The 71,614-nt window shown below is 44.6% G+C and overlaps 3 protein-coding genes across 7 annotated transcripts in view; 2 read left to right on the top strand and 1 right to left on the bottom strand.

Moving 5' to 3' along the window:
* atp8b4 (ATPase phospholipid transporting 8B4) overlaps window positions 1–13,033 on the bottom strand; it is a gene marked incomplete at its 3' end in the record, with an annotated part of 74,251 nt that extends 61,218 nt beyond the window's left edge. For 2 of the 3 annotated variants that reach the window (XM_042301903.1, XM_042301904.1), the window contains 1 exon segment: window positions 10,339–10,523. Coding sequence is in view for 1 of the 3 variants with exons in the window: in XM_042301901.1 (XP_042157835.1) it covers window positions 12,594–12,649 (56 nt within the window). 3 annotated transcript variants of the gene reach the window in all.
* An 11,590-nt stretch (window positions 13,034–24,623) lies between these two features.
* On the top strand, window positions 24,624–35,990 carry sqor (sulfide quinone oxidoreductase). Of its 3 annotated transcripts, none has more exons than XM_024422406.2 (10): window positions 24,624–24,741; window positions 27,822–28,064; window positions 29,904–30,074; window positions 30,402–30,455; window positions 30,975–31,175; window positions 31,438–31,647; window positions 32,016–32,199; window positions 35,032–35,099; window positions 35,218–35,396; window positions 35,663–35,990. In XM_024422406.2, the coding sequence occupies exons 2-10, from the start codon at window positions 27,840–27,842 to the stop codon at window positions 35,718–35,720; spliced, it is 1,350 nt and encodes a 449-aa protein (XP_024278174.1). In that variant the 5' UTR covers window positions 24,624–24,741; window positions 27,822–27,839; the 3' UTR covers window positions 35,721–35,990. The 3 variants fall into 3 exon arrangements, with proteins under 3 accessions (XP_024278174.1, XP_024278175.1, XP_024278173.1); XM_024422405.2 differs by lacking the exon at window positions 24,624–24,741 and adding an exon at window positions 24,863–24,979; XM_024422407.2 differs by lacking the exons at window positions 24,624–24,741; window positions 35,663–35,990 and adding an exon at window positions 24,862–24,979 and having other exon boundaries at window positions 32,016–32,195; window positions 35,218–35,359.
* A 2,426-nt stretch (window positions 35,991–38,416) lies between these two features.
* On the top strand, window positions 38,417–65,366 carry LOC112251655 (CTD small phosphatase-like protein 2-A). The gene is made up of 13 exons (XM_042301905.1): window positions 38,417–38,733; window positions 46,487–46,707; window positions 49,858–49,990; window positions 51,756–51,902; window positions 52,270–52,512; window positions 52,798–52,891; window positions 53,211–53,322; window positions 58,310–58,396; window positions 59,691–59,753; window positions 60,093–60,172; window positions 60,428–60,554; window positions 62,406–62,501; window positions 63,643–65,366. The coding sequence occupies exons 2-13, from the start codon at window positions 46,507–46,509 to the stop codon at window positions 63,706–63,708; spliced, it is 1,449 nt and encodes a 482-aa protein (XP_042157839.1). The 5' UTR covers window positions 38,417–38,733; window positions 46,487–46,506; the 3' UTR covers window positions 63,709–65,366.
* Window positions 65,367–71,614: the final 6,248 nt, after the last annotated feature.

The following is a 71,614-nucleotide window of genomic DNA, read 5'->3' as shown; positions in this document are numbered from 1 at the left end:
CAGCCCCCTGTATGGTCCTGTTCCACCCCACAGCCCCCTGTATGGTTCTGTTCCACCCCACAGCCCCCTGAATGGTCCTGTTCCACCCCACAGCCCCTGTATGGTCCTGTTCCACCCCCTGCATGGTCCTGTTCCACCCCACAGCCCCCTGTATGGTCCTGTTCCACCCCACAGCCCCCTGTATGGTCCTGTTCCACCCCACAGCCCCTGTATGGTTATGGTCTACCCCACAGCCCCCTGTATGGTCCTGTTCCACCCCACAGCCCCCTGTATGGTCCTGTTCCACCCCACAGCCCCCTGTATGGTCCTGGTCCACCCAACAGCCCCCTGTATGGTCCTGTTCCACCCCACAGCCCCCTGTATGGTCCTGTTCCACCCCTGCATGGTCCTGTTCCACCCCACAGCCCCTGTATGGTCCTGTTCCACCCCACAGCCCCCTGTATGGTCCTGTTCCACCCCACAGCCCCCTGTATGGTATGGTCTACCCCACAGCCCCCTGTATGGTCCTGTTCCACCCCACAGCCCCCTGTATGGTCCTGTTCCACCCCACAGCCCCTGTATGGTCCTGGTCCACCCAACAGCCCCCTGTATGGTCCTGTTCCACCCCACAGCCCCCTGTATGGTCCTGTTCCACCCCACAGCCCCCTGTATGGTCCTGTTCCACCCCACAGCCCCTGTATGGTTATGGTCTACCCCACAGCCCCCTGTATGGTCCTGTTCCACCCCACAGCACCCTGTATGGTCCTGTTCCACCCCACAGCCCCCTGTATGGTCCTGTTCCACCCCACAGCCCCCTGTATGGTCCTATTCCACCCCACAGCCCCCTGTATGGTCCTGTTCCACCACACAGTCCCCTGTATGGTCCTGTTCCACCCCACAGCCCCCTTTATGGTCCTGGTTCACCCAAACAGCCCCTGTATGGTCCTGTTCCACCCCACAGACCCCTGTATTTTCCTGTTCCACCCCACAGCCCCTGTATGGTCCTGTTCCACCACACAGTCCCCTGTATGGTCCTGTTCCACCCCACAGTCCCCTGTATGGTCCTGTTCCACCCCACAGCCCCTGTATGGTCCTGTTCCACCCCACAGCCCCTGTATGGTCCTGTTCCACCCCACAGCCCCCTGTATGGTCCTGTTCCACCCCACAGCCCCTGTATGGTCCTGTTCCACCCCACAGCCCCCTGTATGGTCCTGGTCCACCCCACAGCCCCCTGTATGGTCCTTTTCCACCCCACAACCCCTGTATGGTCCGAATCCACCCCTGTATGGTTCTGTTCCACCCCACAGCCCCCTGTATGGTCCTAATCCGCCCCCTGTATGGTTCTGGTCCACCCCTGTATGGTTCTGGTCCACCCCACATACCCCTGTATGGTCCTAATCCGCCCCCTGTATGGTTCTGGGCCACCCCTGTATGGTCCTAATTCGCCCCCTGTATGGTTCTGGTCCACCCCCTGTATGGTCCTAATCAGCCCCTGTATGGTTCTGGTCCACCCCTGTATGGTCCTAATCAGCCCCTGTATGGTTCTGGTCCACCCCTTGTATGGTTCTGTTCCACCCCACCGCCCCCTGTATGGTTCTGGTCCACCCCTGCATGGTCCTAATCAGCCCCTGTATGGTTCTGGTCCACCCCTCCTGTATGGTCCTAATCCGGCCCCTGTATGGTTCTGGTCCACCCCTGTATGGTCCTAATCAGCCCCTGTATGGTTCTGGTCCACCACCTCTATGGTCCTAATCAGCCCCCTGTATGGTTCTGGTCCACACCTTGTATGGTTCTGTTCCACACCACAGCCCCCTGTATGGTTCTGGTCCACCCCACAACCCCCTGTATGGTTCTAATCCACCCCTTGTATGGTTCTGGTCCCCCAACAGCCCCCTGTGTGGTCCTGTTCCACCCCACAGCCCCCTGTATGGTCCTGTTCCACCCCACAGCCCCCTGTATGGTTCTGTTCCACCCCACAGCCCCCTGTATGGTCCTGTTCCACCCCAGAGCCCCCTGTATGGTCCTGTTCCACCCCACAGCCCCCTGTGTGGTTCTGGTCCACCCACAGCCCCCTGTGTGGTTCTGGTCCACCCCACAGCCCCCTGTACGGTCCTGTTTGACCCCACAGCCCCCTGTATGGTCCTAATGCACCCCCTGTATGGTTCTGGTCCACCCCTGTATGGTCCTAATCCGCCCCCTTTATGGTTCTGGTCCACCCCTTGTATGGTTCTGTTCCACCCCACATTCCCCTGTATGGTTCTAATCCACCCCTTGTATGGTTCTGGTCCACCCAACAGCCCCCTGTATGGTCCTGTTCCACCCCACAGCCCCTGTATGGTCCTGTTCCACCCCACAGCCCCCTGTATGGTCCTGTTCCACCCCCTGCATGGTCCTGTTCCACCCCACAGCCCCCTGTATGGTCCTGTTCCACCCCACAGCCCCCTGTATGGTCCTGTTCCACCCCACAGCCCCCTGTATGGTTATGGTCTACCCCACAGCCCCCTGTATGGTCCTGTTCCACCCCACAGCCCCCTGTATGGTCCTGTTCCACCCCACAGTCCCCTGTATGGTTCTGTTCCACCCCACAGCCCCTGTATGGTCCTGTTCCACCCCACAGCCCCCTGTATGGTTCTGTTCCACCCCACAGCCCCCTGTATGGTCCTGTTCCACCCCAGAGCCCCTGTATGGTCCTGTTCCACCCCACAGCCCCCTGTGTGGTTCTGGTCCACCCCACAGCCCCTGTGTGGTTCTGTTCCACCCCACAGCCCCCTGTATGGTCCTGTTTGACCCCACAGCCCCCTGTATGGTCCTAATGCACCCCCTGTATGGTTCTGGTCCACCCCTGTATGGTCCTAATCCGCCCCTTTATGGTTCTGGTCCACCCCTTGTATGGTTCTGTTCCACCCCACATTCCCCTGTATGGTTCTAATCCACCCCTTGTATGGTTCTGGTCCACCCAACAGCCCCCTGTATGGTCCTGTTCCACCCCACAGCCCCCTGTATGGTCCTGTTCCACCCCACAGCCCCCTGTATGGTCCTGTTCCACCCCTGCATGGTCCTGTTCCACCCCACAGCCCCTGTATGGTCCTGTTCCACCCCACAGCCCCCTGTATGGTCCTGTTCCACCCCACAGCCCCCTGTATGGTTATGGTCTCCACCCCACAGCCCCCTGTATGGTCCTGTTCCACCCCACAGCCCCTGTATGGTCCTGTTCCACCCCACAGTCCCCTGTATGGTTCTGTTCCACCCCACAGCCCCCTGTATGGTCCTGTTCCACCCCACAGCCCCCTGTATGGTCCTGTTCCACCCCACAGCCCCCTGTATGGTCCTGTTCCACCCCAAAGCCCCCTGTATGGTCCTGTTCCACCCCACAGCCCCCTGTATGGTCCTGTTCCACCCCACAGCCCCCTGTATGGTCCTGGTCCACCCCACAGCCCCTGTATGGTCCTGTTCCACCCCACAGCCCCCTGTATGGTCCTTTCCACCCCACAAGCCCCCTGTATGGTCCGAATCCACCCCTGTATGGTTCTGTTCCACCCCACAGCCCCCTGTATGGTCCTAATCCGCCCCCTGTATGGTTCTGGTCCACCCCCTGTATGGTTCTGGTCCACCCCACATACCCCTGTATGGTCCTAATCCGCCCCTGTATGGTTCTGGGCCACCCCTGTATGGTCCTAATTCGCCCCCTGTATGGTTCTGGTCCACCCCTGTATGGTCCTAATCAGCCCCCTGTATGGTTCTGGTCCACCCCTGTATGGTCCTAATCAGCCCCCTGTATGGTTCTGGTCCACCCCTTGTATGGTTCTGTTCCACCCCACAGCCCCCTGTATGGTTCTGGTCCACCCCTGCATGGTCCTAATCAGCCCCTGTATGGTTCTGGTCCACCTCCTGTATGGTCCTAATCCGCCCCCTGTATGGTTCTGGTCCACCCCTGTATGGTCCTAATCAGCCCCTGTATGGTTCTGGTCCACCACCTCTATGGTCCTAATCAGCCCCCTGTATGGTTCTGGTCCACACCTTGTATGGTTCTGTTCCACACCACAGCCCCTGTATGGTTCTGGTCCACCCCACAACCCCTGTATGGTTCTAATCCACCCCTTGTATGGTTCTGGTCCCCCAACAGCCCCCTGTGTGGTCCTGTTCCACCCCACAGCCCCCTGTATGGTCCTGTTCCACCCCACAGCCCCCTGTATGGTTCTGTTCCACCCCACAGCCCCCTGTATGGTCCTGTTCCACCCCAGAGCCCCCTGTATGGTCCTGTTCCACCCCACAGCCCCCTGTGTGGTTCTGGTCCACCCCACAGCCCCCTGTGTGGTTCTGGTCCACCCCACAGCCCCCTGTACGGTCCTGTTTGACCCCACAGCCCCCTGTATGGTCCTAATGCACCCCTGTATGGTTCTGGTCCACCCCTGTATGGTCCTAATCCGCCCCCTTTATGGTTCTGGTCCACCCCTTGTATGGTTCTGTTCCACCCCACATTCCCCTGTATGGTTCTAATCCACCCCTTGTATGGTTCTGGTCCACCCAACAGCCCCCTGTATGGTCCTGTTCCACCCCACAGCCCCCTGTATGGTCCTGTTCCACCCCACAGCCCCCTGTATGGTTCTGTTCCACCCCACAGCCCACTGTATGGTCCTGTTCCACCCCACAGCCCCCTGTATGGTCCTGTTCCACCCCACAGCACCCTGTGTGGTTCTGGTCCACCCACAGCCCTCTGTGTGGTTCTGGTCCACCCCACAGCCCCTGTATGGTCCTGTTTGACCACACAGCCCCTGTATGGTCCTGATCCACCCCCTGTATGGTCCTGTTCCACCCCACAGCCCCCTGTATGGTCCTGTTCCACCCCTGTATGGTCCTGTTCCACCCCACAGCCCCCTGTATGGTTCTGTTCCACCCCACAGCCCCCTGTATGGTTCTAATCCACCCCTTGTATGGTTCTGGTCCACCCAACAGCCCCCTGTATGGTGCTGTTCCACCCCACCGCCACCTGTATGGTCCTGTTCCACCCCACAACCCCTGTATGGTCCTGTTCCACCCCACAGCCCCTGTATGGTCCTGTTCCACCCCACAGCCCCCTGTGTGGTTCTGGTCCACCCCACAGCCCCCTGTGTGGTTCTGGTCCACCCCACAGCCCCCTGTACGGTCCTGTTTGACCCCACAGCCCCCTGTATGGTCCTAATGCACCCCCTGTATGGTCTGGTCCACCCCACCCCTGTATGGACCTACCCCTCCCCCTGTATGGTTCTGGTCCACCCCTTGTATGGTTCTGTTCCACCCCACATTCCCATGTATGGTTCTAATCCACCCCTTGTATGGTTCTGGTCCACCCAACAGGCCCCTGTATGGTCCTGTTCCACCCCACAGCCCCTGTATGGTCCTGTTCCACCCCACAGCCCCCTGTATGGTTCTGTTCCACCCCACAGCCCCCTGTATGGTCCTGTTCCACCCCACAGCCCCCTGTATGGTCCTGTTCCACCCCACAGCCCCCTGTGTGGTTCTGGTCCACCCCACAGCCCCCTGTGTGGTTCTGGTCCACCCCACAGCCCCTGTATGGTCCTGTTTGACCACACAGCCCCTGTATGGCCCTGATCCACCCCCTGTATGGTCCTGTTCCACCCCACAGCCCCTGTATGGTCCTGTTCCACCCCCTGTATGGTCCTGTTCCACCCCACAGCCCCTGTATGGTTCTGTTCCACCCCACAGCCCCCTGTATGGTTCTAATCCACCCCTTGTATGGTTCTGTCCACCCAACAGCCCCCTGTATGGTGCTGTTCCACCCCACAGCCCCCTGTATGGTCCTGTTCCACCCCACAACCCCCTGTATGGTCCTGTTCCACCCCACAGCCCCTGTATGGTCCTGTTCCACCACACAGACCCCTGTATGGTCCTGTTCCACCCCACAACCCCTGTATGGTCCTGTTCCACCCCACAGCCCCTGTATGGACCTGATCCACCACACAGACCCCTGTATGGTCCTGTTCCACCCCACAGTCCCCTGTATGGTCCTGTTCCACCCCACAGTCCCCTGTATGGTCCTGTTCCACCCCACAGTCCCCTGTATGGTCCTGTTCCACCCCACAGTCCCCTGTATGGTCCTGTTCCACCCCACAGTCCCCTGTATGGTCCTGTTCCACCCCACAGCCCCCTGTATGGTCCTGTTCCACCCCACAGTCCCCTGTATGGTCCTGTTCCACCCCACAGACCCCTGTATGGTTCTGTTCCACCCCACAGCCCCCTGTATGGTCCTGTTCCACCCCAGAGCCCCCTGTATGGTCCTGTTCCACCCCACAGCCCCCTGTGTGGTTTTGGTCCACCCCACAGCCCCCTGTGTGGTTCTGGTCCACCCCACAGCCCCCTGTATGGTCCTGTTTGACCCCACAGCCCCTGTATGGTCCTAATGCACCCCCTGTATGGTTCTGGTCCACCCCTGTATGGTCCTAATCCGCCCCCTTTATGGTTCTGGTCCACCCCTTGTATGGTTCTGTTCCACCCCACATTCCCCTGTATGGTTCTAATCCACCCCTTGTATGGTTCTGGTCCACCCAACAGCCCCCTGTATGGTCCTGTTCCACCCCACAGCCCCCTGTATGGTCCTGTTCCACCCCACAGCCCCCTGTATGGTTCTGTTCCACCCCACAGCCCACTGTATGGTCCTGTTCCACCCCACAGCCCCTGTATGGTCCTGTTCCACCCCACAGCCCCCTGTGTGGTTCTGGTCCACCCCACAGCCCCTGTGTGGTTCTGGTCCACCCCACAGCCCCCTGTATGGTCCTGTTTGACCACACAGCCCCTGTATGGTCCTGATCCACCCCCTGTATGGTCCTGTTCCACCCCTAACAGCCCCTGTATGGTCCTGTTCCACCCCTGTATGGTCCTGTTCCACCCCACAGCCCCTGTATGGTTCTAATCCACCCCTTGTATGGTTCTGGTCCACCCAACAGCCCCTGTATGGTGCTGTTCCACCCCACCGCCACCTGTATGGTCCTGTTCCACCCCACAGCCCCCTGTATGGTCCTGTTCCACCCCACAGCCCCCTGTATGGTCCTGTTCCACCCCACAGTCCCCTGTGTGGTTCTGGTCCACCCCACAGCCCCCTGTGTGGTTCTGGTCCACCCCACAGCCCCCTGTACGGTCCTGTTTGACCCCACAGCCCCCTGTATGGTCCTAATGCACCCCCTGTATGGTCTGGTCCACCCCCTGTATGGACCTAATCCGCCCCCTGTATGGTTCTGGTCCACCCCTTGTATGGTTCTGTTCCACCCCACATTCCCATGTATGGTTCTAATCCACCCCTTGTATGGTTCTGGTCCACCCAACAGCCCCTGTATGGTCCTGTTCCACCCCACAGCCCCTGTATGGTCCTGTTCCACCCCACAGCCCCCTGTATGGTTCTGTTCCACCCCACAGCCCCCTGTATGGTCCTGTTCCACCCCACAGCCCCCTGTATGGTCCTGTTCCACCCCACAGCCCCTGTGTGGTTCTGGTCCACCCCACAGCCCCCTGTGTGGTTCTGGTCCACCCCACAGCCCCCTGTATGGTCCTGTTTGACCACACAGCCCCTGTATGGCCCTGATCCACCCCCTGTATGGTCCTGTTCCACCCCACAGCCCCCTGTATGGTCCTGTTCCACCCCCTGTATGGTCCTGTTCCACCCCACAGCCCCCTGTATGGTTCTGTTCCACCCCACAGCCCCCTGTATGGTTCTATTCCACCCCTTGTATGGTTCTGGTCCACCCAACAGCCCCCTGTATGGTGCTGTTCCACCCCACCGCCCCTGTATGGTCCTGTTCCACCCCACAACCCCCTGTGTGGTCCTGTTCCACCCCACAGCCCCCTGTATGGTCCTGTTCCACCACACAGACCCCTGTATGGTCCTGTTCCACCCCACAACCCCTGTATGGTCCTGTTCCACCCCACAGCCCCTGTATGGACCTGATCCACCACACAGACCCCTGTATGGTCCTGTTCCACCCCACAGTCCCCTGTATGGTCCTGTTCCACCCCACAGTCCCCTGTATGGTCCTGTTCCACCCCACAGTCCCCTGTATGGTCCTGTTCCACCCCACAGTCCCCTGTATGGTCCTGTTCCACCCCACAGTCCCCTGTATGGTCCTGTTCCACCCCACAGTCACCTGTATGGTCCTGTTCCACCCCACAGTCCCCTGTATGGTCCTGTTCCACCCCACAGTCCCCTGTATGGTCCTGTTCCACCCCACAGTCCCCTGTATGGTCCTGTTCCACCCCACAGTCACCTGTATGGTCCTGTTCCACCCCACAGTCCCCTGTATGGTCCTGTTCCACCCCACAGTCACCTGTATGGTCCTGTTCCACCCCACAGTCCCCTGTATGGTCCTGTTCCACCCCACAGTCCCCTGTATGGTCCTGTTCCACCCCACAGTCCCCTGTATGGTCCTGTTCCACCCCACAGTCACCTGTATGGTCCTGTTCCACCCCACAGTCCCCTGTATGGTCCTGTTCCACCCCACAGTCCCCTGTATGGTCCTGTTCCACCCCACAGTCCCCTGTATGGTCCTGTTCCACCCACAGTCCCAGTCCCCTGTATGGTCCTGTTCCACCCCACAGTCCCCTGTATGGTCCTGTTCCACCCCACAGTCACCTGTATGGTCCTGTTCCACCCCACAGCCCCCTGTATGGTCCTGTTCCACCCCACAGCCCCCTGTATAGTCCTGTTCCACCCCACAGCCCCCTGTATGGTCCTGTTCCACCCCACAGTCACCTGTATGGTCCTGTTCTACCCCACAGTCCCCTGTATGGTCCTGTTCCACCCCACAGTCACCTGTATGGTCCTGTTCCACCCCACAGTCACCTGTATGGTCCTGTTCCACCCCACAGTCACCTGTATGGTCCTGTTCCACCCCACAGTCCCCTGTATGGTCCTGTTCCACCCCACAGTCCCCTGTATGGTCCTGTTCCACCACACATAAAGCTTATCTTTTTTTATATTCCTGTATCTCCTTTCCTCAATTGACATACAGTGACCAATCAATCACCAATCACAGATGAATTACAAAAAATCTTCTTCCCTAAGTGACAGAGAACAGAATTAATAGTGAGGACAATTTGTCTTGTGAGTCACTACTGTGTCATGCTGAAATCTACACACAGTAAATTACATGTACAGATGTAGGGTCTAAATTTGACCCGTATTGTCGCAGCAAAATAATCCTGCAGCAACAAGGTTTTTGCGGTTTAGTCCCTAATGTTGCTTGATCAGTGGTTAGGCTATTAGCTGGCCAAAAGTAGGCTACTTGAAAAGTGCAATACTGATAATATATCCGTGTGTTAGTGCGGGTTTTCAGTGAATTTATATAAATCACAAATCTCATCTGCATATCCTGCGATGCAGGAAAATTCTCAGCAGCAAAAGCGTGTTCGAAATTAAGATCCTACATCTGTTTAGGAAGAGGCAATACTCTATTGTTATAGAGTATTACCAATTGGTGAGATAAATACAGAGAATTGGACATTCTTAGCGTAAATAAGAATACAGGCAGCAAAAGCTGCAGGGGATGGTTAATCCCTAAGAAAGGCCTGGGCATTGTTACTATACTGCTCACCACGCAGTTTCCTTCAGAGCTGCTCACTGAAACCTAATAGGCTTCTTGCTTTCTTCAGTACAGTACACAGATCTCTGCCGGGAATACTTCTGAGACACAGGGCTTGGTCTGCTGATGTCAGCACCATGCACAGTAAACAGGTAAACCCAAAATCTAACTGCTAGCTCTTATGTACCGTTCTGTTTTTGTTTCCCTCTCTCAATGATGAACCCATAGAATAAACAAACTAGAACGGCTAATTTAGTCATTTAATAGGATCTCTGTTTCGGTCACTTTGCTCACTCCCCATGATATTATACTGTGATGTAGCCCACTGAAGGAAAAACAATAACGAAAAAGTTGTAATTTATATATTCTCCCAAAGTTGAAACAACACCTGATTAATAACTTATGAACATACCATAACCGTGTTCAGTGTGTATCACTTACAAAAATGATACAGTGGAGACCCGATAGAGGTGACTGAAATTAGCAATGGGCGGAAGGCTTTGAGGATTCCATCTTGCAAATGCTTTTTGAACTTGTTCACGGGTGTTACAGTTAGTAACTCACTTTGCAAACCGTCATTACAGGAGGCCTACATTCGAGACGTGTATAGTGATTTGTAACGTTGACTGAGTGATCGTAACATCAGCGACACATTCTGGCGTTCTTAGCCATGCATATCTATGCAAATGTCATGGCAGAGTTGAAAGATTTCAACTTGACCATGATCGATACCGTGTATTCACTAATCATGACAATAACTGAATGTAAATTGTAATGCAATTTTTTTACTCACCGACAACATCGTCCATTCAGCTGGAGACAGTGGGAATCATCGGTAAGGCGAACGAGGAAAATTTAGGCGCATCTGCAGCTCTGGAGAATCTGTGCGCTTCTCTCCCTCGCTCTCTCCGCGCTTCTCTCCCTCGCTCTCTCTGCGCTTCTCTCCCTCTCTCTCCGCGCTTCTCTCCCTCGCTCTCTCCGCGCTTCTCTCACTCGCTCTCTCCGCGCTTCTCTCCCTCTCTCTCTCACTGCCTGTCTCCCTCCCTCTCTCTCTCTCTCTCTCTCTCTCCCCCTCTGTCTCCCTCCCTCTCTCTCTCTCTCTCCCCTCTCTCTCTCCTCTCTCTCTGCCTCTCTCTCTCTGCCTGTCTCTCTCTCTCTCTCTCTCTCTCACTGCCTGTCTCCCTCTCTCTCTATCTCTCTCTACTCAGTGTCGCATTCAAGCCTTATGGTAATGAAGCAGAACCAATGATCGACTAAAGGATTGTCATTCTCAAATGTGAGAACTTCTCTCACAAACAATAAATAACATAACAACAGTCGTGTGTTTAGATATAATAACAGTCATGTCTTTAGATATAATAACAGTCGTGTGTTTAGATATAATAACAGTCATGTTTTTAGTAGAAGATTAAATAGAATAGAGTCAAATAAAATAGAGCAACATATCAACAAATCTTATTGTAGCCTGATGTGTGCGCACACACACACACACACACACACACACACACACACAAACACACACACAGAAAGCATACACAGAACCAATGGTTGTCTTGACAATAAGGACATCATGTGGACATCAACGGTACATACAGGGGGCTGTCACAGGTCAATGTAACTTGTTGAGGGTTTTATTTGAAGTGAAATGAGTCCTTAAGTCCTCGAAACTTAAGAAACAGGAAGTCCTGCACATCCCAGATGGTTCTGCATTTTACAATGTAGTAACACACAAGGCGAATGAATAGCTTTCAATCAATACATCAATTAATCAATTCATCATATTGTATTTGTCAAGCCCTTTTAACTAATCAATAGTTGTAATCGTAGAGTGCTTTACAGAAAAATAGTATAATAACTGGGGGAGATTTGAATGCAGTCTTGAAAAAGAGCAAGTAAATTACCTATTTCATCCCAAGGTGCATGATTATCCTATGGTTCTGGTACACCCCACAGACCCCTGTATGGTCCTGTTCCACCCCACAGCCCCCTGTATGGTTCTGGTCCACCCCACAGCCCCCTGTATGGTCCTGTTCCACCCCACAGACCCCTGTATGGTCCTGTTCCACCCCACAGACCCATGTATGGTTCTGGTCCACCCCACAGACCCCTGTATGGTTCTGGTCCACCCCACAGACCCCTGTATGGTCCTGGTCCACCCCACAGACCCCTGTATGGTTCTGGTCCACCCCACAGACCCCTGTATGGTCCTGGTCCACCCCACAGACCCCTGTATGGTTCTGGTCCACCCCACAGCCCCCTGTATGGTCCTGGTCCACCCCACAGACCCCTGTATGGTCCTGTTCCCCCACATACCCCTGTATGGTTCTGTTCCACCCCACAGACCCATGTTTGGTTCTGGTCCACCCCACAGACCCCTGTATGGTCCTGGTCCACCCCACAACCCCTGTATGGTTCTGGTCCACCCCACAGACCCCTGTATGGTTCTGGTCCACCCCACAGACCCCTGTATGGTTCTGATTCTGGTCCACCTCACAGACCCCTGTATGGTCCTGGTCCACCCCACAGACCCCTGTATTGTCCTAGTCCACCCCACAGACCCCTGTATGGTTCTGGTCCACCCCACAGACCCCTGTATGGTTCTGGTTCTGGTCCACCCCACAGACCCCTGTATGGTCCTGGTCCACCCCACAGACCCCTGTATGGTCCTGGTCCACCCCACAGACCTCTGAGGGAAAAACGTATGTTATTGTATTCTTTGAATATTTGTTTACTGTCTCCCACATATAGCATCATATTCCTTTTATAGAGCACTACCTTTGACCAGGGCCCACTGGGTTCTATAGGGTTCTGGGCAACAGTAGTGCACTATATAGGGATTAGGCTTCTATAGGGTTCTGGGCAAAAGTAGTGCACTATATAGGGAATAGGGTTCTATAGGGTTCTGGGCAACAGTAGTGCACTATATAGGGAATAGGGTTCTATAGGGCTCTGGTCTAAAGTAGTGCACTATATAGGGAATAGGGTGCCATTTGGGAAGCAGACTCCCACTGTGCATATTGAAATGCATTCACTGAGGAAGCTACTTACTTGAGAAGATCATGCCAGTACAGATGAGGCATCACGTCAGCTTTCATGTGGTACATGGTCCATCTCTCTGTTAGGTAATGTGTAACTGGCTGTAAGGGAGTCAGGCGCAGGAGAGCAGAAGTTGGGTAGACAAAGGAGCCTTTTATTTCGGTGAACGAAAAAACACGGCACTAAGAACACTAAACACAATATGAGTTGACATAACCCAGCACAACCCAGTATAGCGTGCACATACACGAAACAACAAACAATTCCACACACAGACATGGGGGGGGGACAGAGGGTTATATACATGTCTAATACTGAGGGAATTTAAACCAGGTGTGATGGAAAACAAGACAAAACAAATGGAAAAATGAACGAATGAATGACGCGCGGCTCCAGCAGCGCGCCGACACCAGCCTTGGGGACGACCCGGAGGGCGAGGTGCAGGGCGCTCCGGACGGAGACGGTGGAACTCCCGCAGCATTGAAGGGTCCAACACGTCCTCCACCGGAACCCAGCATCTCTCCTCCGGACCGTACCCCTCTCATTCCACGAGGTACTGAAGGCCCCTCGCCCGACGCCTCGAATCCAGTATGGAGCGAAAGGCGTACGCCAGGGCCCCCTCGAGGGGGCGGAGGAACCTCCCGCACCTCAGACTCCTGGAGCGGACCAGCCACCACCGGCCTGAGGAGAGACACATGGAACGAAGGGTTAATGCGGTAATCGGGGGGAGCTGTAAACTGAAACACAGTTTCCTCAGGACTTTGAACGGCCCCACAAACCGCGGACCCAGCTTTCGGCAGGTCAGGCGGAGGGGCAGGTTTCGGGTCGAGAGCAAGACCCGGTCCCCCAGTGAGAACAACGGGGCCTCACTGCGGTGACGGTTTGCACTGGCTGTCTGGCGCAGCACAGCGAGCTGAAGGTGAACATGGGCGGCGTCTCATGTCTCCTCCGCACACGCCGGAACCAGTCGTCCACCGCAAAAGCTTTGGTCTGACTCTGATGCCAAGGAGCCAGAACCGGCTGGTTCCCCAGTACACACTGGAAGGGGGAGAGGTTAGTGGAGGAGTGATGAAGCGAGTTCTGGGCCATCTCTGCCCAGGGCACGAATGCCGCCCACTCCCCTGGCTGGTCCTGGCAATAAGACCTTAGAAACCTACCCACATCCTGGTTTACTCTCTCTACCTGCCCATTACTCTCAGGGTGAAAACCCTAGGAAAGGCTGATCGAGACCCCCAGACGTTCCATGAACGCCCTCCAGACCCTCGAAGTGAACTGGGGACCCCGATCAGACACAATATCCTCAGGCACCCCGTAGTGCCGGAAGACGTGCGTAAACAAGGCCTCCGCAGTCTGTAGGGCCGTTGGGAGACCGGGTAGAGGAAGGAGACGGCAGGACTTAGAGAAACGATCCACAACGACCAGGATCGTGGTGTTTCCCTGTTAAGCATGAAAATTCCATATGGAGTTGATGAGAGAGCAGAAAGAGACTAGCAACCAGGTGAGTGCTCAAACAAACTGACCCACTGCAGCAGCTGTTCTAGCAGTGGGTCCCTCAACCTTATTATGAACTTAACCTAATTCATCGAACCTTCTACGTAAATTATCCTAACCTTTGTCTTTAATTCACCTAACCTTCTACGTAAATTATCCTAACCTTTGTCTTTAATTCACCTAACCTTCTGTCACGGTGCTGACTTTTGCCCAATGCCTGCAGCAAAAGCCTCCACCCCGTCCTCTGGCTGGGCAGAGTACTTTGGGACTTTAGTTACTTCGGTGTAACAAGGGCCTTGCCGTGCGGCCCTACCAACCCTTCTATGTATTCGTAATGGCCCTTCGCGTGAGTTGGGTTTGTTCCTTCGTTCACGTTGTCACTCCCTTATTGTCCGGTCTAGTATGAGGCCTTGGATAGATATACTCCTATTTAAATATTATTAAGCGTTATGGATTCCTCCTATATTCCCTTACCCTCAAGTTATCTTTACCTATGAATATATCAATACCTAATAACAACTCCTAGTAGTTATTATGCTCGTCAGCTAGTAGTCACTCGGAAACTAGTATTGGTATATGTTTTGACTCTCTTAAAAATATATTATTGTCCACACAATGAAATATTCTTTAGTGCAATCACTCTAACCTATAACCAGGGTCACTTTCTGTTCAGTGAGAGTGTCAAAGGCGTTTGCTCTCCAGATCGTTAATCTGGCCTAGTTGTCAAAGTTTCAAGCTTTTATTAAGTCACTCTGTTTTTTGTCTTATACACATCATTACAATTCAATGGTTATACAGTTTCTCAATACAACAATAATGCTCAATCAATCCTTAATGCTTTAAGCTATGCCAGATAATATTGCAAAACTTTAAATGCGTTAACACTTCTAACAATATTGACTAAGTAGCAAAAATAGTTCAATTACCTTAAATGCTCAGCCCCATGGTCTCTTTCCCGTAATCGGTATTCTCAGCCCCAGCTCTTTCGCTAGATTCGCAGCTACGGCGCTAGATTCCGAATTCTAATATCTTAATACACTTACAACTCTGTGTATGGACTCAATATATTGTAACTGGTATTTTGCTGTTATTGCCAATCACATTGTACCTGATGTCTCACAATCACATCAAGAGGTGTTTAGACCTGATGTCTCACAAGTATATTCAGATAGTGACCAAAATAAGCCACTAATATTGTTTGTCTGTATTCACTAGAGGTGTTTAGACCTCTGTGCCAATCACATTGTACCTGATGTCTCACTGAGACTTTGTCTCAGTCTCAGGGTCACCAAATTCAACCAAGTATATTCAGATAGTGATCCAATAAGTATATAGGCAAAATAAGCCAATTTTCTAATATTGTTATAGTCTAACAAAAAGAGTATAGTGCAATAGTAAATTTACCTGTGATGATTCTCCATATGAAGTCTGTCTCATATGTTAACGAGGATCATACTGTCTTATGATCTCTGTTCTCTTTATATATCTTTTTAAAAGGGAAGTTCCCACTGGGGCTGTAGACCTACGTAATCTTAGGCCTGTGTGTTAAACGGAAGCTTCCTACTATTACCCTTTAAGGTCATGCACTACTGACTCTCACATTGTTACATTGCTGCTTCCGTGTTACTGTTGGCTGATTCTACTCAATCATACCAGCTGGTTGTTTCTACCACTGGAGGTGGCGTAGGAGGTATGTCAAGCGTCAGCTGGGAGAAGTCTATGATAGGTATCTCCTCTGCTTCCCCCTGTTGTCCAGTTTCTGCAGGTGCGGTCCATGGTTCCATGAGGTCCCGTGAATGTCCTGTGTTGTGGTCCCCATTGCTTGATGGAGTGGGCAGATTCTTTTCATCTCTTGTCACACTTCTATGTAAATTATCCTAACCTTTGTCTTTAATTCACCTAACCTTCCTCGTAAATGATCCTAACCTTTTGTCTTTAATTCACGTAACCTTCCTCGTAAATGATCCTAACCTTTTGTCTTTAATTCACCTAACCTTCCTCGTAAATGATCCTAACCTTTTGTCTTTAATTCACCTAACCTTCCTCGTAAATGATCCTAACCTTGTCTTTAGTTCAACTAACCTTCCTCGTAAATGATCCTAACCTTTTGTCTTTAATTCACCTAACCTTCCTCGTAAATGATCTTAACCTTTTGTCTTTAATTCACCTAACCTTCCTCGTAAATGATCCTAACCTTTTGTCTTTAATTCACCTAACCTTCCTCGTAAATGATCCTAACCTTTTGTCTTTAATTCACCTAACCTTCCTTGTAAATTATCCTAACCTTTTGTCTTTAATTCACCTAACCTTCCTCGTAAATGATGCTAACCTTTTGTCTTTAATTCACCTAACCTTCCTCGTAAATGATCCTAACCTTTTGTCTTTAATTCACCTAACCTTCCTCGTAAATGATCCTAACCTTTTGTCTTTAATTCACCTAACCTTCCTCGTAAATGATCCTAACCTTTTGTCTTTAATTCACCTAACCTTCCTCGTAAATGATCCTAACCTTTTGTCTTTAATTCACCTAACCTTCCTCGTAAATGATCCTAACCTTGTCTTTAATTCACCTAACCTTCCTCGTAAATGATCCTAACCTTTTGTCTTTAATTCACCTAATCTTCCTCGTAAATGATCCTAACCTTGTCTTTAGTTCAACTAACCTTCCTCGTAAATGATCCTAACCTTGTCTTTAGTTCAACTAACCTTCCTCGTAAATGATCCTAACCTTGTCTTTAATTCACCTAACCTTCCTCGTAAATGATCCTAACCTTGTCTTTAGTTCAACTAACCTTCCTCGTAAATGATCCTAACCTTGTCTTTAGTTCAACTAACCTTCCTCGTAAATGATCCTAACCTTGTCTTTAATTCACCTAACCTTCCTCGTAAATGATCCTAACCTTGTCTTTAGTTCAACTAACCTTCCTCGTAAATGATCCTAACCTTGTCTTTAATTCACCTAACCTTCCTCGTAAATGATCCTAACCTTGTCTTTAGTTCAACTAACCTTCCTCGTAAATGATCCTAACCTTGTCTTTAGTTCAACTAACCTTCCTCGTAAATGATCCTAACCTTGTCTTTAATTCACCTAACCTTCCTCGTAAATGATCCTAACCTTGTCTTTAATTCACCTAACCTTCCTCGTAAATGATCCTAACCTTGTCTTTAGTTCAACTAACCTTCCTCGTAAATGATCCTAACCTTGTCTTTAGTTCAACTAACCACCAAACGTAGACTCTCCCTGTAATTTGTCTTTTGTTGTTATGACGCATCAGTTAACCTGGTCAGAGAGAAAGACGTATAATACTACATGTATGTAGGATAATTTACGTTGTCCAATTCGTATGATATTGTACGACCGCTGTTCCATTCATGTAACGTAACATATTTATATGAATTTGCCCTGACACTATGTTGTTCAGACATGTACAGTATTTGACAGCAGTGGTGGGCTAGAGGTTAGGGACGATCCAGGTACGTACAACAAATTTCTCCATACTGGTCTGGCACTTCTCCAGGTTGATTTTATTATTTTTTTTTACCTTTATTTTACTAGGGAAGTCAGTTAAGAACAAATTCTTATTTTCAATGATGGCCTAGGAACAGTGGGTTAACTGCCTGTTCAAGGGCAGAACGACAGATTTTGTACCTTGTCAGCTTGGGGATTTGAACTTGCAACCTTTCGGTTACTAGTCCAATGCTCTAACCACTAGGCTACACTGCCGCCCCACACAGTTTGACGTCCACCTTCTCCTTTGAGGGGATGACGTTAGGCTGCCTGCACCACCACTGCCGGCAACGTCTGGGAACACCCATCAGACCATCTTCAGCAGGATCTGTGGAGGGGAAAAGTAAAGCATTTCACAGTAAAGTCTACACTTGTTGTATTAGGTGCATGTGACAAATAAAGTTTGAGTTGATTTTAATCCTCGCCCTCCTCACCTTCGCCTAATGAACCAAAGTACTGGCTGGACGTAGTGTCCCTCACCTTGTTGATGGCACGAGTCTCCAGATACAAAGCCGGAACAGATCAATGAAGGTGAGATAATCCTGTGCGATGTAAGTACCTCTGAGGCGAACAGCTCAGCTGTTGGTTGTGCAAGCATCCTTTAGGCTGCAGGTTGCATAGCAGCAGTATACTGTGTGAATGTAGTGACCTTTGATAGTAGTGACCCATTTCCAGGGATTTCCCTTTGACAGTGGTGCCGTCCTGTGTACTACTCAGCTGACGGGCGTTGTTGTGCTGACGAACCTGTATTTTCTTTTCTGTTACAACAAAATCTTTCTCCACAGCTGGGTCATTCCACCAAATGATTTGGACTTTTAGATGTTTTAAAAACTTTTTTAACCCAATTTATTTTCTTCTTCTTAATACCCCATGACATGAAGGACATATTTAACCTCCAAGAAACATCTCAGGCATCAAAGCCCTTGTCACGTTCTGACCTTAGTTATTTTGTTATGTCTTTGTTTTAGTATGGTCAGGGCGTGAGTTGGGTGGGTTGTCTATGTTTTTCTATGTTTTGGTATTTCTGTGTTTGGCCTGTTATGGTTCTCAATCAGAGGCAGCTGTCAATCGTTGTCCCTGATTGAGAACCATACTTAGGCAGCCTGTTTTTCACCCTTGAGTTGTGGGTGATTGTTTTCTGTTTTGTGTCTACACCAGACAGGACTGTTTCGTTTCGGTCATTCTCAGTTTGTTTCAGTGGTCTCGTGATAATAAATGATCAATATGGACACTTACCACGCTGCGCATTGGTCCTCCTCTTCTCCTTCATACGACGACCGTTACAGCCCTATGAATATCGGCCATTTTCTTCTGATACGGACACCATTTGTCTTCAACCGCATTATGGACAGTATGAAACTCGTCTGAATATGATTATAAAAAATACTTGTAATAAAATCATAATTTCCCTATGAATCATATGTCCCTCAAACGAATTAAATAATTACAAATACAATATTTATATAAAATCTCACACTTTTGTTAAATTAAAGCCTGAAATGGACACTTTGTGTGTCATCGACCTCATCATTTTTTATAAAAAAGTATGGTTTCACTTCAGAATTTGAAATAACGTCTATATTCTCATGATTGCTCGAAATATTTCAGACTGAGGTCAACAAACATTAAATTCATATTTCATAAACCTTCCAAAATTGTATCACAAAAATGGTCATGTAACAGGGTTGAAGATGGTAACAGGGTTGAAGAGACCAACTGTAAGGACCGACATTGGAGACGAGAAGCAAGTACAGGGAGTGAACATTTAATGGAAAACGGACATCAAACAAAACAAGAACAGCGTCTGGACGGGGGGAATAAAACTACATTACGACAATAATGCTGACACGGGGAACAGACAGATATATGTAACGGATGTGAAACGGCTAGCTTAGTTAGCGGTGTGCGCTAAATAGCGTTTCAATCGGTGACGTCACTTGCTCTGAGACCTTGAAGTAGTGGTTCCCCTTGCTCTGCATATATATATTATACTGTTACATATAGAGGGGGCAATCAACAACGTGAAGGAGTCCAGGTGAGTCTAATGAGAGCTGATGCGCGTAATGATGGTGACAGGTGTACGTAATGAGAGGGAGAGAGGGAGCAGGCGTGACACAAATACAGCTTCCATATAAATTGGTTTAGTTTATTCTCAAATTGACTCCGAGATTTTCTATAAACATTGTATTTCATAGATGTAACCATGTGATGATGGCAATTTATATAAATTTGAATTAAATTGTATTAAGCAAACTGCAGTATCTTAACTAAACAAACCATAGCAGACATTAACAACACAGAACAGGTCATCAGAACAGGTCAACAGGTCATCTTACTGAACAGGTCATCAGAACAGGTCAACAGGTCAGAACCGGTCATCTTACTGAACAGGTCATCAGAATCATAAATCCCTTTATGTAGGCTCCCAGTTACTACAGAAATGTCAGCGAGGCCGTCCTCTATACTCCTCAACAGCTACTGGACGAATCGAAAGACCCGAAGAGACCTGAGCCTGTCTGTTGAAACATCACAGGCTGGGTTCCCACTGGATACACTTCCTATTGGCAGGCTGAGGCTTCGGCGGTATGTTACAATCATGACCACAGAACACAATGAATATCTTGATTATGAATACGTCTGTGGGGCTGGAAGGACATCATCAAACAGGTACCAGTGGATGTGAGCAGACCAGAAGAATCTGTTTGATCCAACGTGATGTAAACACTTTACCTGGACATGTGTTTTCATTCATCAAAAGTCGTGCTATAAATTCTCAGACAACCCAAAGATTCCTAGATGCTCTTCCAGACTCCCTCTAACCTACCCAAGGACGTCAGAGTACAAACATCAATTAACCACCTAACTGAGGAACTCAATTTCACCTTGCGCACTACCCTAGATGCAGTCACACCCCTAAAAACTAAAAACATTTGTCATAAGAAACTAGCTCCCTGGTAAACAGAAAATACCCAAGCTCTGAAGCAAGCTTCCAGAAAATTTGAACGGAAATGGCGCCACACCAAACTGGAAGTCTCCCGACTAGCTTGGAAAGACAGTACCGTGCATTATGGAAGAGCCCTCACTGCTGCTCGATCATCCTATTTTTCCAACTTAACTGAGGAAAATAAGAACAATCCTAAATGTATTTTTGGTACTGTCGCAAAGTTAACAAAAAGCAGCATTTCCCAAGAGCGGATGGCGTTCACTTCAGCAGTGATAAATTCATGAACTTCTTGGAGGAAAAGATCATGATCATTAGAAAGCAAATTACGGACTCCTCTTTAAATCTGCGTATTCCTCCAAAGCTCAGTTGTCCTGAGTCTGCACAACTCTGCCAGGACCTAGGATCAAGAGAGACACTTAAGTGTTTTAATACTATATCTCTTGACACAATGATGAAAATAATCATGGCCTCTAAAGCTGCATACTGGACCATATTCCAACTAAACTACTGAAAGAGCTGCTTCCTGTGCTTGGCCCTCCTATGTTGAACATAATAAACGGCTCTCTATCCACCGGATGTGTGCCAAACTCACTAAAAGTGGCAGTAATAAAGCCTCTCTTGAAAAAGCCAAACCTTGACCCAGAAAATATTTTTTTTTAACTATCAGCCTATATCGTATCTCCCATTCCTCTAAAAAAAAATGAAAAAGCTGTTGCGCAGCAAATCACTGCCTTCCTGAAGACAGACAATGTATACGAAACGCTTCAGTCTGGTTTTAGACCCCATCTTAACACTGAGACTGCACTGGTAAAGGTGGTAAATTACCTTTTAATGGCATCAGACCAAGGCTCTGCATCTGTCCTCGTGCTCCTAGACCTTAGTGCTGCTTTTGATACCATCGATCACCACATTCTTTTGGAGAGATTGGAAACCCAAATTGGTCTACATGGACAAATTCTGGCCTGGTTTAGATCTTATCTGTCGGAAAGATATCAGTTTGTCTCTGTGGATAGTTTGTCCTCTGACAAATCAACTGTAAATTTCGGTGTTCCTCAAGGTTCTGTTTTAGGACCACTATTGTTTTCACTATATATTTTACCTCTTGGTGATGTCATTCTGAAACATAAAGTTAACTTTCACTGCTATGCGGATGACACACAATAATAAAGTAGAAATAATAATAATAATACAGTAGAAAATTAAGTCTATGTACAATGTGAGCAAATGAGGTGAGATAAGGGAGGTAAAGGCAAAAAAAAGGCCATGGTGGCGAAGTAAATACAATATAGCAAGTAAAACACTGGAATGGTAGATTTGCAGTGGAGGGATGTGCAAAGTAGAGATAAAAATAATGGGGTGCAAAGGAGCAAAATAAATAAATAAATACAGTAGGGGGAGAGGTAGTTGTTTGGGCTAGATTATAGATGGGGTATGTACAGGTGCAGTAATCTGTGAGCTGCTCTGACAGCTGGTGCTTAAGGCTAGTGAGGGAGATAAGTGTTAATGTTAATGTCATTATGTGTTCATGTCCAGACACTGTCCTGTCCTGTTCCATGTCCGTTGCTCCTTAAATGTTCACTTCCTGTACCTGCTTCTCGTTTACCAGCGTCGATCCTTACAGAATGCTGACACCGGGGCCTCCCGAGTAGCGCAGTGGTCTAAGACACTGCATCGCAGTGCTAGCTGTGCCACTAGAGATCCTGGTCCGAGTCCAGGCTCTGTCGCAGCCAGCCGCGACTGGGACACCCATGGGGCGGTGCACAATTGGCCCAGCATCATCCGGGTAAGGGGAGGGTTTGGCCGGCAGGGATGGCCTTGTCTCCACGTCATGTTTCAGCCGGCCCATCAGGCTCCCACGCCTCAGCGGGATCATTGGGCTTTCATGCATCAGCCGGCTCGCCAGGCTCCCGTGCCTCTGCCGGTTCATCGGGCTTCTACGCCCCAACCGGCATGTCAGGCGCCCATGCCTCGGCCGGCCCATCAGGCTCACCCAGGTGGGATGCTGTGTGGCGCCCCTAGAGGGGGGTGGGGGTACTGCTACGCCTGCTCCCGCTCTCCCTCTCTGGAGTTCGAGGGCACCAGGCTGCCCTTCATTACGCACACCTAACATGGCCAGGTCTCTGACCTCCTTCTATAGGCTGCCTCGTCGTTGTCGGTGATCAGTCCTACCACTGTTGTGTCATTGGCAAACTTAATGACGGTGTTTGAGTCGTGCCCGGCCGTGCAGTTATGAGTGAACGGGAGTACAGAAGGGGACTGAGCACGCACCCCTGAGGGGCCTCTGTGTCAAGGATCAGCGTGGCAGATGTGTTGTTACCTACCCTTGCCACCTGGGGGCAGCCCGTCAGGAAGTCCAGGATCCAGTTGCAGAGGGAGGTGTTTAGTCCCAGGGTCCTTAACATATTGATGAGCTTTGAGGGCACTATGGTGTTGAATGCTAAGCTGTAGTCAATGAATAGCATTCTCACATAGATGTTCCTTTTGTCCAGGTGGGAAAGAGCAGTGTGGAGTGCAATAGAGATTGCATCATCTGTGGATCTGTTGGGGCAGTATGCAAATTGGAGTGGGACTAGGGTTTCTGGGATAATGGTGTTGATGTGAGCCATGACCAGCCTTTCAAAGCACTTCATGGCTACAGACTTGAGTGCTACGGGTCGGTAGTCATTTAGGCAGGTTGCCTTAGTGTTCTTGGGCACAGGCACTATGCTGGTCTGCTTAAAATATGTTGGTATTACAGACTCGGACAGGGAAAGGTTGAAAATGTCAGTGAAGACACTTGCCAGTTGGTCAGTGCATGCTCGCAGTACACATCCTGGTAATCCGTCTGGCCCTGCGGCCTTGTGACTGTTGACCTGTTTAAAGGTCTTACTCACATCAGCTGCGGCAAGCGTGATCACACAGTCTTCTGGAAACAGCTGGTGCTCTCATGCATGGTTCAGTGTTATTTGCCTCGAAGCGAGCATAGAAGTAGTTTAGCTCGTCTGGTAGACTCTTGTCACTGGGCAGCTCTCGGCTGTGCTTCCCTTTGTTGTCTGTAATGGTTTGCAAGCCCTGCCACATCCGACGAGCGTCAGAGCCAGTGTAGTACGATTCAATCTTAGTCCTGTATTGATGCTTTGCCTGTTTGATGGTTCGTAGGAGGGCATAGCGCGGGATTTCTTATCATCTTCTGGGTTAGAGTCCAGCTCCTTGAAAGCGGCAGCTCAAGCCTTTAGCTCGGTGCGGATGTTGCCTGTAGCCCATGGCTTCTGGTTGGGGTATGTACGTAGGGTCAATGTGGGGACGACGTCATCGATGCACTTATTGATGAAGCCAATGACTGATGTGGTGTACTTCTCAATGCCATCGGAGGAATCCCGGAACATATTCCAGTCTGTGCTAGCAAAACACTCCATTTAGCACGATATGTTACATTTGGTATGAAGACCAGGTTGAATATAAGGATAAATTCACAATTTTTATGGGGCGAGATTGGTTGGCTTAACAGGGTAGAATGAGGTACGCAAATAAATATTATAATTTTAATCAATAATCATGCATTTATTTGGAAAAATACTTTCTCAACAAAAGTGCACAAATGAATGTTTACATCGATGGCTAAATCTATGTGCAAATTGTATTCGTCATATCCTAAGTAGAAATTCAGTGAAGTCCACCGATGACATGACAAAATGAATTGTTTCAGTTAAAAACAACCTATTTTCTGACGTTTCAAATCAACTCAAATTGTATTGGTCACATACATATGGTTAGCAGATGTTATTGCCAGTGTAGCGAAATGCTTGTAGTGTAGGGAAATGCTTGTAGTGTAGGGAAATGCTTGTTAAATAAATGTCATGTTTCTTACACTTCATTACAGGGGATATTTCAATGTATATAAATTAAGATTTTTAAATTAGATGTCGGTGACCCAATAAACGTAAAAAAGGTCGGAGGAACTAAAAAAAATACAGGTTTAATAGAATGACCCAGCTGCTGTTTGAACTGGTTTGAGTCTGGGTTTTGTGAAATGAGGCCAATTTGTATTTACTGTAGCCTTAATCTAGTCCCCAGACACTTCTTCAAACTTCCGTTGTGCGCAATAGCCTGGGGGCGAGGTTACTGTAGCCTTGACTGCCCTAATTGGCTCTGCAGCGACAAGTGGTGCGTTTGAAAACTATAGAAAGTTCTCTCTTTTTCTATTCCGTGTGACTTTACCTGGAACTTTTTTGAAACCGGTAAGTTAAGGTGGTGTGGAAAGTAAACCGTGTAAAGGTGGAATAATTCGTGTCCAGTACGTTTTAAAACGATGTGCCATACTGAACGCGACCCAGGTCATTCTGGGTATTATGCAATCCGTGACACTCTCGAGGCGTGTGTTCAAAAAGATAGACCAGTTTTTAATAGAAGTCTGTGGGTAGATCGCCAGCTTGCAAGGATCATTTCCCGTTTTCGCAATTTCCTTCATTAAATAAGGTAGGTTTCTACCACGACAGAATTTTTGGTGTTTTCAAGACAAAAAATGTAATACGTTTTTTTTTGCGGTGAGCTTCCTTTTGGTTGATTCTGATACTTTCCAAGTGGGGAACTGAGTTTATCTTTCTACGAGTTTCCAAGTAGAAAATGTCGGAGTTTCCGAGTTCCGATTTTTCTTGAACGCGGCAACATGAATAGGGTTTCTCTGCATGAGTTAACTTCTTTTTATTTATTTAACTAGGCAAGTCAGAACAAATTCATATTTACAATGACGGAGCTACCACGGCCAAACCCGGACGACGTTGGGCCAATTCTGCGCCGCCCTTTGGCACTTCCAATTACGGCCGGTTGTGATACAGCCTGGATAACTTTGATTGCTAATAACTTCTGAGAATAAGCTGTTGTTGACTTCAAATAACCTTTCTCTACACAATTATTTTTCAACAAAACACATAGATGTAGCCTACTATGTGCATCGGCAATGAAGTATGTTGAATAAGTAAAATTGGTCGTGAGACAGCTACGCACTATGCGACAACACAATTTGATGTCGGGGCAATATACTGTAGCCTCAATCCACTATAAGCATGGACCGACGGCTTTTGGACTAGCAATGACTTCCAACTTCCACTGATACCGATTGTTGGTCCGGATTTGGCCCAAATGTAGAAGTCTACGCTTGGTTCAGATTTGGTCCGAGCAGCCATGATTTGGCCCAGGCCAAAACATAGGCATCTGATTGGGGTCCGGACCAAATCTGAATCAATCATAGAGTACGTTTACACGCACACTACTAATTTGATATTAAAGTGATTATGACAGACGGCAGAGAGAGTATGGCTTTAGTCATGTAAACATGCACCCTATTCTTCTGATATTGATCGGTGTAAGGTCATATTCAAAGTGAGAATGCGCCGATTAAAACGTCTGCTCGCTTAATCAGCTCAACCTCCCTCTTTAATACGCGATTGAAGTGAGTTCGGGAAAAAAATGAAAGTATCCATCTTATAATTCGTTTTCACATACAAACTTTGTGTCCGAACTCGGAATCAAATAGTCTTTGCAAAAATAACATGGTCACTGTGGCAGAACGTTTATTTGGATTGAGTTTCTGCATTGATCAAAGTCCCATCAGTAGCCTGATTTCAGTACAGGACACCGGCCAGCCTGTTGGGCATAAACAAGTTGGTTTTAAATGCTAAATCGGCGTATATACGTCGGACTTTGGGATCAGAATTTACACCTGTTGCACAAACCAAAAATAAGACTAGTTTTAGCTAAATCCGGCGTAAGCAATATGCGTTCATGAGATTTGATGCTTCATACGGGTGGTTGCTAGGCAGTGCCCGTTAATAGGCTGTTACGGTCTTCATGGCTGTAATAAACTTTGCAAGACGTGTCCTCATTACTTCGCAAATCCCACCACTATGTATGCACGTTTTCTTAACCACAAGTGGATGAATCAACTAATAATTATTGTGGGAATGAATATCACTGAATTACGAAAATATTGGAATTAAAGTAGGCTAGTGCCACTGAAGGAATGTATTATATTGTTGCTTTACAGCACCATGAATGGGACAGTAGTTATCGCGCTGCTTTGAGACAAGCGTGGGGACTCGTCTTGATTATCAATCAGTGTCGGATTGTTTTCATGTTATTTCCGTTTGGTTACAATTAGGCTGGGAAAATGTTAGCCCACGCAAGTCTAAATTAAATAGTTCCCCCAAAACACCAGTCTCAACGTCAACAGTGAAGAGGCGACTCCGGGATGCTGGCCTTTTAGGCAGAGTTGCAAAGAGAGCCATATCTCAGACTGTACAATAAAAAGAAAAGATTAACATGGGCAAAATAACACAGACACTGGACAGAGGAACTCTGCCTAGAAGGTCAGCATCCTGGATTCGCCTCTTCACTGTTGACGTTGAGACAGGTGTTTTGGGGGAACTATTTAATGAAGTTGCCAGTTGAGGACTTGTGAGGTGTCTGTTTCTCAAACTAGATACTCTAATGTACTTGTCCTCTTGCTCAGTTGTGCACCGGGGCCTCCCACTCCTCTTTCTATTCTGGTTAGAGCCAGTTTGCGTTCTGTGAATGGAGTAGTACACAGCGTTGTACGAGATCTTCAGTTTCTTGGCAATTTCTCTCATTGAATAGCCTTCATTTCTCAAAACAAGAAGACTGACAAGTTTCAGAAGAAAGTTATTTGTTTCTGTCCATTTTGAGCCTGTAATCGAACCCACAAATGCTGATGCTCCAGATACTCACCTAGTCTAAATTATATGTTGTAATCTTCATTTGGCTCCTCTTTCCTATATTAAATGGATAAACAAATAATTATTGTGTTATAATGTTTACTTTATTAAGAATGTATGTGGCAGTTGAAATTTGTCCCAAATGTCTCTAATGAGCACTTTTTAACTTTCACTCAGAACCGAAAATGTAGCTATTTTTAACGCCCGGAAAATACGTATATTCAACATCTGGAAAATGTACCTGATTTTTAATGTCCAGAAAAGTATTTTTAACATGATTTAATTTACTAGGAAAGCCTACTATAAAATAGCATTTGTCACTTGCACCGAATACAACCTTAAGGTGAAATGCTTACTTATATGAGCCCTTAACCAACAATGCACTTTTAAGAAAATAGAGTTAAGAAAATATTTACCAAATAAACTAAACACTTAAAAAAATTTTTTTTTTAATGGTGCTTGTTTTTATGTTTGCAGACATGCGCCCTCTGCTGTTCATTCCTTTGACTACACTGCCTGTCAGTAATCTGTCACTTTAAGCCTATGTAATCATTGCAACTGAATTCTGACTTTTGAATACATTCTAGAGATACAGAAGGGAATACATGACAACAGTGACAGTCATGCACCGGCAGCCAGCCCTGTGGAGGCAGTGCCATAGGACTGCTGGTATTGGCATCTGTCGTCTCCACACCAGCAGCAGCAGTGCCTCCTCCAAAGAGCATTACAAGGTCCTAGTGCTGGGAGGAGGAACTGGTGGCATCGCAATGAGTGCTCGGATGAAGAGGAAGCTAGGGGCGGAAAATGTGGCCGTAGTGGAAACCAGTGAGGTATTAAAGACAGTTGTTGACTGCTAAAGGGCGCCCTATTCACTATAGCATCGGTGGTAGGGAAAGGGGGATACCTAGTCAGTTGTACAACCGAATGACTTAAATTGAAATGTGTCTTCCGCATATAACCCAACCCCTCAATCAGAGAGGCCTACAGTCTACAGTCAATCCAATGTGCCTTAAGAAAGTATTCATACCCCTTGACTTATTCCACATTTTGTTTATACAGCCTTTATTCAAAAAAAATTAAAAAATATATAATTCTTACCCATCTACACACAATTTATTGAAAATGAAATACAGTATTCATTTACCAAAAGTATTCACATCCTTGAGTCAATACGTTTTTAGATTACAGCTGCAAGTCTTTCTGGGTAAGTCTCTAAGAGCTTTCCACACCTGGATTGTGCAACATTTGTCCGTTATTGTTTTTAAAATTCTTCAAGATCTGTCAAATTGGTTCTCACTGCTAGACAACCATTTTCAGGTCTTGCCATAGACTTTTAAGTAGATTTAAGTCAAAGCTGTAATACGGCCACTCAGGAACATTCGCTGTCTTCTTGGCAAGGAACTCCAGAGTAGATTTGGCCTTGTGAAATTAGGTTATTGTCCTGCTGAAAGGTGTATTCTTCTCCCAGTGTCTGGTGGAAAGCAGACTGAACCAGGTTTTCCTCTAGGATTTTTCCTGTGCTTAGCTCCATTCTGTTTTTTTTTTTAATCCTGAAAAACTCCCCAGTCCTTAATGATTACAGGCATACCCATAACATGATGCAGCCACCACTACGCTTGGAAATATGGAGAATGGTTCTCAGTAATGTGTTGTATTGGATTTGCCCCAAGCATAAGAATTTGTTTTCAGGACAAAAAGTAAATTGCTTTGTCACATTTTTTTGCAGTTTTTCTTTAGTGCCTTGTTGCAAACAGGATGCATGTTTTGGAATATTTATATTCTGTATAGGCTTCCTTCTTTTCACTCTGTCATTTAGATTAGTATTGTGGAGTAACTACAATGTTTATCCATCCTCAGTTTTCTCCTGTCACAGCCATTAAACTCTAACTGTTTTAAAGTCACCATTGGCCTCATGATGAAATCCCTGAGAGGTTTCCTTCCTCTCTGGCAACTGAGTTAGGAAGGACACCTGTATCTTTGTAGTGACTGGGTGTATTGATACACCATCCAAAGTGTAATTAATAACTTCACCATGTTCAAAGGGATATTCAATGTCTGCTATTTATTTTATTTGTACCATTTAACAATAGGTTCCCTTCTTTTTGAGGCATGGGAAAACCTCCCTGGTCTTTGTTTCAAATTCACTGCTCAACTGAGGAACCTTACTGATAATTGTGTGTGTGGGTTACAGAGATGAGGTAGTCATTCAAAAATCATATTGAACACTATTCCATGTAACTTGTTAAGCAAAGTTTTACTCCTGAACTTATTTAGGCTTAATCTAACAAAGGGGTTGAATACTTATTGAATTCAAGACATTTCAGCTTTTCATTTTTTTTAATGAATTTGTTTAAAAAATATATATATACTCTAAACACAATTACACTTTGACATTATGGGATATTAAGCGAAGGCTAGTGACAATTAGTATTTTCTTTAAAAAAAAATCTAATTTAAATTAAGGCTGTAACACAACAAAAATATGGGAAAAGGCCATGGTGTGAATACTTTCTGAAGGCTCTGTAGTCCACTACTAGACCAGAGCCCATAGTGCATTATTTAGGGAACGAGGGTGCCATTTGGGACATCCACAGGCTATTGAGGATGAACGTGTAGTCTAGTGCATTGGACAACATTTATTGAGCAGCGTTCTTCCCTGTGTTTTATAGATGCATTACTATCAACCCATCTGGACGTTGGTTGGAGCTGGGGTTAAAAGTGCGGCCTCCTCTGGTCGCCCTACGGCCAGTGTCATACCTCCTGGAGTCAAGTGGGTGAAATCGAATGTACGGGAGATCGACCCAGACACAAACACTGTGCGCACAGACAATGGCATGGAGGTAGGAAGGGCTGTTTTTTAAAACTTTCCCTATCGTTAATTTGATTTAAGACATGTCGATTGACTTGATCAAACGTCATTATTGGGCTTGGTATCGACGTGAGCAAGGCAAAAGGTCAGTCGAGTGTTGTCATGATCTATTTTTCCCACATTTCCTGACAACATCAGATGCTATAGAGATTCTCTTAATATGAAATGGGTCTTGATATGCAACTAACCAAATGTCAATGAAGTCAATTTCAGCTTTACTTGTCCTATCCAAGGAGGTAGGCGTACAATCATTTCCCACCCTACTACTGACTGAAACGTATTGTCTTTCCTGTAACAGATCTCCTACCAGTATCTGATAGTGGCTCTAGGTCTACAACTACACTACGAGAAGGTGATAATACCATAGATTGTTCGTTTCACTTCCTCAATATTGTTTCAACATAAGACTTACTGTATAATAGTGTAGAGACACGTTTGGACAGTTGTGTGCCTGTGTTCTGATGTTCTGTTGCCTGTGTTCTGATGTTCTGTTGCCTGTGTTCTGATGTTCTGTTGCCTATGTTCTGTTGCCTGTGTTCTGATGTTCTGTTGCCTGTGTTCTGATGTTCTGTTGCCTGTGTTCTGTTGTTATCGGTTAGTTATTTGGTGCAGGCTATGGCCAAACAGTAGCCTGTGTTCTGTTGCCTGTGTTCTGATGTTCTGTTGCCTGTGTTCTGTTACCTGTGTTCTGTTATCAGTTAGTTATTTGGTGCAGGCTATGGCCAAACAGTAGCCTGTGTTCTGTTGTTATCAGTTAGTTATTTGGTACAGGCTGGACATTGTTTTATGATATATCGAGGTCGTTACAATTGTCGGAGTCAATCTCTGCCAATGATATAATCTTTTGGTCTTTTTTACAATGACTTTCTAGATCAAAGGCCTGCCTGAGATCGATGATTGGGAGGAATTTAAGATTGGTTCAAACTACTCCGTACTAACTGTGGAGAAGACGTGGCGTGCCCTGCAGAACTTCAAGGAGGGAAATGCTATATTCTCTTTCCCCAACACTCCGGTGAAGTGTGCAGGAGCACCACAGAAGATCATGTACCTGACCGATGCTTATCTCAGAAAGGTATTGTAATACTGCTGATACAAAATACATCAGATAAAGCTTCATAAAACAAGTATTATGATGACTCTCCATTTTTATCAAATGATCTGGGTCGTGTTAGCGGACATTTTACCGAAACATTTTGCAACGGAAGTGTTTCTTTGTTGACGTGTTCAGATAATATCTTCCTGTTTCACTCCGTTTTAAAACATTTTTCTTCCATTTCATACCTACTGAACACAACCCAGCATAAAAAGTTATTCTGATCTGATCCTTCTCGAAGACAGGGAAAAGAGCAACTGCCAACGTCATGTACAACACGTCACTGCCAGTGCTGTTTGGGATCAAGAAATATGCAGATGCATTGTGGGAGATAGTGAAGAATCGCGACATCCAGGTGAATCTCAGACACAACCTCGTAGAGGTCCGGGCCAACAAGCAGGAGGCCGTGTTTGAAAACCTTGACAATCCTGGAGAAACTGAAGTGTTTGAGGTAAGTTCCAGGTAGCCTGGCCCCAGATCTGTTTGTGTTATGTTGCCAACTCCTATGCCTATGGTCATTATCATGTGTCACAAAGACCGTAGGAGTTGGCAAGACAACACAGACATATCTGGGACCAGGCTAAGTTCCAGGCAGCTAAGTGGTACACATGGAGTACACGGAATGGTAGTTCAGAGGGGTTTGTTTTACACATCTGCAATAGGTTATCTAAGATGACATAGAAGCTTGATGCTAAGAAACAAACAATCCAGAATTATTCTCGGAACATTCACTGGGCAACAACAAGACAGTCACGGTTGTATAATTTCATTTGTTTTTGCTAATTTTCAGTCAATGAATCAATCTTTTCTTTCTGTCAGTATGAGATGCTTCACGTCACTCCTCCAATGGGACCCAACCCGGTGATTAAAGGATCCTCATTGGCTGATGAGGGTGGCTGGCTGGACGTCAACAAAGAGACCCTTCAACATAACAAGTATCCCAACGTGTTTGGGATCGGAGACTGCACCAACCTGCCAACAGCCAAAACAGCTGCTGCGGTGGGTATGTGGTTTCAGTTCTTCTATTTTCCCACTACAAAAAAATAACACCACAAAACACCAAGTTAGGGGAAACTGCTCTAGCAAAACTTTTTTAATGGTATTTGCCTGCCCACCTGCCAGGTTGAAAACCTGTACCTACAGTCAGGTCCATAATTATTGGCACCCTTGATCAAGATGAGTGAAAAAGACTGTATAAAATAAATCATTCAAATACTGAGCTATATTGTATGCTTTAAACAGTTGGGGAATTATATTATTATATACCAATACAATTGCTCAGAGAAAGAGATTTTGTTTAACAAGTTATACATAAAATATATCTAAAAAAAAGAGAGTTTAAAATTGTTTTACTCCCGGAACCCTCCCCTGTTTTACTCCCGGAACCCTCCCCTGTTTTACTCCCAGAACCCTCCCCTTGTAATGACAACGATACTGAGCCTTTTTCTAGAATGTTTTATGAGTTGGAGGCCACGTTCGGAGGGATCTTGGACCATTCTTCCACACACATCCTCTCCAGTTCCATATCCTTCATCTGCTCTGTTTCAAATCAAGTCAAGATTTGATTTGAAACCACAGGTTTTCAATGGGGTTCAAGTCCAAAGACTAAAATAGACATTGTAAAATGTTGATATTTCAATTAACAATTTATTTGTGGAGTTTGATTAATGCTTGGGGTTATTGTCTTGCTGGAAGATCTAGTTGCGGCCAAGTGTCAGCCTCCTGGCAGAGGCAACCAGGTTTTGGGCTAAAATGTCCTGGTACTGGGTAAAGTTCATGATGCTGTTGACCTTAACAAGGGCCACAGGACAAGTGGAAGCAAAATGGCTCCATAACATTGAAGGATATCAAGTTGTATGGTGGAATGGTCTAAGACAGGGGTTCCCAAACTTTATCACCTGGGCTCCCCTTCCAGCATTGGGGAACAACCCCCTCCCCCCACCTGCATGCGCCACATCTATTTCTATGGTGTCAAGCACTGTTCATGACACAAGCTGTTCACACCCCTCTTGTTAGTGGAGATAATTTTGTCATGCAAAAGCTTATTTCCTGCAGTTCTACACATTTTGTCATAGGGTGCAAAGAAAAGGTTGCCATTTAAATATATATATATATATATATTTTAAATACAAAAATATCTATGGGCAAAATTAATAATTAAAAAAAAACATGTTGGGCTAATTGATCTGGACATTTCTGACTAGTTAAAAATATCTCTAAGGTCTGCAATGACTAACATGACAAGAGGAACTGATGATGTACTACCCAATTTAGATATCCCACCTTGTGCAACTTTCAAGAATAAGTTTGAAGCCCGACTGAGTAACTTAAAATTTTTTTAAAAAACTAGAAATACACAAACTACCAGTCAAAAGTTTTAGAACACCTACTTATTCAAGGGTTTTTCTTTATTTGTACTATTTTCTACATTGTAGAATAATAGTGAAGACATAAACTATGAAATAACACACATGGAATCATGTAGTAACCAAAAAGGTTTTAAACAAATATATTTTATATATGAGATTCTTCAAATAGCCACCCTTTGCCTTGATGACAGCTTTGCACACTCTTGGCATTCTCTCAACCAGCATCACCTGGAATGCTTTTCCAACAGTCTTGAAGGAGTTCCTACATATGCTGAGCACTTGTTTGCTGCTTTTCCTTCACTCTGTGGTCTGACTCATCCCAAACCATCTAAATTTGGTTGAGGTTGGGGGATTGTGGAGACCAGGTCATCTGATGCAGCATTCCATCACTCTCCTTCTTGGTCAAATAGACCTTACACAGCCTGGAGGTGTGTTGGGTCTTTGTCCTGTTGAAAAACAAATTATAGTCCCACTAAGGCCAAACCAGATGGGATGGCAAATCGCTGCAGAATGCTGGTTAAGTGTGCCCTGAATTCTAAATAAATCAGTGTCACCAGCAAAGCACCCCCACACCATAACACCACCTCTTCCATGCTTCACGGTGGGAAATACACATGCAAAGAATGCGTTCACCCACACCACGTCTCACAAAGACACGGCGGTTTAAACCAAAAATCTCCAATTTGGACGGTCTAATGTCCACGGTCTAATGTCCACGGTCTAATGTCCATTGCTCGTGTTTCTTGACCCAAGCAAGTCTCTTTTTAATTTTTGGTGTCCTTTAGTAGTGGTTTCTTTGCAGCAATTTGACCATGAAGACCTGATTCACACACTCTTCTGAACAGTTGATGTTGATGTGTCTGTTATTTGAAGCATTTATTTGGGCTTCAATCTGAGGTGCACTTAACTCTAATCAACTTGACCTCTGCAGCAGAATTAACTCTGGGTCTTCCTTTCCTGTGGCGGTCCTCATGAGAGCCAGTATCATCATATCGCTTGAATGGTTTTTTGCGACTGCACTTGAAGAAACTTTCAAAGTTCTTGAAATGTTCCAGATTAACTGACCTTCATGTCTTAAAGTAATGATGGACTGTCATTTTCTCTTTGTGGGAACCACTGGTCTAAGATCCCTCCCAAAGTGTTTTCCAATCTCATAAAACATTTTTAGAAAAAGGCTCAGTGTTGTTATCCTGGAGTATTGAAAACAGAGGTCCCAATCATTTTGACCCCTGTCTTCCTCAGATTTTTCGTACTACTTCCTTGAACAATTGTATTGGTATAAAACAATATAATTTCCTAATTGTTTTAAGCATACAATATAGCTCAGTATTTGAATTTTTTTTAATACAGTTTTATTTATTTAAACCATTTTTTTTATCAAGGGTGCCAATAATTATGGACCTGGCTACATGTAGTATATTTTCTATTGAGCATGGGAAAGATAACATGGTGTATTTTATTTCCAGCTGCTCAGTCTAGTATTCTGGACAGGACTATTTCAAAAGTCTTGAAGAATGAGATGCCGGATACGAAGGTACGTTACATAACACTAAATAAACTAAACCTAACCTCCTTTTTGAAATTTTACAAATTACGTATTTAGTTTTCATAAACTACAAGATAACACTGTGCTAAAATACTTGTGTTTACAGTACGATGGCTACACATCCTGCCCTTTGGTGACGAGTTACAGTAAAGTAATTCTCGCTGAGTTTGACTATAGTGGTCAGCCATTGGAGACATTCCCCATTGACCAGAGCAAGGAGAGATGGACCATGTACCACATGAAAGCTGACGTGATGCCTCATCTGTACTGGCATGGTCTTCTCAAGTAAGTAGCTGTCAAAGAGAATTCCTGGGTTGTGTTCATTAGGCATCAAAATGGAAAAACTGACTGAAACATGGAGCGTTTAACCAATAAGACACCCTTATTTTCATTTTCTGTTGCAAAAAAAACATTTTCAAATGTTTTTTGTTGTATGCCCTAATAAACACAACCCTGTATGTAGACTATAGTGGCAGGAAATAAAGTCTAAATGGATATTTTTGGTGGGGAATATTAGTCTTAAACGTACATCTGATCTTTTTCCCCCAAAGGGGCTTCTGGGGCGGACCAGGACCAATCAGGAAAATCATGCACCTTGGGATGAAATAGAAGTTATAACCTGTTAAAATATGCTGTTCCAGACTGCTACACTGTAATCTTTACAATAAGCATGATCGTTTCATAATACAATTTAAACAAGTCATTGACAATCAATTGAAATCTCAAAGTAAATCGATGACAAAAGTAATATTGCAGCATTCCATGACATACTATATCGTTCATTATAAACTGGGTGGTTCGAGCTCTGAATGCTGATTGGCTGAAAGCCGTAGTATATCAGACCGTATACAACAGGTATGACAAAACATGTATTTTTAGTGCTCTAATTATGTTCGTAACCAGTTTATAATAGTAATAAGGCACCTCGGGGGTTTGTGGTATATGGCCAATATACCACGGCTAAGGGCTGTGTCCAGGCACACCATGTCACCTCATGCATAAGAACAGCCCTTAGCCGTGGTATATTGGCCATATACCACACCTCCTCGGGCCTTATTGCTTAAATGTGCTACCAGGCAGGATTTGTTTCACATATAGGCCTATATTTATAAAATGTCAATCTGATAATGGAATGTATATCATTGAATATCTTACAAATGTGATTTACAGAGATTCTCACAACTCATAAGGATAATTAGGGGAGAATTTACCAGATTTATACTTCAATGCATTGAAATACTAATTTCCAAAGCCAACATTAGATCTCTACAGCTAATGTGACCATCAGCATCACATCACTAGGCTTCTATTACATAGGATTGTCCTTCTGTCATTTCATAAAGAATATGTGCTATATATTATAAAGATGTGTGTAATTTTTAATAAATAACATATGTCATAGCTTGTCCTTGCATTTCTTCCAGTGTTCTATTTTGTTGATAACCTATACTGAAGGGCTGCTCCTATGTCCAACAACAAGGGGTAGTCAAATACTGTAATATAACAGCCTTCTCTGTGTAACGGATGTGAAACCACTAGCTTAGTTCGCGGCGGTGCGCTAAATAATCGGTGACGTCACTTGCTCTGAGACCTTGAAGTAGTGGTTCCCTTTGCTCTGCAAGAGCCGCGGCTTTTTTTTTGCATGGGGTAACGAGGCTTCGTGGGTGACTGTTGTTGATGTGTACAGAGGGTCCCTGGTTCGCGCCCGGGTATGGGCGAGGGACGGTCTAAAGTTATACTGTTACATCTGCTTACAATGACCATACAAGGCGTCCACACATACTAGTACTCTGCTTAGAAGACTAATGCTGCGTTCCTAACCAAGTGGGAATTTACCACATTACGACAGGGAACAATCCACTTGAATGGCCTTCCAACTGGTAATTACTAGTGCGAAACTCGTCTATTATCCTGAGAAACTCACTTCTCCCACAATCTGACCTCTGACGACACCTACTAAGGAAATGACCTCTATAACAGCAATCCAACAACAAACATGATTTTAAAAAAAAAAAAAAAGAAACTTGATTTTTTTTTTTAACACTATAATTTGTTTACAAGCATGATCGATTAAGTTTTAGTTTTGTTTACGCAGCTTGTTGGCTATTAGCTAATCAGCATTTTTCAACGAGTTCAAAGCACATGAATGCATCCAATTGGTAAATTCCCACCACCTACGACTTGGTTAAGAAAGAAGCATATGGCTGCGTTTACACAGTCAGCCCAAGTCTGATATTTTTCCTCTAATTGGTCTTGTGACCAATCACATGAGATATTTCAAATTGAGATATTTTTCAGAGCTGATTTGATTATTCAAAATACCAATTAGTGAGGAAAAAAAACATTTGAATTGTGGCTACCTGTGTAGATGCAGCCTACATGATTTAGAAAGAATGTGAACAGACTTTGCTTTCCAAAACCTTTTTTGAAAACTGCTGGATTGTTTTGGAGACACCTTTCATACCAGTATAATGCTGGCTACCTTATGTGCACTTGCATAGGTAAAATGTATGAATTATCCAGGGGTTTCTGATGAGGTAGGTTTCTAATTACAGTGGGTGCACTCGTTTTACTCCAGTGCAGCCACACGTGCTCCATATTGAAACAGATATGAGAAAAAAATGACACGTCTTACTGCATACCTATGATGTTATTCAGCGATTGCTTTCAGCTGTTTTTTTCAGTGGTGTTGGTACACTGTAAATTCATTGCATGTACTGTAATCGGCTTGGCAGAAGATATCTACCCTGCCATTACGCTTGTTTACACTGAACTGCACTGTGGTACTACACTCATGCTTTACGTTAAGACACCATTTGAGCTGGAGCGAGATATGGGTCGGAAAACATACTTCAATGTAGGGATGGGTTATGCCACTGTACTCAATGTTACCTTCATCCACACTGCTCTGTTGAGATTTGAAATACTGCTAGTTTTTCCAGAAAATTGCCATTTTCTTCCTCATGCTAGCTAGCAGCAGCCATTATGGAATGGTGTGACACATTGAACAACAAAGGAGCTGATTGGCTGACACTCCCATTCCAAAGTGGCTACTGCTAGCTAGCATGAGGATGAAAAGTGCAGTTTTACGAAAAAAAAAAAAAAAAAACAATTCACTAATTTCAATCTTCTTGACGTATCGGTGTAGATAAAGGTCAAATGTGAAGTACAGTGTCATATCCCATCCCTGCATTGAGGCATGTTTCCTGATATCTCAGCCCTGGCTCAGTGGTGTCTTGACTCTAACGTTCTGACCCCAGTGCAGTTTTGTGTTAACAAGGGTAATTGTAGGGTCGGTGTCTTCTGGCAATATAATTCACATTCCTAGACATCACACTAGTAGCGATATATATATATATTTATATTGTGTAGTTCAATCGAATGCGTCCACACTAGTAGCGAGAGATATATATATATATATATATATATATTCAGTGTAGTTCAATCGAATGCGTCCACTGTTTATGATGAGGCGAGAAATGGCGTCCACAGAGCCCGTCGGTGGGATGTGGTCCTAAACACAACCGACAGCCACACGGCTCTCTCGGTGGCCGCACAGTTGCGGGCTACCAGCGGACAGGGCGAGCGGCCGACTTTAGTTACGAGTTTCTTGGACCATTTGGTAAGTAAACGTTAATTGGTAATGGTTTGTGTCCATATGTTTTTGATTTTAAAACGACTGCCGTATCACCAGTTAGCTGTGAGCTAGCTAGCTAATGTTAGTTATTAGTCAGTTAACTGGTTTTCAAAGGAACTATCTAGCGATATTGCTTTTTTTTTTGCAATAATAGTTGTTTAGCCATTTTGTTTTTTTTAATTTAATAGGTTAACGGTCTTTTTCCCCCCCATGTTCCTTGTTTTTAGTGAAAATCGGGAAATCAACATGGCTAGCTAGCTGGCTAACTTTAGCTAACTAGCTCTGTAACGTAACGTTGTCAATAACAGCTGTTCTCTGCTACTTTTGTTATTATCTTAGTTCATAGTTAGTTCATATTTCTATTGGCTATCTAGTGATGTCGTGAACAACTAACTAGATGGTTTATAACGAACGTAATTAAATCATTAGTTAGCTAGCTAGCTGTTACATAACACAACTAGCTAGCTAATACAAGGTTCATGCTTCTGTGTTGTTCACTGTCTTGTACTTACTTAGTAGCAAATGTTAGATTAAAAAATATATATATATTTGACTAGTTAACGTCAAATGTGTTTTTATTTCTGTCGTGTGTCAGGGAATTATCTTTTGTATTCTTACTAAGTTAGGTAGCTAGTGAGGCCTCTTCGACTACTAGCAGCTAGGTAGAGAAACACAGCCCACTTTTCCCAGTTGCTACTGTTCATAAAATGGATCATAACTCCATAGGCCCTGTAGTATATTAGATCCCACTATATTTTTTTGTGTGTACACGATGAGTAGTTATCTATAATCTATTAACGAGCTGAATTTTAAAATCTGATCATAATAGCAATTCATATTTTTCAGTGTCCACATAATGTAAAGGGGTGTCAAACTGATCCCACAGGTTGCCCTAGACAACCAGGTGAGGGAAGTACCTGGCTATGTAGTAACCTTAATACCTTAATTCATCAATCAATTACGAGAGAGGAGCGGCACTCGGTTGAATGAGTTTCACATGTAACATAATGGAAGTTGTTCTACACATCGGTTTTTACTAGTTACCACAGCCACAAACTCAATTGGTTATAACTGGAAAAATAGTTATGAAAATAAACATTTGCTTTTGTCTTAATTTAAGGTTAGGCATAAAGTTAAGATAAAAAAACGTTTAAAAAAAAAACCTTAACCCGAAATTGGTTTAAAAGAAGTTCTAGAAGTAGGTGTCGAGTCAAAGCAGCTAATGCCTTCACACAGAGGGCAACAGCCGCCAGTGATGTAGCCCAAGGGGCCAACAGGTGGCGATATTGAGTCGTATCATCTTACCGTCTATGAAGGATAGATTCGTATCCCTCATGGACCGGTTCATACCAAAAACTAGAGGTCGACGGATTTATGATTTTTCAATACCGATTATTGGAGGACCAAAAAAGGCCTATACCGATTAATTGGACGATTTTTAATATATATTTGTAATAATGACAATTACAACAATACTGAATGAACACTTATTTTAACTTAATATAACACATAAAATATATTTAGTCTCAAATAAATAATGAAACATGTTCAATTTGGTTTAAATAATGCAAAAACAGTGTTGGAGAAGAAAGTAAAAGTGCAATATGTGCCATGTAAAAAAGCCAATGTTTAAGTTCCTTGCTCAGAACATGAGAACATATGAAAGCTGGTGGTTCCTTTTAACATGAGTATTCAATATTCCCAGTTAAGAAGTTTTAAGTTGTAGATATTATAGGAATTATGGGACTATTTCTCTATACAATTTGTATTTCATAGACCTTTGACTATTGGTTGTTCTTATAGGCACTTTAGAATTGCCAGCCTAATCTCGGGAGTTGATAGGCTTGAAGTCATAAACAGCTCAATGCTTGAAGCATTGTGAAGAGCTGCTGGCAAATGGAGGAAAGTGCTGTTTGAATGAATGCTTACGAGCCTGCTGCTGCCTACCACCGCTCAGTCAGACTGCTCTATCAAATCATAGACTTAATTATAATAAACACAGAAATACGAGCCTTAGGTCATTAATATGGTCAAATCCAGAAACGATCATTTTGAAAACAAAATGTTTATTCTTTCAGTGAAATACAGAACCGTTTTGTATTTTATCTAATGGATGGCAACCCCAAGTCTAAATATTGCTGTTACATTACACAACCTTCATTGTTATGTCATAATTATCATTGTTATGTCATAATTATCATTGTTATGTCATAATTATGTAAAATTCTGGCAAATTAATTACGGTCTTTGTTAGGATGAAATGGTCTTCACACCGTTTGCAACGAGCCAGAGGACCCAAACTTCTGCATATACCCTGACTCTTCTTACACTGAACGCAAGAGAAGTGACAACACAATTTCAGGCAACGCATTGATTACATCTAACGCAGGGCAAGCTAGTTAAACTAGTAATATCATCAACCATGTGTAGTTAACTAGTGATTATCTTAAGATTGATTGATTGTTTTTTACAAGTTAAGTTTAATAGCTAGCTAGCAACTTACCATGGCTTACCATGGCGGCCATAATCGGCATCCAAAATTACAGATTACCGATTGTTATGAAAACTTGAAATCGGCCCTAATTAATCGTCCATTCCGATTAATCGGTCGACCACTACCAAAAACATTCTCCATCAGGCTGCATAGACTTCGATTTCCTCCTCAACTTGACCTTTCATTTAACTAGGCAAGTCCATTAAGAACAAAATCGTATTTACAATGAAGACCTACCAGAAGGCCTCCTGCCGGGGATGGCGGCAGGGATTACATTTGATATATAAATAAACAGGACAAAACACGCATCACGACGAGAGACCAAAGACACAACAGCAACACAACACACAACATGGTACAAACATTAATGGCGATAAGGTGGGGAAAATGTTTACGTTCCTTATGAAACACCATTTTCCACCACCATGCAAGTGGCTAAATGCTAATCTCGGATGTTGTTTATTGCTTTCAGCCAATCAGGTTGAAACAATCACCTCTCTACTCATTTGTAGATATAATACTTTTTGGGATATAAATGTCAAGTATTGTTAGGGCTCTGGTTCTAGTGAGATTACAGTCCCATATGTTCTCACTGGTTCTAGATCTGGTGAGATTACAGTCCCATATGTTCTCTCTGGTTCTAGTGAGATTACAGTCCCATATGTTCTCCCTGGTTCTAGATCTGGTGAGATTACAGTCCCATATGTTCTCCCTGGTTCTAGTGAGATTACAGTCCCATATGTTCTCCCTGGTTCTAGATCTGGTGAGATTACAGTCCTATATGTTCTCCCTGGTTCTAGTGAGATTACAGTCCCATATGTTCTCCCTGGTTCTAGATCTGGTGAGATTACAGTCCCATATGTTCTCCCTGGTTCTAGTGAGATTACAGTCCCATATGTTCTCTCTGGTTCTAGATCTAGTGAGTTTACAGTCCCATATGTTCTCTCTGGTTCTAGTGAGATTACAGTCCCATATGTTCTCCCTGGTTCTAGTGAGATTACAGTCCCATATGTTCTCTCTGGTTCTAGATCTAGTGAGTTTACAGTCCCATATGTTCTCTCTGGTTCTAGTGAGATTAGTCCCATATGTTCTCTCTGGTTCTAGTGAGTTTACAGTCCCATATGTTCTCTCTGGTTCTAGTGAGTTTACAGTCCCATATGTTCTCTCTGGTTCTAGATCTGGTGAGATTACAGTCCCATATGTTCTCCCTGGTTCTAGTGAGATTACAGTCCCATATGTTCTCTCTGGTTCTAGATCTAGTGAGTTTACAGTCCCATATGTTCTCTCTGGTTCTGGTGAGTTTACAGTCCCATATGTTCTCTCTTGATCTAGTGAGTTTACAGTTTACAGTAAAAAATAAATGTGGCTGTGAAGCTCAGAGCTACATTGCACCTCATTGGTTTCCTGTGAAATATGACATTTCCATAAGTATTCAGACCCTTTACTCAGTACTTTGTTGAAGCACCTTTGGCAGCGATTACAGCATCAAGTCTTCTTGGATATGACACTACAAGCTTGGCACACCAGTATTTGGGGAGTTTCTCCCAGGTCTCTCCAGTGATGTTTGACCGGGTTCTATTCCGGGCTCTGGGTGGGCCACTCAAGGACATTCAGAGACTTGTCACGAAGCCTCTCCTGCGTTGTCTTGGCTGTGTGCTTAGGTTCGTTGTCCTGTTGGAAGGTGAACCTTCGCCCCAGTCTGAGGTCCTGAGCGCTCTGGAGCAGGTTTTCATCAAGGATCTCTCTGTACTTTGCTCCGTTCATCTTTCCCTCGATCCTTGCTTGTCTCCCTGTCTCGACACAATCCTGTCTCGGAGCTCTACAGATAATTCTTTCAACCTCGTGGCTTGGTTTCTGCTCTGACATGCACTGTTAACTGTGGGACCTTTTTATATAGACAGGTGTGTGCCTTTCCAAATCAAGTTGTAGAAACATCTCAAGGATGATCAATAGAAACAGGATGCACCTGAGCTCAATTTCGAGTCTCATAGCAAATGGTCTGAATATTTATGTAAATAAGGTATTCTGTTTAAAAATATTTTTTATACATTTGCAAGAGTTTCTAAAAAACGTTTTTTGCTTCATCAATATGTGGCATTGTGTGTTTGCTGAGGAATTGTTTTTATTTAATTCACTTTAGAATACGGCTGTAACGTGACAAAGTGGAATAAGTCAAGGGGTCTGAATATTTTCCCAAGGCACTGTAGCTACATAGCACCTCACTGGTTTCCTGTATTGTGGCTGTGAGATATGTACGGCATGATCAAAAGTATGTGGACACCTCCTCATTCCAAAATCATGGGCATTAATGTGGTGTTGGTTCCCTCTTTGCTGCTATTTATTTAAAAAAAAATAATTTTACCTTTTTTTAATTTTCATTTTATTTTAACTAGGCAAGTCCGTTAAGAACAAATTCTTATTTTCAATGACGGCCTACGAACAGTGGGTGAACTGCCTGTTCAGGGGCAGAACGCCAGATTTGTACTTTGTCAGCTCGGGGGTTTGAGCTTGCAACCTTCCGGTTACTAGTCCAACGCTCTAACCACTAGGCTACCCTGCCGCCCTCTAACCATTAGGCTACCCTGCTATAACAACCTCCACTCTTCTGGGAAGGCTTTCCGCTAGATGTTTGAACATTGCTGCGGGGACTTGCTTCCTTTCAGCCACAAGAGCATTAGTGAGGTCTGGCACTGGTGTTGGGCTGTTAGGGCTGGCTCACAGTCGGCGTTCTAATTCATCCCAAAGGTGTTCGATGGGGTTGAGGTCAGGGCTCTGTGCAGGCCAGTCAAGTTCTTCCACACTGGACAAACCATTTCTGGTTTTGGGCCTTCCCAAAACTGTTGCCACAAAGTTGGAAGCACAGAACTGACTAGAATGTCATTGTATGCATTCAGGCATCCCCTGGCATCTGTCAAGCCCAGATTTGTCCGTTGTACTGGCAGATACTGAAACGTGATTCATCACTCCAGAGAACGTGTTTACACTGCTCCAGAGTCCAGTGGTGGCAAGCTTTACCCCACTCCAGCCGACGGGTGTAATTGCGCATGGTGCTCTTAGGCTTGTGTGCGGCTGCTCGGCCACGGAAACCCATTTCATGAAGCTTCCGACGGACAGTTCTTGTGCTGACGTTGCTTCCAGAGGCAGTTTGGAACTCGGTAGTGGAGTGTTGCGACCGAGGACAGACGATTTTTACACTCTTCATCGCAGACCCGTTCTGTGAGCTTCTGTGGCCATACCGCTTTGCGGCTGAGCCATTGTTGCTCTTAGACATTTCCAATAACAGCTCTTACAGTTGACCGGGGGCAGCTCTAGCAGGGCAGAAATTTGACAAACTGACTGGTTAAAAAGGTGTCATCCGATGACGGTCACTGAGCTCGTCAGTGATGACAGTTCTACTGCCATTGTTTGTCTATGGAGATTGCATGGCTGTGCGCTCGATTTTATACACTTGTGGCTGAAATAGCCGAATATACTAATTTGAAGGGGTGTCCACTGTCCACATACCTTTGTGTGTATATATACATGTATACAGTTGAAGTCGGAAGTTTACATACACCTTAGCCAAATACATTTAAACTCAGTTTTTCACAATTCCTGACATTTAATCCTAGTAAATATTCCCTGTTTTAGGCCAGTTAGGATCACCACTTTATTTTAAGAATGTGAAATGTCAGAATAATAGTAGAGAGAATGATTTATTTAAGCTTGTTTCTGTCATCACATTCCCAGTGGGTCAGAAGTTTACATACACTGAATTAGTAGTTGGTAGCATTGCCTTTAAATTGTTTAACTTGGGTCAAACGTTTCAGGTAGCCTTCCACAAGCTTCCCACAATAAGTTGGGTGAATTTTGGCCCATTCCTCCTGACAGAGCTGGTGTAACTGAGTCAGGTTTGTAGACCCCCTTGCTCGCAAACGCTATTTCAGTTCTGCCCACAAATTTTCTATAGGATTGAGATCAGGGCTTTGTGATGGCCACTTAAATACCTGGACTTTGTTGTCCTTAAGCCGTTTTGCCACATCTTTGGAAGTATGCTTGGGGGTCATTGTTCCTTTGGAAGACCCATTTGCGACCAAGCTTTAACTTCCTGACTGATGTCTTGAGATGTTCCTTCAATATATCCATATCATTTTCCCTCATGATGCCATCTATTTTGTGAAGTGCACCAGTCCCTCCTGCAGCAAAGCACAGCCACAACATGATGCTGCCACCCCCGTGCTTCACGGTTGGGATGGTGTTCTTCGGCTTGCAGGCCTCCCCCTTTTTCCTCCAAACATAACGATGGTCATTATGTCCAAACAGTTCTGTTTTTGTTTCATCAGACCAGAGGACATTGCTCAAAAAAGCACAATCTTTGTCCTCATGTGCAGTTGCAAACCGTAGTCTGTTTTTTTCATGGCTGTTTTGGAGCAGCGGCTTCTTCCTTGCTGAGAAGCCTTTCAGGTTATGTTGATATAGGACTCGTTTTACTGTGGATATAGATACTGTTGTACCTGTTTCCTCCAGCATCTTCACAAGGTCCTTTGCTGTTCTGGGATTGATTTGCACTTTTCGCATCAAAGTACGTTCATTTCTAGGAGACAGAACGCGTCTCCTTCTTGAGCGGTATGACAGCTGTGTGGTCCCATGGTGTTTATACTTGCGTACTATTGTTTGTACAGATGAACATGGTACCTTCAGGCGTTTGGAAATTGCTCCCAAGGATGAACCAAACTCTGTCTTGGCTGATTTCTTTTAATTTCCCCATGATATCAAGCAAAGAGGCACTGAGTTTGAAGATGGGCCTTGAAATACATCCACAGGTACACCTCCAACTGACTCAAATTATGTCAATTAGCCTATCAGAAGCTTCTAAAGCCATTACAGAATTTTCTGGAATTTTTCAAGCTGTTTAAAGGCACAGTCAACTTAGTGTATGTAAACTTCTGACCGACCCACTGGAATTGTGATACAGTGAAATAATCTGTCTGTAAACAATTGTTGGGAAAAATGACTTGTGTCATGCACTAACTAGATGTCCTAACCGGCTTGACAAAACTATAGATTGTTAACAAGAAATTTATGGAGTGGTTGAAAAACGACTTTTAATGACTCCAACCAAAGTGTATGTAAACGTCTGACTTCAACTGTGTGTGTATATATTAATGTAGCTACATGGCATCTCACTGGTTTCCTGTGTTCTCTCTTTGTGTTGTAACTGTAATATATATATTGCCCTGCCTGCCTGCCGTGCTGCCACACCAGTCTTCCATGTAACGTGTAGGATGATGAGGCTGAGAGTACGGAAGGCTCCTCAGCAGCCCAAACCCAGCCCCGGCCGTCCAGCCTCAGAACCCCGCCCAGCTCAGGCCAAGAGAAAACACTGCGAGGTGGCGCCCCCGTCCAGGAGAGGCCTCAGGATGCAGAAGAATGAGGCTGGCCTGTTCTCTACCATCAAGAAGTTCATCAGGGGAAATGCTGTCAAGGTGGGTGAGCCATCTTCATATAACCCCCACCCCTCTGCAAACATCAGTGTTTGGGCCAAGGGGAAGGGAGTGATTTAAAAAAAAAAAAAAAAGTTTATTTAACTAGGCAAGTCAGTTAAGAACAAATTCTTATTTTCAATGACGGCCTAGGAACAGTGGGTTAAATGCCTTGTTCAGGGGGCAGAAGGACTGATTTTTACCTTGTCAGCTGGGGGATTCGATCTTGCAACCTTTCGGTTTCAAGTCCAAAACTCTAACCACTAGGCTACCTGCCGCCCCTCCACTCTGACCACTAGGCTACCTGCCGCCCCTCCACTCTGACCACTAGGCTACCTTCCACCCCGACCACTAGGCTACCTGCCGCCCCTCCACTCTGACCACTAGGCTACCTGCCGCCCCTCCACTCTGACCACTAGGCTACCTGCCGCCCCTCCACTCTGACCACTAGGCTACCTTCCACCCCGACCACTAGGCTACCTGCCGCCCCTCCACTCTGACCACTAGGCTACCTGCCGCCCCTCCACTCTGACCACTAGGCTACCTGCCGCCCCTCCACTCTGACCACTAGGCTACCTGCCGCCCCTCCACTCTGACCACTAGGCTACCTGCCGCCCCTCCACTCTAACCACTAGGCTACCCTGCCGCCCCTCCACTCTAACCACTAGGCTACCTGCCGCCCCTCCACCCCGACCACTAGGCTACCTGCCGCCCCTCCACTCTGACCACTAGGCTACCTGCCGCCCCTCCACTCTGACCACTAGGCTATCTGCCGCCCCTCCACTCTGACCACTAGGCTACCTGCCGCCCCTCCACTCTGACCACTAGGCTACCTGCCGCCCCTCCACTCTGACCACTAGGCTACCCTGCCGCCCCTCCACTCTGACCACTAGGCTACCTGCCGCCCCTCCACTCTGACCACTAGGCTACCTGCCGCCCCTCCACTCTGACCACTAGGCTACCTGCCGCCCCTCCACTCTGACCACTAGGCTACCCTGCCGCCCTCCACTCTAACCACTAGGCTACCCTGCCGCCCCTCCACTCTAACCACTAGGCTACCCTGCCGCCCCTCCACTCTAACCACTAGGCTACCTGCCGCCCCTCCACTCTAACCACTAGGCTACCCTGCCGCCCCTCCACTCTAACCACTAGGCTACCCTGCCGCCCCTCCACTCTAACCACTAGGCTACCCTGCCGCCCTCCACTCTAACCACTAGGCTACCCTGCCGCCCCTCCACTCTAACCACTAGGCTACCCTGCCGCCCCTCCACTCTGACCACTAGGCTACCCTGCCGCCCCTCCACTCTGACCACTAGGCTACCCTGCCGCCCCTCCACTCTGACCACTAGGCTACCCTGCCGCCCCTCCACTCTGACCACTAGGCTACCCTGCCGCCCCTCCACTCTGACCACTAGGCTACCCTGCCGCCCCTCCACTCTGACCACTAGGCTACCCTGCCGCCCCTCCACTCTGACCACTAGGCTACCCTGCCGCCCCTCCACTCTGACCACTAGGCTACCCTGCCGCCCCTCCACTCTAACCACTAGGCTACCCTGCCGCCCCTCCACTCTAACCACTAGGCTACCCTGCCGCCCCTCCACTCTAACCACTAGGCTACCCTGCCGCCCTCCACTCTAACCACTAGGCTACCCTGCCGCCCCTCCACTCTAACCACTAGGCTACCCTGCCGCCCCTCCACTCTAACCACTAGGCTACCCTGCCGCCCTCCACTCTAACCACTAGGCTACCCTGCCGCCCCTCCACTCTAACCACTAGGCTACCCTGCCGCCCCTCCACTCTAACCACTAGGCTACCCTGCCGCCCCTCCACTCTAACCACTAGGCTACCTGCCGCCCTCCACTCTAACCACTAGGCTACCTGCCGCCGATATAGACCTGCTAATGGTGGCAATCTCCTGAGTGCTCTCATTCACAATTCTAAAGCAGGACATGGAGATAAATATCTAATTGTAGCTTTGCCAGAGCCCTGTTTCTCTGCTGCTTCTGGCTTTTCCGCAGCTTAACATTGAAAGATAAAGCACTGCTCTCCTGCCAAGTATATTTTCCTACCCTCTTTTCATTTGGAGATTTTTTTTTACCTAGGGAAGTGTCCCCATTTAATCCCATGCCCCCCCAAAAAAAAAAAAACATGAAACAATCCTGTTTAAACTTTTTTTTTTTTTTTTTTAAATAAACCAATTCATCTGGTTATATCCATAAATGTGTTATTCGAAGACAATTATGTGTAAGTTGCTACTGGTGGGCAATTTCAAAGCTGCATAAAATAACCTTTGGTGTGGAGGTGACCTGAGAAACACAATCTTTAAGTTATTCCTATTACCTTCTCAGATAAGTGATCATACTTCATGTAATATATATATTTTTAGATTAATGTGTTGATATATGCACACTACATGGATGTTAATGACTATTTCTTACTAATTGAAAAGATTGGTTTTCCATGCTAGCAGTCGTACCACACACACACACGTCAGTCAAATCAAATAGCAACACAACTTGGTGACCTGTAACAAGATGATAAATCTCAACCATTTACAGCTGACATTTTGTCAATGTTTTTAGTCTTTATTTTACTGTTAAATGAACCTAGCATCGTTATGTCATTTTTAATACATGTATGGGCTTAAAGCAGGGGTGTTAAACTCATTCCATGGAGAGCCTAGTGTCTGCAGGTTTTTGTTTTTTCCTTTCAATAAAGATTGAAAGGGTTAACTAACCAGATGTGTGGGGGGTTGATTTCCTTAATATTTAGTGACTTTAATTCATCAATCAAGTTCACCGGAGGTGCGAAAAACCTGCAGGCACTCAGCTCATCCCTCCCTCTCTTCTTCTCTCCCAGGTAGAGCAGGACATCCCAGCTCATCCCTCCCTCTCTTCTTCTCTCCCAGGTAGAGCAGGACATCCCAGCTCATCCCTCCCTCTCTTCTTCTCTCCCAGGGAGAGCAGGACATCCCAGCTCATCCCTCCCTCTCTTCTTCTCTCCCAGGGAGAGCAGGACATCCCAGCTCATCCCTCCCTCTCTTCTTCTCTCCCAGGGAGAGCAGGACATCCCAGCTCATCCCTCCCTCTCTTCTTCTCTCCCAGGGAGAGCAGGACATCCCAGCTCATCCCTCCCTCTCTTCTTCTCTCCCAGGGAGAGCAGGACATCCCAGCTAAGAGGAGTCGTATTGATTGTAAAGTGGACAACAGCAACCTGATCACGTCTTCTCCTCACCCACCAACCAAAGCCATCGGCAGGGGCTGCAGGAGAGGTGCTAACAAACCTGGTGAGTTAGAGAGTCCAGACATTTTTATTTATTTATTTCACCTTTATTTAACCAGGTAGGCAAGTTGAGAACAAGTTCTCATTTACAATTGCGACCAGGGCAAGATAAAGCAAAGCAGTTCGACACATACAACGACAGAGTTACACATGGAGTAAAACAAACATACAGTCAATAATACAGTAGAAAAATAAGTCTATATACAATGTGAGCAAATGAGGTGAGAAGGGAGGTAAAGGCAAAAAAAAGGCCATGGTGACAAAGTAAATACAATATAGCAAGTAAAACACTGGAATGGTAGATTTGCAGTGGAAGAATGTGCAAAGTAGAAATAAAAAATAATAGGGTGCAAAGGAGCTAACTAAATAAATAAAATACAGTAGGGAAAGAGGTAGTAGTTTGGGCTAAATTATAGATGGACTATGTACAGGTGCAGTAATCTGTGAGCTGCTCTGACAGCTGGTGCTTAAAGCTAGTGAGGGAGATGTGTTTCCAGTTTCAGAGATTTTTGTAGTTCGTTCCAGTCATTGGCAGCAGAGAACTGGAAGGAGAGACGGCCAAAGAAAGAATTAATTTTGGGGGTGACTAGAGAGATATACCTGCTGGAGTGTGTGCTACAGGTGGGAGATGCTATGGTGACCAGCGAGCTGAGATAAGGGGGGACTTTACCTAGCAGGGTCTTGTAGATGACATGGAGCCAGTGGGTTTGGCGACGAGTATGAAGCGAGGGCCAGCCAACGAGAGCGTACAGGTCGCAATGGTGGGTAGTGTATGGGGCTTTGGTGACAAAATGGATTGCACTGTGATAGACTGCATCCAATTTGTTGAGTAGGGTATTGGAGGCTATTTTGTAAATGACATTGCAGAAGTTGAGGATTGGTAGGATGGTCAGTTTTACGAGGGTATGTTTGGCAGCATGAGTGAAGGATGCTTTGTTGTGAAATAGGAAGCCAATTCTAGATTTAACTTTGGATTGGAGATGTTTGATATGGGTCTGGAAGGAGAGTTTACAGTCTAGCCAGACACCTAAGTATTTGTAGTTGTCCACGTATTCTAGGTCAGAGCCATCCAGAGTAGTGATGCTGGATGGGCGGGCAGGTGCAGGTAGCGATCGGTTGAAGAGCATGCATTTAGTTTTACTTGTATTTAAGAGCAATTGGAGGCCACGGAAGGAGAGTTGTATGGCATTGAAGCTTGCCTGGAGGGTTGTTAACAGTGTCCAAAGAAGGGCCAGAAGTATACAGAATAGTGTCGTCTGCGTAGAGGTGGATCAGAGACCAGCAGCAAGAGCGACCTCATTGATGTATACAGAGAAGAGAGTCGGTCCAAGAATTGAACCCTGTGGCACCCCCATAGAGACTGCCAGAGATCCGGACAGCAGACCCTCCGATTTGACACACTGAACTCTATCTGAGAAGTAGTTGGTGAACCAGGCGAGGCAATCATTTGAGAAACCAAGGCCACATGACACGGGGTAATCTGTCATCTACATTATTATAATAATAATAATAATAATAATACGAGTGTAGAGAAATAAGGGGCATCATATATAGTTCTGCTTGATGACATCACACTGTAGCCACACCTTCTTTGTGCACATCTGTTTCATTGGTTGCAGCAAGTCAATGATGAATATTTATGTTTTCAGAATGTCGTAATTTACCGTAGATGTCGCTGTAGTGCTCATTTAATTTTAATGTTTTATCATGTCAGTCTAAGTAGTGTCAGTTCAAATAACAGTTTGAAATAAGTTCCTACTTTCTCTCAGAACCAATGACGTTGAACAGTAAGCCCCTGAAGCCCAACGGTAAACTGGAGGTCCCCGTGGAGGTGGCCAGCAGTCCACCTCGCACCACTCTCCTGGGGACCATCTTCTCTCCCGTCTTCAACTTCTTCTCTCCTGCTACCAAGACAGGTAACACAATCTGCCCTAAAGTGTTTTATCACATTAGTCTCTTTAAAAAATAAAAAAAAGTTTTTTAAACTATACTAAAGAAAATCGGTTATTTAAACTTGTGGTTGAATCTAAAATGTATTGTCCTTGATTTGTCACGACCGCTTCTCGCGTCCCTATCAAGAAGTCAGAGAGTAGCGAGGAGAGCATTGGACAGAAGATCCGAGGAGAAGATCTTGTCCAATGGGCTCTTCTCTTCCCTCTGTCATTTTGAGAATGAGAGGAGAGGACGCCACGAATGGAGGACAAAAAAAAACACTGGAGACTCACACATGGCAAAAATTTGAGATTCGCTCAATTTCTCTCCTGTGTTCCCTTCTGTGTCCAGCCACTCCTGAGTCTGGCTCCCCCGGGCAGGGGGGGTCGGAGGCTGAGGAGATGACGAAGCAGCTGGAGAAGGAGACGGTGGTGGAGGAGGTGCCCACCAGTACCCCTGCATCTACAGGGGGCGTCGTCCTGTCCTCTGTTGCCCCAGCTCCATTATTACCGCCACCACAACAGGCTCCTCTGGCTACCCCAGAACCACCTGTCGAAGGAGGGGAGATGGCTACAGATATGCCCCCTCTAACAGGTAACCATGACGTTGGTTGCTCCTAGGTTATGCTATGGGTCAATTTAGAACTTGCGAGTGAGACTTGTAGATTGTGTGATTTAAAAAAAAAATATGTTTTGACGGGATGTGGACTACTGTGGAATTGTTTTACTTGCTGTGCTTTATATCAATGATGAATTCGCTGGGGGGGGAAGTAAATGTGATTAAATAAAAGGTGATTTTCTGTATTTTATTTATTTTTTAATAAAATTTAAAAAAAGATTAGATCCTAAATGTTTGAATATGCCGTTGTTCCTGAATTAGCTCCGGGCTGCATTCCAGTCCGCTGTTACCCCCACGTCTCTCCCACGGCCCCTGCAGAGGGCACCTACGAGGAAGACTGGGAAGTCTTTGATCCGTGAGTACTGCTTAGTTTATTTTTTTATCAAATTCACCAACCAATTACAGTTTATGTGCCTCTCTCTTTAATAGGTAGTAGAAAGAGCTCGGGGATTTGAACGTAAAAATAAATTAAAAAGGGAACATTTTTATTCCATTTTAAACAGACAAACCCCATCTGTCTTATCACACCATCTAACCCACAAGCATTTCGCTACACTCGCATTAACATCTGCTAACCATGTGTATGTGACAAATAAAATGTAGTTACTTAGTAATAGTGAGCAAGGACCAACGACTTGGATCAACTAAGATATCTGTGCCTCCTCTGTTTTCAGGTACTTCTTCATCAAGCACGTGCCTCCGTTGACAGAGGAGCAGATAGCCAGGAAACCAGCACTGCCCCTTAAAACACGCAGCACACCAGAGTTCTCCCTAGTTCTAGATCTGGTGAGATGACAGTCCTATATGTTCTCTCTGGTTCTAGTCAGATTACAGTCCTATATGTTCCCCCTGGTTCTAGTGAGATTACAGTCCTATATGTTCTAGATCTGGTGAGATTACAGTCCTATATGTTCTCCCTGGTTCTAGATCTAGTGAGTTTACAGTCCCATATGTTCTCTCTGGTTCTAGATCTAGTGAGTTTACAGTCCCATATGTTCTCTCTGGTTCTAGATCTAGTGAGATTACAGTCCTATATGTTCTCCCTGGTTCTAGATCTAGTGAGTTTACAGTCCCATATGTTCTCTCTGGTTCTAGTGAGATTACAGTCCCATATGTTCTCTCTGGTTCTAGTGAGATTACAGTCCCATATGTTCTCCCTGGTTCTAGTGAGTTTACAGTCCCATATGTTCTCTCTGGTTCTAGATCTAGTGAGATTACAGTCCCATATGTTCTCTCTGGTTCTAGTGAGATTACAGTCCCATATGTTCTCTCTGGTTCTAGTGAGATTACAGTCCCATATGTTCTCTCTGGTTCTAGATCTAGTGAGATTTACAGTCCTATATGTTCTCCCTGGTTCTAGATCTAGTGAGTTTACAGTCCCATATGTTCTCTCTGGTTCTAGATCTAGTGAGTTTACAGTCCCATATGTTCTCTCTGGTTCTAGTGAGATTACAGTCCTATGTTCTAGATCTGGTGAGATTACAGTCCCATATGTTCTCTCTGGTTCTAGATCTAGTGAGTTTACAGTCCCATATGTTCTCTCTGGTTCTAGATCTAGTGAGATTACAGTCCTATATGTTCTCCCTGGTTCTAGATCTAGTGAGTTTACAGTCCCATATGTTCTCTCTGGTTCTAGTGAGATTACAGTCCCATATGTTCTCCCTGGTTCTAGATCTGGTGAGATTACAGTCCCATATGTTCTCCCTGGTTCTAGTGAGATTACAGTCCCATATGTTCTCTCTGGTTCTAGATCTAGTGAGTTTACAGTCCCATATGTTCTCTCTGGTTCTAGATCTAGTGAGTTTACAGTCCCATATGTTCTCTCTGGTTCTAGATCTAGTGAGATTACAGTCCTATATGTTCTCCCTGGTTCTAGATCTAGTGAGATTACAGTCCCATATGTTCTCCCTGGTTCTAGTGAGATTACAGTCCCATATGTTCTCTCTGGTTCTAGATCTAGTGAGTTTACAGTCCCATATGTTCTCTCTGGTTCTAGTGAGATTACAGTCCCATATGTTCTCTCTGGTTCTAGTGAGATTACAGTCCCATATGTTCTCCCTGGTTCTAGTGAGATTACAGTCCCATATGTTCTCTCTGGTTCTAGATCTAGTGAGTTTACAGTCCCATATGTTCTCTCTGGTTCTAGTGAGATTACAGTCCTATGTTCTAGATCTGGTGAGATTACAGTCCCATATGTTCTCTCTGGTTCTAGATCTAGTGAGTTTACAGTCCCATATGTTCTCTCTGGTTCTAGATCTAGTGAGTTTACAGTCCCATATGTTCTCTCTGGTTCTAGATCTAGTGAGATTACAGTCCTATATGTTCTCCCTGGTTCTAGATCTAGTGAGATTACAGTCCCATATGTTCTCCCTGGTTCTAGTGAGATTACAGTCCCATATGTTCTCCCTGGTTCTAGATCTGGTGAGATTACAGTCCCATATGTTCTCCCTGGTTCTAGATCTAGTGAGATTACAGTCCTATATGTTCTCTCTGGTTCTAGTGAGATTACAGTCCCATATGTTCTCTCTGGTTCTAGTGAGATTACAGTCCCATATGTTCTCTCTGGTTCTAGTGAGATTACAGTCCCATATGTTCTCCCTGGTTCTAGATCTAGTGAGTTTACAGTCCCATATGTTCTCTCTGGTTCTAGATCTAGTGAGATTTACAGTCCTATATGTTCTCCCTGGTTCTAGATCTAGTGAGTTTACAGTCCCATATGTTCTCTCTGGTTCTAGATCTAGTGAGATTACAGTTCTCTCTGGTTCTAGATCTAGTGAGATTACAGTTCTCTCTGGTTCTAGATCTAGTGAGATTACAGTTCTCTCTGGTTCTAGATCTAGTGAGATTACAGTTCTCTCTGGTTCTAGATCTAGTGAGATTACAGTTCTCTCTGGTTCTAGATCTAGTGAGATTACAGTTCTCTCTGGTTCTAGATCTAGTGAGATTACAGTTCTCTCTGGTTCTAGATCTAGTGAGATTACAGTTCTCTCTGGTTCTAGATCTAGTGAGATTACAGTTCTCTCTGGTTCTAGATCTAGTGAGATTACAGTTCTCTCTGGTTCTAGATCTAGTGAGATTACAGTTCTCTCTGGTTCTAGATCTAGTGAGATTACAGTTCTCTCTGGTTCTAGATCTAGTGAGATTACAGTTCTCTCTGGTTCTAGATCTAGTGAGATTACAGTTCTCTCTGGTTCTAGATCTAGTGAGATTACAGTTCTCTCTGGTTCTAGATTACAGTTCTCTCTGGTTCTAGATCTAGTGAGATTACAGTTCTCTCTGGTTCTAGATCTAGTGAGATTACAGTTCTCTCTGGTTCTAGATCTAGTGAGATTACAGTTCTCTCTGGTTCTAGATCTAGTGAGATTACAGTTCTCTCTGGTTCTAGATCTAGTGAGATTACAGTTCTCTCTGGTTCTAGATCTAGTGAGATTACAGTTCTCTCTGGTTCTAGATCTAGTGAGATTACAGTTCTCTCTGGTTCTAGATCTAGTGAGATTACAGTTCTCTCTGGTTCTAGATCTAGTGAGATTACAGTTCTCTCTGGTTCTAGACCTAGTGAGATTACAGTTCTCTCTGGTTCTAGACCTAGTGAGATTACAGTTCTCTCTGGTTCTAGACCTAGTGAGATTACAGTTCTCTCTGGTTCTAGACCTAGTGAGATTACAGTTCTCTCTGGTTCTAGACCTAGTGAGATTACAGTTCTCTCTGGTTCTAGACCTAGTGAGATTACAGTTCTCTCTGGTTCTAGTGAGATTACAGTTCTCGCTGGATCTAGTGAGATTACAGTCCCATATGTTCTCTCTGGTTCTAGTGAGTTTACAGTCCTATATGTTCTCCCTGGTTCTAGTGAGTTTACAGTTCTCGCTGGTTCTAGTGAGATTACAGTTCTCGCTGGTTCTAGTGAGATTACAGTTCTCGCTGGATCTAGTGAGATTACAGTTCTCCCTGGATCTAGTGAGTTTACAGTCCCATATGTTCTCCCTGGTTCTAGATCTGAGTTTACAGTCCCATATGTTCTCCCTGGTTCTAGATCTACAGTCCTATATGTTCTCCCTGGAGAGTTTACAGTCCCATATGTTCTCCCTGGTTCTAGATCTGGTGAGATTACAGTCCTATATGTTCTCCCTGGTTCTAGTGAGTTTACAGTCCCATATGTTCTCCCTGGTTCTAGATCTGGTGAGATTACAGTCCCATATGTTCTCCCTGGTTCTAGTGAGATTACAGTCCCATATGTTCTCCCTGGTTCTAGTGAGATTACAGTCACATATGTTCTCCCTGGTTCTAGTGAGTTTACAGTCACATATGTTCTCTCTGGTTCTAGATCTAGTGAGTTTACAGTCCTATATGTTCTCTCTGGTGAGTTTACAGTCCCATATGTTCTCCCTGGTTCTAGATCTAGTGAGTTTACAGTCCCATATGTTCTCCCTGGTTCTAGTGAGTTTACAGTCCCATATGTTCTCCCTGGTTCTAGTGAGTTTACAGTCCCATATGTTCTCCCTGGTTCTAGTGAGTTTACAGTCCCATATGTTCTCCCTGGTTCTAGTGAGATTACAGTTCTCTCTGGTTCTAGATCTAGTGAGTTTACAGTCCCATATGTTCTCTCTGGTTCTAGTGAGTTTACAGTCCCATATGTTCTCCCTGGTTCTAGTGAGTTTACAGTCCCATATGTTCTCTCTGGTTCTAGTGAGTTTACAGTCCCATATGTTCTCTCTGGTTCTAGTGAGTTTACAGTCCCATATGTTCTCCCTGGTTCTCGTGAGATTACAGTCCCATATGTTCTCCCTGGTTCTAGTGAGTTTACAGTCCCATATGTTCTCTCTGGTTCTAGTGAGTTTACAGTCCCATATGTTCTCTCTGGTTCTAGTGAGTTTACAGTCCCATATGTTCTCCCTGGTTCTAGTGAGTTTACAGTCCCATATGTTCTCTCTGGTTCTAGTGAGTTTACAGTCCCATATGTTCTCCCTGGTTCTAGTGAGTTTACAGTCCCATATGTTCTCCCTGGTTCTAGTGAGTTTACAGTCCCATATGTTCTCTCTGGTTCTAGTGAGATTACAGTTCTCTCTGGTTCTAGATCTAGTGAGTTTACAGTCCCATATGTTCTCTCTGGTTCTAGTGAGTTTACAGTCCCATATGTTCTCCCTGGTTCTAGTGAGTTTACAGTCCCATATGTTCTCTCTGGTTCTAGTGAGTTTACAGTCCCATATGTTCTCCCTGGTTCTAGTGAGTTTACAGTCCCATATGTTCTCCCTGGTTCTAGTGAGTTTACAGTCCCATATGTTCTCTCTGGTTCTAGTGAGTTTACAGTCCCATATGTTCTCCCTGGTTCTAGTGAGTTTACAGTCCCATATGTTCTCTCTGGTTCTAGTGAGTTTACAGTCCCATATGTTCTCCCTGGTTCTAGTGAGTTTACAGTCCCATATGTTCTCCCTGGTTCTAGTGAGTTTACAGTCCCATATGTTCTCTCTGGTTCTAGTGAGTTTACAGTCCCATATGTTCTCCCTGGTTCTAGTGAGTTTACAGTCCCATATGTTCCTGAACAACCGAGTGCCATCAACAGATTTCTTTTATTATTTATTTTTTTGGGGGGTTTACCTGTAGTCGTCCTGAATGTCCAGACCCAAGATGCATTTTGAGTCTTCGATATCGACAGAACGTTCTAAAATGTGTTAATTTATCTCGTTCAGATCGACGTACAAATCAGAAACATTCAACTGAAGTAGGTAAAAATGTTTTTTAAAAACCCACTAAACCAGACGGTGTTTGTATTGATCAGGACGAGACGTTGGTGCACTGTAGTCTGAATGAGTTGGACGACGCAGACCTGACCTTCCCTGTCCTGTTCCAAGACGTCATCTACCAGGTGGGTACAACAAGGCTGTGACGGCACAGAAACACACAGGTTTTTATTTTTGTTTTGTTAGGTTCTGACAGAGTAAAACTCACCGGGACAACTAGTGAAGCTCAAACCAAGTTCATCCACCCACTGGGTCACACAACGCTGCATACGACAAAGACATGTTTACCCTAGCCCGTATATTTATACCTTCCACCTGTGCTGAGTCTCATCTTTACACATCTGGACAGCCAATAGATCTCCGTTGCTAGGCAGAATTTAACGACGCCTGTTCTTTCTCGCTTTATCTGACCTCGACCCAAATTCCTCACTCCTCCCCCAACTCACGGCTGTCTTGTTGACTTGAACCCGACTGTGGCCCTTTCTCTCTAACATGTTCTGACCGAATGGCAACTTTTTTGATTTATTTCTCTCTTTCCCTCAGTGACGTGAATAAGGCTATTTCAAGTTCAGAAGTCCGTAATCGTCAAGGTGATTGAGAAAGGGCTCTTTCTCAATACGTCTTTCCTTGGTTCCTTGTGTCCTCACTTTCTTCTCAAACCTTATTGGAAGAGAATATCCTACGTCTTTTCCCGTGGATTTGCTCTTACATGTACGGTATTTAGAGTGGACATGAGGACTCAAGAAAAAGACATTTTAGAAAAAGCCGTAGGTTTTATGTGCTTGTCATGGAAAACGCCTCTCTTTTCAGTGAGTATGTTTACATGCACAGGAAATAATTCGATATTAAACTGTTTATGACAGTAGGCAGATGATGCAATAGTCATGTAAACACCTTACTTTGTTTATCTTAATCGGCATAAAATCAAAGTAAGCATTTAAATTTTTATTTATTTTTTAAATGCATTTTTTCCGGAGCAATCTTTTATGAATTATTAGGACAGTCGGCGTTCCAGCGGTGTATTTGATCTGTACGTGTGCTAGCACCAGCCGAGAGCCTCGCTCTGTAGCGCGAGGTGAAATGAGTTCGGAATCAACTGAATGAAATACGTCTTGGAAGTTGTTTTCACCTAACTTCATATGTCCGATACTCAGAATCAAATAGGCTGCGTCCCAAAAAATAACATGGTCGTTGTGGTCAAATAAAACGTTATAACTTACAATTTATCAAGAGTCCCATCAGGTAGCCCTGATTTTCAGATGTGTTCATTTTAACAGGATTATTAGGGAAATAAATGTTTAAAAAAAATCAAACTGTTATATTAATCTGACTATCGACAATGTATGCGTGTGTAACCGTAGTCCGTGAAGAGGAGTTGGATATATTTCCATTTCGTGTTATTTTCCCTCTTCTCTGCAGGTGTACGTGCGGTTGAGGCCGTTTTTCAGAGAGTTCCTGGAGCGCATGTCTCAAATTTACGAGGTGAGGTTCTACGTGTCTTTAAAAAAATAAATGAGTAATTTAGCAGACTCTCGTATCCAGAGACACTACAGTAGTGAGTCATTTAGCAGACTCTGATCAGACTCTCTAATCCAGAGACACTACAGTAGTGAGTGCATACATTTTCATACTGGTCCCCCGTGGGGAATCGAACCCGCAACCCTGGTGTTACAAGCACCATCCTCTACCAACTGAGCTAAACGGGACCACTGATCTCTGTAGACTTCACTGGGACAAAGAATCGGGAAATGCCATTTTAGATCATGAAAGTGTTATGCTGTTTGTTTTGTTTCATTTTTCCCCCCTTCTATTCGTTCACAGATCATTCTGTTCACTGCCTCTAAGAAGGTGTATGCAGACAAGCTGCTCAACATCCTGGACCCCAAGAAACAGTTGGTCAGGTCAGTGAAGGAACAACCTTATCGCTTATTGAATGATTACGACCGACCAAGTTTCACCGTGGATTACGTCCCAAACGGAACCCTACGTAGCGCACAACTCTTTTTTTAGATCAGAGCCCTTAACGTAGGGAATAAGGTGCCATTTTGGGAACACAGTGGTAGAGAAAGGTTGAGCTAATTTTCAATTAACTGGCTACACTAGACTTTTAATCGTTGTTTTTTTCTTGTTTTTTTTTTCTTCTACTTCTCCTACAGACATCGGTTGTTCCGTGAGCACTGTGTGTGTGTTCAAGGAAACTACATCAAGGACTTAAACATTCTGGGAAGAGATCTTTCTAAGACTGTAATAATAGACAATTCACCTCAAGCCTTCGCCTATCAGGTACGCCGGTCATACCTTTCACAGTACAGCTACTACATATAGCCCACAGGAATCGCACACACACTATGCGTCTGTATATATATAAATGTGTGTGTCTGTGTATATATACAGTGGGGGCAAAAAAGTATTTAGTCAGCCACCAATTGTGCAAGTTCTCCCACTTATAAAGACGAGAGGCCTGTAATTTTTTTTATCATAGGTACACTTCAACTGTGACAGACAAAATGAGAAAAAAAATCCAGAAAATCACATTGTAGGATTTTTAATGAATATATTTGCAAATTATGGTGGAAAATAAGTATTTGGTCAATAACAAAAGTTTATCTCAATACTTTGTTATATACCCTTTGTTGGCAATGACAGAGGTCAAACGTTTTCTGTAAGTCTTCACAAGGTTTTCACACACTGTTGCTGGTATTTTGGCCCATTCCTCCATGCAGATCTCCTCTAGAGCAGTGACGTTTTGGGGCTGTTGCTGGGCAACATGGACTTTCAACTCCCTCCAAAGATTTTCTTTGGGGTTGAGATCTGGAGACTGGCTAGGCCACTCCAGGACCTTGAAATGCTTCTTACGAAGCCACTCCTTCGTTGCCCGGGCGGTGTGTTTGGGATCATTGTCATGCTGAAAGACCCAGCCACGTTTCATCTTCAATGCCCTTGCTGATGGAAGAAGGTTTTCACTCAAAATCTCACGATACATGGCCCCATTCATTCTTTCCTTTACACGGATCAGTCGTCCTGGTCCCTTTGCAGAAAAACAGCCCCAAAGCATGATGTTTCCACCCCCATGCTTGACAGTAGGAATGGTGTTCTTTGGATTCAACTCAGCATTCTTTGTCCTCCAAACACGACGAGTTGAATTTTTACCAAAAAGTTATATTTTGGTTTCATCTGACCATATGACATTCTCACCATCTTCTTCTGGATCATCCAAATGCTCTCTAGCAAACTCCAGACGGGCCTGGACATGTACTGGCTTAAGCAGGGGGACACGTCTGGCACTGCAGGATTTGAGTCCCTGGCGGCGTAGTGTGTTACTGATGGTAGGCTTTGTTACTTTGGTCCCAGCTCTCTGCAGGTCATTCACTATGCCCCCCCGTGTGGTTCTTTTTTTGCTCACCGTTCTTGTGATCATTTTGACCCCACGGGGTGAGATCTTGCATGGAGCCCCAGATCGAGGGAGATTATCAGTGGTCTTGTATGTCTTCCGTTTCCTAATAATTGCTCCCACAGTTGATTTCTTCAAACCAAGCTACTTACCTATTGAAGATTCAGTCTTCCCAGCCTGGTGCAGGTCTACAATTTTGTTTCTGGTGTCCTTTGACAGCTCTTTGGTCTTGGCCATAGTGGAGTTTGGAGTGTGACTATTTGAGGTTGTGGACAGGTGTCTTTTATACTGATAACAAGTTCAAACAGGTGCTATTAATACAGGTAACGAGTGGAGGACAGATGAGCCTCTTAAAGAAGAAGTTACAGGTCTGTGAGAGCCAGACATCTTGCTTGTTTGTAGGTGACCAAATACTTATTTTCCACCATAATTTACAAATAAATTCATTAAAAATACTACAATGTGATTTTCTGGATTTTTTTCCTTCTCATTTTGTCTGTCATAGTTGAAGTGTACCTATGATGAAAATTACAGGCCTCATCTTTTTAAGTGGGAGAACTTGCACAATTGGTGGCTGACTAAATACTTTTTTGTGTGTGTGTGTGTGTGTGTGTGTGTGTGTGTGTGTGTGTGTGTGTATATACACAGTAAGTCGTTGGATAAAAGTATCTGCAAAGTCTCTCATAATTACATTTTAGTGTGATATCGCAATTCAAAAACCTCCTTTTTGTTCTCAATCACAGCTTTCCAATGGGATTCCCATCGAGAGCTGGTTCATGGACAGGAATGATACCGAGCTCCTCAAGCTGGTTCCTTTCTTAGAGAAGCTGGTGGAGATGGTATGTAGTCAATCAAACTGAGCCTCCTACCTTATATATTCACTCAAACATTTTCCCTGTCTCTCTGTAAAGCCTGTAGAATGGGTCTCTGTAATGGGTCTCTGTAATGGGTCTCTGTAATGGGTCTCTGTAATGGGTCTCTGTAGGGCCTGTAGAATGGGCCTCTGTAATGGGTCTCTGTAATGGGTCTCTGTAATGGGTCTCTGTAATGGGTCTCTGTAATGGGTCTCTGTAATGGGTCTCTGTAATGGGTCTCTGTAATGGGTCTCTGTAATGGGTCTCTGTAGGGCCTCTGTAATGGGTCTCTGTAGGGCCTGTAGAATGGGCCTCTGTAATGGGTCTCTGTAATGGGCCTGTAGAATGGGTCTCTGTAATGGGTCTCTGTAGGGCCTGTAGAATGGGTCTCTGTAGGGCCTGTAGAATGGGTCTCTGTAATGGGCCTGTAGAATGGGTCTCTGTAATGGGCCTGTAGAATGGGTCTCTGTAATGGGCCTGTAGAATGGGTCTCTGTAATGGGCCTGTAGAATGGGTCTCTGTAATGGGCCTGTAGAATGGGTCTCTGTAATGGGCCTGTAGAATGGGTCTCTGTAATGGGCCTGTAGAATGGGTCTCTGTAATGGGCCTGTAGAATGGGTCTCTGTAATGGGCCTGTAGAATGGGTCTCTGTAATGGGCCTGTAGAATGGGTCTCTGTAATGGGCCTGTAGAATGGGTCTCTGTAATGGGCCTGTAGAATGGGTCTCTGTAATGGGCCTGTAGAATGGGTCTCTGTAATGGGTCTCTGTAATGGGTCTCTGTAATGGGTCTCTGTAATGGGTCTCTGTAATGGGTCTCTGTAATGGGTCTCTGTAATGGGTCTCTGTAATGGGTCTCTGTAATGGGTCTCTGTAATGGGTCTCTGTAGGGCCTGTAGAATGGGTCTCTGTAATGGGTCTCTGTAGGGCCTGTAGAATGGGTCTCTGTAATGGGCCTGTAGAATGGGTCTCTGTAATGGGCCTGTAGAATGGGTCTCTGTAATGGGCCTGTAGAATTGTTTATCGTTATAGAGACAGACCTGTCTTCTGCTTTTTCAACAAAAAAAATGATGTCTTCAAGTCACCTCAGTCATTTTGTCTTTATTTACTGTTCTCTCTCCTCCACAGAATGAGGACGTAAGGCCTTACGTCAGACAGCAGTTTCGTCTTCATGACCTACTTCCTCCCGACTGATCCGTGATTGGCTGACCCAGCAGGCTAACCCATAGAAGTAGAATGTGTACATTATTCATTCTGATTCTACGGGCTAAACCTCCCAGCAACACGGAGAGGGAGGCCTTCCGTTCAACATGGTTGGAGATGACGAGAATCAACTTCAACTGATTCTGAGGATGTCGTCCAAGTGGAGATCTGTCTACAGCATTGCCGTTACCAAGGAGAATTTGTTCAACAAAATAACATTTTACAGAGGGGAAATTTGTATTTAAACAACTACAAAACAAATATTTTGAAGCTAGGTATATGTTTTGTATACTCAAACTAAACTGTTATATTCCAACTAAACTGTACACCCCCCCAAAGAGTATAGCAGTCCCCTTGTATTACGAAAGGCATCTGTCTGGACAGACCTCAAGTCTATGCTCAAAAGCAGGGTTGTGTTCATTAGGGTGCGAACGTTACAAAACATTTAGCAACGGCGAACGAAAATGTGTTTTTCTCATTGGACAACTCCAGGTAGAGCATCCTCCATTTCAGGAAGGTTTCCTTGGGTTTCGGTGCCTAAATGAACACGATCCTGGCGACTTTCTGTGACATGTTTTCTCATCCGCAGCTTCAGTTTTGGACTGATGGAACTGAATGTCGGTATTTGACTGCTCAAGACTCATTTTAACAGGAACGGGCAGTCAAACCTGTATAATATACAAACATAATTACATGTATATATCTTTTTTTCATGGTTTTTAAACTTTTTTTTTTTTTGCTTCTGATTTTCTTTTAGCTGACTGTTTCTTTTACTATTTTAGTAAAAAAAAAAAAATGTTTTTACCTTTTTACATTTTTTTTTTTTGTTGTTGTTTGTTTTGAAGTTGATGCTACACAGCTGCTGTTGTCTTCCTGCAATTCATGCATCCCAACTGGCACCTTATTCCCTACTATAGTGCCCTTCTTTTAAGCAGAGCCCTATGGGTACTGGTCAAAAGTAGTGCACTATAAAGGGAATAGGGTGCATTCTTTATTTTCTAGTCTGCTTTTTAGTCCCATTTTAACTACTGTTATGTGGTCTCTGTAACAGGTTTTTAAAAATATCTTTGGGAGGAAATGTTTATGAAATCATGATGGGTTTTTTAAGGTTATGTAAATGTATTATAGTGGTTTAACTTGAAGACCTTTCAACAAGTTGGCCTGGATATTAATTTAGATCATGTATATTTGAGAGTTCACCCCTGAAAGATGTTGAAACGACCCTTAGCTGCTCTGTGTCTGGGTGGTGATGGGAAGGAAGGAAGGAAGGTTTCAGAGCTTTCCTGCACTTTTTGTTAAAAAAAACAACAACATTAGCATCCAGCCCTATGTAAAAAATCTTGTCAATTTTGTACACACGTTATCACCTCTAAATTGTGAATGCCCGTACAATTTTTTGAAATTGTAGCACCAGCAAAATGGCCAACATTTTGTTTTATCTTTTAAATCCTGTTTTCAATGCTGTTCATAGTCTTGTCTGTGAAATATCTTTTATGTCGGAGTCACACGTTTGTAAAGAAATAAATAAAAGACTCCGTTGTTGTCATTGACCGTCTTGGACGGTCACTCCTGTTGTACTCAGTGTTACTTCATGGTTTCCTTGATCATAAATACATTTTTATACAATTAAATAAAAATGTGTGATTTGGGATTTTTACTGAACTACGTAAGTTGAGATATTAATGCGTGTGTAGTGTATATGCCAGGTAGGCATGATAGTATACATTTATTTATTTATCAAAATGCTCTTATCCAGAGTCACTTTAGCCACACACACACACACCATTTAAATTAAATGAACTTGGTATGTCATCCGGTAATGTGTATCCTGCTTTTCCGAAACGCTGAACTGAAACCACAAACTACAACATATGCTATCTTACACCTACAGTGGGGCAAAAAAAGTACTTAGTCAGCTGCCAATTACAGCTATATTCACAATGGTAAAAAAAAAATGGTACACTTTGAATGTGTTTTTGACACCTTTTGACCATAAAAGGAATGAAAAACAACTACACGAACCAAAAATATGAATGCTACATGCAACAATTTCAAAGATTTTACCGAGTTACAGTTTATATAAGGAAATCAGTCCATTTGAATGCATTCATTTCACATGACTGGGAATACAGATATGGATCTGTTGGTCACAGATACCATTCATAAAAAGGTAGGGCCTTCAATTAGAAAACCCGTCAGTATCTGGTGTGACCACCATTTGCCTCATGCAGCACGGCATCTCCTTCACATCCTGTTGATCAGGCTGTTGATTGTGGCATGTGTAATGTTGTCCCACTCCTTCTGTGGCTGTGGAATGTTGCTGGATATATTGGCAGGAACTGGAACACGCTGTCGATCCAGAGCATCCCAAACATGCTCAAACGGGTGACATGTCTGTTGAGTGCAGGCCATGGAAGAACTGGGACATTTTCAGATTCCAGGAACTGTCCAGATCCTTGCGACTTGGGTCCGAACATGATCATACTGAAACACTATGGCGGCGGATGAATCGAACAACAATGGGCCTCAGGATCTCGTCACGGTATCTGTCCACATTCAAATGGCCATTGATAAAATGCAATTGTGTTCGTCATCTGCCCGGTATTTGTATTGCAGTTATTATTTCACTGTTCCATAAGATGTTTTTGAATCTGTTTTTTAAGTCTAATTTTATTACTTGATGTGGAATAGAGTTCCATGTAGTCATGGCTCTATGTAGTACTGTGGAATAGAGTTCCATGTAGTCATGGCTCTATGTAGTACTGTGGAATAGAGTTCCATGTCGTCATGGCTCTATGTAGTACTGTGGAATAGAGTTCCATGTAGTCATGGCTCTATGTAGTACTGTGGAATAGAGTTCCATGTAGTCATGTCTCTATGTAGTACTGTGGAATAGAGTTCCATGTAGTCATGTCTCTATGTAGTACTGTGGAATAGAGTTCCATGTCGTCATGTCTCTATGTAGTACTGTGGAATAGAGTTCCATGTAGTCATGGCTCTATGTAGTGCTGTGGAATAGAGTTCCATGTAGTCATGGCTCTATGTAGTACTGTGGAATAGAGTTCCATGTAGTCATGGCTCTATGTAGTACTGTGGAATAGAGTTCCATGTAGTCATGGCTCTATGTAGTACTGTGGAATAGAGTTCCATGTAGTCATGGCTCTATGTAGTACTGTGGAATAGAGTTCCATGTAGTAATGGCTCTATGTAGTACTGTGGAATAGAGTTCCATGTAGTCATGGCTCTATGTAGTACTGTGGAATAGAGTTCCATGTAGTAATGGCTCTATGTAGTACTGTGGAATAGAGTTCCATGTAGTCATGGCTCTATGTAGTACTGTGGAATAGAGTTCCATGTAGTCATGGCTCTATGTAGTACTGTGGAATAGAGTTCCATGTAGTCATGGCTCTATGTAGTACTGTGGAATAGAGTTCCATGTAGTCATGGCTCTATGTAGTACTGTGGAATAGAGTTCCATGTAGTAATGGCTCTATGTAGTACTGTGGAATAGAGTTCCATGTAGTCATGGCTCTATGTAGTACTGTGGAATAGAGTTCCATGTAGTCATGGCTCTATGTAGTACTGTGGGATAGAGTTCCATGTAGTCATGGCTCTATGTAGTACTGTGGAATAGAGTTCCATGTAGTCATGTCTCTATGTAGTACTGTGGAATAGAGTTCCATGCAGTCATGGCTCTATGTAGTACTGTGGAATAGAGTTCCATGTAGTCATGTCTCTATGTAGTACTGTGGAATAGAGTTCCATGTAGTCATGGCTCTATGTAGTACTGTGGAATAGAGTTCCATGTAGTCATGGCTCTATGTAGTACTGTGGAATAGAGTTCCATGCAGTCATGGCTCTATGTAGTACTGTGGAATAGAGTTCCATGTAGTCATGGCTCTATGTAGTACTGTGGAATAGAGTTCCATGTAGTCATGGCTCTATGTAGTACTGTAGAATAGAGTTCCATGTAGTCATGTCTCTATGTAGTACTGTGCAATAGAGTTCCATGTAGTCATGGCTCTATGTAGTACTGTGGAATAGAGTTCCATGTAGTCATGGCTCTATGTAGTACTGTGGAATAGAGTTCCATGTAGTCATGGCTCTATGTAGTACTGTGGAATAGAGTTCCATGTAGTCATGGCTCTATGTAGTACTGTGGAATAGAGTTCCATGTAGTCATGTCTCTATGTAGTACTGTGGAATAGAGTTCCATGCAGTCATGTCTCTATGTAGTACTGTGAAATAGAGTTCCATGTCGTCATGTCTCTATGTAGTACTGTGGAATAGAGTTCCATGTAGTCATGGCTCTATGTAGTGCTGTGGAATAGAGTTCCATGTAGTCATGGCTCTATGTAGTACTGTGGAATAGAGTTCCATGTAGTCATGGCTCTATGTAGTACTGTGGAATAGAGTTCCATGTAGTCATGGCTCTATGTAGTACTGTGGAATAGAGTTCCATGTAGTCATGGCTCTATGTAGTACTGTGGAATAGAGTTCCATGTAGTAATGGCTCTATGTAGTACTGTGGAATAGAGTTCCATGTAGTCATGGCTCTATGTAGTACTGTGGAATAGAGTTCCATGTAGTAATGGCTCTATGTAGTACTGTGGAATAGAGTTCCATGTAGTCATGGCTCTATGTAGTACTGTGGAATAGAGTTCCATGTAGTCATGGCTCTATGTAGTACTGTGGAATAGAGTTCCATGTAGTCATGGCTCTATGTAGTACTGTGGAATAGAGTTCCATGTAGTCATGGCTCTATGTAGTACTGTGGAATAGAGTTCCATGTAGTAATGGCTCTATGTAGTACTGTGGAATAGAGTTCCATGTAGTCATGGCTCTATGTAGTACTGTGGAATAGAGTTCCATGTAGTCATGGCTCTATGTAGTACTGTGGGATAGAGTTCCATGTAGTCATGGCTCTATGTAGTACTGTGGAATAGAGTTCCATGTAGTCATGTCTCTATGTAGTACTGTGGAATAGAGTTCCATGCAGTCATGGCTCTATGTAGTACTGTGGAATAGAGTTCCATGTAGTCATGGCTCTATGTAGTGCTGTGGAATAGAGTTCCATGTAGTCATGGCTCTATGTAGTACTGTGGAATAGAGTTCCATGTAGTCATGGCTCTATGTAGTACTGTGGAATAGAGTTCCATGCAGTCATGGCTCTATGTAGTACTGTGGAATAGAGTTCCATGTAGTCATGGCTCTATGTAGTACTGTGGAATAGAGTTCCATGTAGTCATGGCTCTATGTAGTACTGTAGAATAGAGTTCCATGTAGTCATGTCTCTATGTAGTACTGTGCAATAGAGTTCCATGTAGTCATGGCTCTATGTAGTACTGTGGAATAGAGTTCCATGTAGTCATGGCTCTATGTAGTACTGTGGAATAGAGTTCCATGTAGTCATGGCTCTATGTAGTACTGTGGAATAGAGTTCCATGTAGTCATGTCTCTATGTAGTACTGTGGAATAGAGTTCCATGTAGTCATGTCTCTATGTAGTACTGTGGAATAGAGTTCCATGTAGTCATGTCTCTATGTAGTACTGTGGAATAGAGTTCCATGTAGTCATGTCTCTATGTAGTACTGTGGAATAGAGTTCCATGTAGTCATGTCTCTATGTAGTACTGTGGAATAGAGTTCCATGTAGTCATGTCTCTATGTAGTACTGTGGAATAGAGTTCCATGTAGTCATGGCTCTATGTAGTACTGTGGAATAGAGTTCCATGTAGTCATGTCTCTATGTAGTACTGTGGAATAGAGTTCCATGTAGTCATGGCTCTATGTAGTACTGTGGAATAGAGTTACATGTAGTCATGTCTCTATGTAGTACTGTGGAATAGAGTTCCATGTAGTCATGGCTCTATGTAGTACTGTGGAATAGAGTTCCATGTAGTCATGGCTCTATGTAGTACTGTGGAATAGAGTTACATGTAGTCATGGCTCTATGTAGTACTGTGGAATAGAGTTACATGTAGTCATGGCTCTATGTAGTACTGTGGAATAGAGTTCCATGTAGTCATGGCTCTATGTAGTACTGTGGAATAGAGTTCCATGTAGTCATGGCTCTATGTAGTACTGTGGAATAGAGTTACATGTAGTCATGGCTCTATGTAGTACTGTGGAATAGAGTTCCATGTAGTCATGGCTCTATGTAGTACTGTGGAATAGAGTTACATGTAGTCATGTCTCTATGTAGTACTGTGGAATAGAGTTCCATGTAGTCATGGCTCTATGTAGTACTGTGGAATAGAGTTCCATGTAGTCGTGGCTCTATGTAGTACTGTGGAATAGAGTTCCATGTAGTCATGGCTCTATGTAGTACTGTGGAATAGAGTTCCATGTAGTCATGGCTCTATGTAGTACTGTGGAATAGAGTTCCATGTAGTCATGGCTCTATGTAGTACTGTGGAATAGAGTTCCATGCAGTCATGGCTCTATGTAGTACTGTGGAATAGAGTTCCATGTAGTCATGGCTCTATGTAGTACTGTGGAATAGAGTTCCATGTAGTCATGGCTCTATGTAGTACTGTGGAATAGAGTTCCATGTAGTCATGGCTCTATGTAGTACTGTGGAATAGAGTTCCATGCAGTCATGGCTCTATGTAGTACTGTGGAATAGAGTTCCATGTAGTCATGGCTCTATGTAGTACTGTGGAATAGAGTTCCATGTAGTCATGGCTCTATGTAGTACTGTGGAATAGAGTTCCATGTAGTCATGTCTCTATGAAGTACTGTGGAATAGAGTTCCATGTAGTCATGGCTCTATGTAGTACTGTGGAATAGAGTTCCATGTAGTCATGGCTCTATGTAGTACTGTGGAATAGAGTTCCATGTAGTCATGGCTCTATGTAGTACTGTGGAATAGAGTTCCATGTAGTCATGGCTCTATGTAGTACTGTGGAATAGAGTTCCATGTAGTCATGACTCTATGTAGTACTGTGGAATAGAGTTCCATGTAGTCATGTCTCTATGTAGTACTGTGGAATAGAGTTCCATGTAGTCATGTCTCTATGTAGTACTGTGGAATAGAGTTCCATGTTGTCATGGCTCTATGTGGTACTGTGGAATAGAGTTCCATGTAGTCATGACTCTATGTAGTACTGTGGAATAGAGTTCCATGTAGTCATGTCTCTATGTAGTACTGTGGAATAGAGTTCCATGTAGTCATGGCTCTATGTAGTACTGTGGAATAGAGTTCCATGTAGTCATGTCTCTATGTAGTACTGTGGAATAGAGTTCCATGTAGTAGTCATGTCTCTATGTAGTACTGTGGGATAGAGTTCCATGTAGTCATGGCTCTATGTAGTACTGTGGAATAGAGTTCCATGTCGTCATGTCTCTATGTAGTACTGTGGAATAGAGTTCCATGTAGTCATGGCTCTATGTAGTACTGTGGAATAGAGTTCCATGTAGTCATGGCTCTATGTAGTACTGTGGAATAGAGTTCCATGTAGTCATGTCTCTATGTAGTACTGTGGAATAGAGTTCCATGTAGTCATGTCTCTATGTAGTACTGTGGAATAGAGTTCCATGTAGTCATGTCTCTATGTAGAACTGTGGAATAGAGTTCCATGTAGTCATGGCTCTATGTAGTACTGTGAGCTTCCCAAAGTCTATTCTGTATTTGGGGACTGTGAAGAGACCTCTGGTGGCATGTCTTGGGGGGTATGTATGGGTGTCTTAGCTGTGCGCCAGTAGTTTAAACAGACCTCTGGTGGCATGTCTTGTGGGGTATGCATGGGTGTCTTAGCTGTGCGCCAGTAGTTTAAACAGACCTCTGGTGGCATGTCTTGGGGGTATGTATGGGTGTCTTAGCTGTGCGCCAGTAGTTTAAACAGACCTCTGGTGGCATGTCTTGAGGGGTATGCATGGGTGTCTTAGCTGTGCGC

This window comes from Oncorhynchus tshawytscha, linkage group LG19, assembly GCF_018296145.1.
Source record: "Oncorhynchus tshawytscha isolate Ot180627B linkage group LG19, Otsh_v2.0, whole genome shotgun sequence".
NCBI classification, from domain to species: domain Eukaryota; kingdom Metazoa; phylum Chordata; class Actinopteri; order Salmoniformes; family Salmonidae; genus Oncorhynchus; species Oncorhynchus tshawytscha.
Note: the sequence above shows the minus strand (reverse complement) of the source record. Positions and strands in the feature narration are given on the sequence as shown.

Bases quoted from the DNA above. Each gene is read 5' to 3' on its own strand.
- sqor (XM_024422406.2), top strand. From the start codon at position 27,840: ATGACAACAGTGACAGTCATGCACCGGCAGCCAGCCCTGTGGAGGCAG. The intron at 30,456-30,974 runs GTGATAATACCA...ATGACTTTCTAG, and splicing joins TACAACTACACTACGAGAAG to ATCAAAGGCCTGCCTGAGAT. The intron at 35,397-35,662 runs GTAAGTAGCTGT...TTTCCCCCAAAG, and splicing joins TACTGGCATGGTCTTCTCAA to GGGCTTCTGGGGCGGACCAG.
- LOC112251655 (XM_042301905.1), top strand. From the start codon at position 46,507: ATGATGAGGCTGAGAGTACGGAAGGCTCCTCAGCAGCCCAAACCCAGC. The intron at 58,397-59,690 runs GTGGGTACAACA...TCTTCTCTGCAG, and splicing joins TCCAAGACGTCATCTACCAG to GTGTACGTGCGGTTGAGGCC. The intron at 60,173-60,427 runs GTCAGTGAAGGA...CTTCTCCTACAG, and splicing joins CCCAAGAAACAGTTGGTCAG to ACATCGGTTGTTCCGTGAGC.